General features: G+C 32.1%; 3 protein-coding genes and 1 long non-coding RNA gene across 4 annotated transcripts in view; 2 read left to right on the forward strand and 2 right to left on the reverse strand.

Annotated features, from left to right (window-relative positions):
- Nucleotides 1–9888: 9888 nt before the first annotated feature.
- On the reverse strand, nucleotides 9889–10791 carry LOC129216741 (uncharacterized). Its single transcript, XM_054850957.1, has one exon. The coding sequence runs from the start codon at nucleotides 10789–10791 to the stop codon at nucleotides 9889–9891; it is 903 nt and encodes a 300-aa protein (XP_054706932.1).
- A 432-nt stretch (nucleotides 10792–11223) lies between these two features.
- On the forward strand, nucleotides 11224–24814 carry LOC129216054 (uncharacterized). Its single transcript, XR_008580163.1, has 3 exons — nucleotides 11224–11296; nucleotides 22332–22402; nucleotides 24658–24814. It is a non-coding gene; the product is annotated as an uncharacterized LOC129216054 (long non-coding RNA).
- A 2103-nt stretch (nucleotides 24815–26917) lies between these two features.
- LOC129216742 (cilia- and flagella-associated protein 58-like) lies at nucleotides 26918–54148 on the forward strand. Its single transcript, XM_054850959.1, has 12 exons — nucleotides 26918–26962; nucleotides 31624–31771; nucleotides 34280–34474; nucleotides 36957–37094; nucleotides 39440–39599; nucleotides 42963–43045; nucleotides 43906–44097; nucleotides 45383–45544; nucleotides 47289–47567; nucleotides 48752–49087; nucleotides 50901–51128; nucleotides 54011–54148. Exons 2-12 carry the CDS (start codon nucleotides 31763–31765, stop codon nucleotides 54146–54148), a joined length of 1920 nt encoding a protein of 639 aa, XP_054706934.1. The 5' UTR covers nucleotides 26918–26962; nucleotides 31624–31762.
- A 12547-nt stretch (nucleotides 54149–66695) lies between these two features.
- Nucleotides 66696–72089, reverse strand: part of LOC129217600 (WD repeat-containing protein 43-like) — a 28130-nt gene continuing 22736 nt past the window's right edge. The window contains exons 15-17 of the mRNA XM_054851926.1: nucleotides 69793–69853; nucleotides 68319–68392; nucleotides 66696–66830 (exon numbers count right to left, since the gene is read on the reverse strand). Of these exons, the coding sequence (XP_054707901.1) occupies nucleotides 66768–66830; nucleotides 68319–68392; nucleotides 69793–69853 (198 nt within the window). The 3' untranslated portion in view covers nucleotides 66696–66767. The remainder of the gene's footprint in view (nucleotides 66831–68318; nucleotides 68393–69792; nucleotides 69854–72089) is intronic.

Below are 72089 nucleotides of genomic sequence, written 5' to 3' on the forward strand. Positions count from 1 at the left end.
GTGAGTTCCTTCATCCTGCTTAATAAGTGGGAGAAATTAATTCTTGGAAAATGTTTTTAATGTCCTCCATAGTGTTTTGTTGATGGTTGTTGGAGGATTTGGCAGGATTTGTTTCGTCCAAGGATTTTAAAATAAGTATTTTCTTTTGACCTTCCCGGAGAAAGGATTTGAGGGCGAAGTCAATGCTGAGTTGGTAGAGTTTGATGTAGTTGACGTGGGAGATGACGTCGCCGATTTTTAATTGGTCTGCAGCAGCATACCCTGGGATAAGTTTAGTAATCTGCAATCCATGAAATCTAAAAAGAAAAGTGAGCAAGTATGAGTAAAACTGCTAGATTTTATTTTTTAACAACTTGTGTAATGCTTACATTTAAATTATATCTGCTTAATGATTCCCATATTGCTGTGATTAATTTCAAGTTTCTACATGCACCCCGGTGGTTTTAGTTAAAAAAAAGCACGCACACACAACACCAATTTCTTGGATGGTCCAAATTGATTTACTTATTCAATATCGATATTTCTGATACTCGAAAACTATGGCAGAAATTTCCGTCGTTCTTTTATATTTAGTGTCATTTTCAATTATGCTTTTATATTTAATTTATTTTGGTTTAGTCACATAAATCCCGGCAGAGAAGTTACTTCACACGTGTGTTGCAATTCAGAAAAACTTAAGTTACAGATGTATTTTTGTTTTTCACAAAAAAGAAAAAAAAAATACTACCCGAGATACAGCCTGCCAAAGATGGCAACCTGAGTGCAATTTCTCATTTGAGATGTTCAACAAAAATTTTGAACTGCATTATCTGTAGAACGGTGCACGATACTTTACCCTAGTTTTTTATATTTATGATGGTAACAAGTTTTCTTACACACAATAAGCACGATGTGGAAATATTGGTTAACAACATTGGTCTTGCAACACCGTTTCGAAAAAGGTATTTTAAAATAAATTTTCGTTTTTTTAAAGGGCTAATTTCAATTTCTTTAAATTTTCATTACTTGATCATTAAGTACCATGGAGTATGGGAAGCTGCTGACTCACGGACGGTTGTACCTACGGACGTTGGTCGGGAAATGCCGAGTATTGTCGAGAGATATCGGATGGGCGTTTCAACCATGGGCGCCCATTTGCAAAATTGTAAGGGGGGACTCAGAAATTTTAACCATGATTTAGCAGGATATTTTCCCCATGGAGGCATATTTCAAGACAGATTAGAGTCCTTAAAATTTGACATTTTTAATTATATATTCATTAATGGCTGGAAAAGAAATATTTTTATATTTTTGCACAGAAAAAAGTATTAAAAGCAAGGAAGTTCTAATTTCCAAGGGGGGGGGGGCAGACCCCTCTTGCCCACCTATATGGGCGCCCTTGGTTTCAACGTTTGTGTCTCAACCCTTTCCAGTGTCTCAGGAGGTTTCAACGCCTGAGATGATTCTATCACAATTTTTCGGCTTTAGTAGGATCAAATTAAAAAAAAAAAAAAACAAGTATTTTTTTTTGTACGTTGTGTATTGTATTATTCCTTACCGTTGTAGATATGTTGCCCTATGTTTTCAAGGTGTTGTTTCTGATTTTTAATATCATGAAACTGTGGTCTTGTCGATGTGACAGGCCTTCAAAACCAAAAGGGTGTTCCTTTTTACCCAAGGACACATAACCATGTGTACCCACGGACTGCAATTTTTAGTGTGCTTGGATCACATCTGAGTCTTCTTACAATGTGAAGTACCTCAAAATGGTGCCTTGTCATCAGCACCCAAAATTTACTTTCTACAATAATGATAAATTTGAATTAAGGCTAGAAGATATTTTGTGGAAGTTACCCCCACCTGCTGTTGTAGGATCTACAAGACTATCAATCCCAGCTGTTTTCATTCGAATTCGACTTTTTTTGGTTTTTGTTGGGTTAATCTAAAGTGAGTTTTTTTTGTAATGGGTTAGTTTTTTTAAAGGTTTCAATTTTCATATAAATTAAAGTCATTATATAAGTACATAGAGAGCCATACTAGTCATGTATCTAATTTTTCTTTCTTTCTTTCTTTCTTTTTTTTTTTTTTGCTTAAAAGCATATTCGACTCTATTAAGAGTAATATTTTTGTTTGAAGAGTTCACTGATGCAAAAAAAAAAAAAGAATAATTTAAAAAAGAAAAAAAAAACCTTTAATTAACTTGAAATTCGGTTAATTTTCAAAGTTTGATTTCTGTTGGATTTTTCGTTTAATGTTATTTTCAATTGATGTTTGAAGGTTTTCAGTATAAAATGGCTTATGAAAATGTATTGAGGACAATTGAGTTCCCTCAAACTTATTCATTATTTTTTATATATCCATGGGTACAAAGAGCCGAGCCATGTCCGTGGGTTGAACGGTGTGTTGTACCCACGGACAAAAAAGATGATTTTAAAGAAAAATATTTTGCTGTTGAAAGCTTCGAAACTTTCACCTGACAAAAATTGCCAAATTAGATGATAAGTTGTAGTGTCTGCCAGGAAATTTTACCAATTGATTATCCCTTCACAGAGACCAGCAAAAATTGAAAAGTAGAAGTTTTATCCGTGGGTACAGCAGCTTCCCCTACTACATTCGACGAGAAAGAGAGCTTTCCACTTTTGAATAGATTTAGACAGGGTTTAGAGGTATTTGAAAAAAATAGGAGCCTTTTAAGAACTTTATATGCTATCACTCATAAGTTTCAGTACACTTGCAAAAAATTATATTTTTACAAATTTCTGTAGAAATATATATATAAAAAAATATAAAAAACGAATTTTTTTGTAACTTTTGTTACATAAATTGTATGCTCCAGCAATCATTTTCCAATAAAAAAAATATATCATTCGTGCATTTAGGGAACCAATAACAAACGGAAGAAAACAAAAGCTTCTGGATCATCCTTCCTCGTAAATATCATGGAATAAGCTGTAAGTTTCAGAAATTAATTTACTTACCATGTCAATATTTTTTATAAATTTTCGTGAAATTATTACTGATATTCACGACGAAGATATAAACATTTCTTTCAAAAATAACAATTTTGTTCGTATAGCTTTGGCTCATACACGCAGAGCTTTCATAACATTTATTTATACACATCGAACAAATTTTTTAAATCCGCCCCCTCCCCTCCCCATCTTCATTAATGTATAGAAATTTTGTTTATTATCTGAGGTAGTGAGAAGCAAAGGGATAAGAGTGAACTTTTCAAAGTTTCGAGTAAAAAGCGAGTAAAGTTCAGACCCTTGGTAGGTTTTCATTGAATTTTTTTTCTAAATCAGGATGTGTATCAACATCCACCAGAGTTCCTTGTACCATCTATTTCCCTAAAACAGAGGAGAAGTTCTCTTACCATTTGCACTGATTATCCCCAAATTTTTAATTTTGGCATTTACATCCTTTTGCCTCATATGTGGTTGGTGTACAGCTCTATTATTAGTCGTTGAATTAGATTTAATTCTGTATAGAACCAATTAAATGTCCTAAAGGTACTGCAACGAAGTTGTACCAAATATCACATTTAAAAATAGCTCGTGAAGACGACGTTTGATGAAAGTTGGCCCTCTTTGTTCACATTTTTTAAGCTCCTTTTTACGAAATCTTTTGAAGCAATTCGCATTTAATCGTATGTTGAAAAAGCTCCATATTGAGTAAGTCTAGGCAACCGATTTTATCAGGATATTCAGTTCCGCAATATTTTATTCTTTATTAATGATCTTAAAATTGAATTTTGGGAAGATTGACGCTCAAAGATCTTTTTTTTTCCTAAACTCGTATTAAACGATATAATAAATCTTTAAACAATATTAAAGCACCATTAAAACGGAAAATATGTCCACCAAAAAAATTACCAGGTCATTAAAAAGCCCAAAATTAGAATTTAAAATCAAAGCATTAAGAGTAAAGATGGAGGCAATATGAACGATAGCCAAAATTGTATCCTTAACTGAGGAAATACCGAAAGAAATGTAAAAATCTGTTACTGCAATATGATGCATTTTATATAGAGAATTTAAAAATTGACTTACTAACAAGTATTTGCAAAATTTTACGCAATTTTTAGGTTTTTAAATAGCTCGAGTTGGAATTCCTCCTATTCAGATTCTCATCCACTCAAAAGTGACAAAAGCTAAAACTTTTTCTTTGTTGAAGAATTGAAGCATTGTTGCAATGGATTACTTTAAAATTATATTGTTGTAGTTTTATTGAGAACATGCGAACAGTATTTACAATTATTGGAATTCAACAATAGTATATGAATAGTATATGAAATAGCAAACGTGACGTCACTTAGGATAGAAATGCGAAAATCTTATTGTCGGTTTTGCTGATGATGCTGTAACCTGTAACTTAACATTTTAATGGATCATCATCGCTTGGTGTCTAAACGAGTTAACATAGCGGTTTCCAACTTGGCGATCTCCCCCTTAAGGGGCGATTTGAATTCTCAAGGCGGCGATACATTCTTTAAGAGCAATGAATACTTAAAAGACCAAATAAGAACAATGAAAACAAATGAATATCGCAATTGAAAACTTACTCGAAACCGATTTATAAGAGTTCAGACAAGGTATTACCTGTCAAAAAAGAAATAAGTTAAAGTTCAGGAGCATCCTCCTCACACCTCGATTGAACCTAAATTAAGTGTTTTACCATTCATCACCATGTTTATGGATTTCAAATTTTCAATATTTGCAATTCTTAATTCCCCCAGATTGCAATTCAAAACAGAAAAACAAATTATTAAAAATGTACTTACATCGATTCTATATGATGTTTTCCCCTTCAAGCACCTATCAGTTCTTTTTGGAAAAGAAAGAAAAGAAAAATGTGAAATAGATACTTTTTTTAAGGGACGGATATAGAAATAATTTTTTGAAGGGGCCCGAAAATTGAAAGATCCCCCCCCCCGCACTAGAATAGTTTATAAAAAAGTTTTCATGACTTAATTTTAAAATATTGTGTTAGGATCCCTTAAGGCCAATTAATATACGTACTTTTAAGTACGTATGAGATAGTGAGAAGCAAAGGGATGCAAGTGGCGAAATTAAAATCTTTGGGATAACCAGTACAAATAGTAGGTGAACCCATCCTCTGTCTTGGAGCAAGAGATAGTACTAGTAGCCCTGGTAGTTGCTGCTGTATAGCATTATCTAGAAAAAAAAATCAATGAAAGCCTACCTAAGACGTAATCTTTATACGCATTTTACTCAAAACTTGAAAATGTCCACTTGCATTTTTTTGCTTTTCACTACCTCATATATTTCACTAATATACTTTGAACGTGGACGTGAAAAACTTTAACATTTCAAGCCAATTAAATACTAAACTCTATATAATTTCACCGAGATGGTTGATGAGCGGTTTTAATTAGGAACACTGTCATAATGATTATAACACGGGAGCAAGGTTATTAAATAAAACTATATCTCATTTGAGTTTTTATAAATTAATTTATGTTTTAACTAGAAAACAACAGTATGCAACTAAGAGAGTATTGTAATTAAAGGGAAACTATATAATAAAATATCCAAGTTTTATTGAAGAACTAGTGGTACCCGCACGGCTTTGCCCGTAATAGAAAATTAAAAGGTCTTTTGGTTCGCCTGTATATTTACAAGTAATGTATGGTGAATTTTCTCGCCAATTGGCTTGTGCCCATGTTACCGTTCCACGTTATGATATTTTCGTAATTTACTCGTCATCTTATGATATTTTTGTCTTTAAAATTGGATTGGAAAAAGAACCACATCGAATTTTCGAAAAATCGCTTCGAGGTGCACACTCCCATTGTACAAACTAACTTTGTGCCAAATTTCATGAAAATCGGCCGAACGGTCTAGGCGCTATGCGCGTCACTGAGATCCTGACAGACAGAGAGACATTCAGCTTTATTATTAGTAATAAAGATAAAGATTCAGAAACTATTTCTTTGCAAATTTCAAAGCAGTTGTACATTTGTTCTTAAAGCCATGATACAGTTGAGATTTCAAATTTGATAGTGCATTCCGTTTTCATTAATATTACGGTTTTACCAAGAAACTACCTTGTGGTTTCTTTCGTTTTGCATTTTTTATAAGCTGCAAAAGAACTATATTATTTCGAAAAATAACTTACTGGATCGAAATGACTCTTTAGGTACGTCTACAGATTTTTTTTTGATGTTAATTATTGATTTCATCAAAGAAGATTTCATGGACGAAATACGATATCACGTTCCCTTGAATTTCAAACCAGCGAGTTAAATGTTTCCTGCCACTCTGGCCTTTAACACCAGTATTTTGCGTTCCTTTTAAAAAACGAAAAAAATTCGTTATGATGCACAGAAGTCTATTAAAAAGATTGTAAATGAAATAAGGAATTTAATTTATCTTTTTGGGAGGGGCCTGTCCCCTCCCCCCTAAAATCCGATTCTGCTTTTTTTTCATTAATTTATTTTCAGTTTAAGGCGGGCTTTTCCTCTATTCCATCCATCAGTGATTGGATTACTTTATCCATATATGTTTTACTTCACATTTAGCTTCGACATTAATGTTTTCAATACAGTCGATGTTCACTAACGCCAAGTTATGATTTTTTCAAGGAAGAAGGGTTGGGGGAGGGAATTTGACCCACCTACCGAAGTGTGAATCTCCGATTTCAATAAAACTTTGCTCATCGATAAAACGCTTAAAAATATTGGACCTCTTTTTTTTTCTATGTTTAAAAAACACCTTCCACGGGGTGAAATTTACCCCTAAATGTGATTTTTTACCCTTTTTTTTGGATACACTGACAAATAACCCTGCCCAAGTATCATTATACCGATCGGAATGAAACTTTGCACATCGATAGAACACTTAAAAATATTGAACATGTGTTTTTTTTTTTTATATTGGCAGTGAACACTTTTAACGGGGTGAAATTTACCGGTAAATATTAAGTTATTAAAGTACACTGACAAGTAACCCTACCCAAATGTGAATCATCGACTGGAATAAAACTGCTTGGCACACCGATAGAGCACTTAAAAATATTGAACCTGTCAGGGTTCAATATTTTTAAGTGTATCAGCTACCAGTATATCATATACCGTATATCAGCTACCAGTTTGTTTGGCACTCTTGGCTTTCTTAAGAGGTTTTTTCATATCCTGCTCAGTCACTTCATAAGCCGGGCTGATGAGTGCTAATAAGCACAAAACTGCAGTCCTCAGCTGGAATTCGACTGAGCTGGCGGTGTATTTCATGTATTTCTGCCTTAGCACTGGCTATAGGGCGGTAACTTACTGAAAATTGAACCCGTGTTTCTCTTATTGGCGACAGACACCTTTAACAGGGTGAAACTTACACCTATATGTTGGATGATTGGAAAATAAAGGGTATAATACATTCTTTTATTTTAAATTTTAATTCAAAAATTCAAATAATGATTGAAAAATCTAATTAAACTAAAGTTGATGCATTTCAGGATTTTTCTGAAAATACTATTTATGGGGTAAACCATCATTTGCAATATTACTGCACTGCGGTGAATGACCCTAAAACTAAAATCTTTCCTAATAAGGTCATGTTAAACATCAATAGAGAGCTTTATTTTTTAGCTTTACAATGTTGCTTGAATTTATATTCTACTATAATTAGGAGAGAAGTTAGTCATTTGTAAGAACGTACTTTTTATTATTTTTTTCGTATACTTTAAATTTTTTTACTGGATTATATTTCGAACAATTTTCAAAATAGAAATCTAAAAAGTGGCAGGTTCATTTATTTTGTCATATGTGTCCTAAATGGCAAATTTTATTGAGAACGGAAATGGTGAGATCAAGAAGGTGATTTTGCTGACATGGAATTGCGTGACAGGGTAAGTTAGCGAGGGACGTTTTATCCTTATAAATAGTATTTTCAGAAAAATCCTGGAACATGTCAATTTTAGTTTTAGTTTTTTCAAATTGTCACTCATTATTTGAATTTTTGTGATTTAAATAAATAATATGTATTGCGCTTTCTAATTCCTAATTATTCAACATTTAGGGGTAAATTTTACCCACTTTAAAAGTGTTTACTGAAAAAAAAAAGTACAATATTTTTAAGTGTTCTATCGATGTGCAAAGTTTTATTCAGATTGGCATTGATACTTAAGCAGGGTTATTTGTCAGTGTATCCCGCCAAAAAAGGTAAAAAATCCTATTTCGGGATAAATTTCACCACGTTAAAGGTGTCGGTTGCCGATAAGAGAAACTCTGGTTCAATCGATGTGCAAAAATTTATTCAAAGCAGAGATTTACACTTGGGTGGGGGGTTACTTTTTAGTGCAAAAACGTCCTAAATAAAATGCAACTTTTTAAAACTTACTTTTTATTCTCCTTCTTCATGAAACAGAGAAGAAACACCAAATTTTCTTGAAAAAGACCTTCCTATGCTTTATGCATAAGGAAAGGTTTAATCAGTGACTTGAAATGTAGTTCTACAACACATCTTACTCTTAATTTTTAAAATTGCTCTTTTGCAAAATCACGTTTCCTGGGATGTTGTTGAAAGGAGTGAGCGATACGTTATTTATCACGTTAAAATTACGAAACATAATAAAAATAGAAAAGACTGAGTAATATTGAAAGCTTTGAAGTTAAAGTTTTAAAAGTTTGAATTATCAAAAATCATAATATTACAAGGAACCAGAAAAGAAGAACATAAATACTGACAGAACCATCGCATCAGTTTTTTCAGTGAAACTTTATAAAAGTCTGAGTAGTTGGCAATCCCACTAATGCATAAAAGCTAGTAAGTATGTAATTATCAAATACGTCTTCAAACTAAAACAAGACCAAAAACAGGCAGTTATCTTGAGCAAGAAAAAATACATGATCAGAGTTAAAAAGAAAACTGGGAAAATGGGAGTTGGAAAAGCTTTTTAAAAATATTTAATAAATATGATTTTGAAAAAAAAAAAAAAAAAAAAACAACAACAAAAAAGTAAACAAAAACGGACAGTATTTCTAAGCACTTCATTTAAATTTCTAACTTCAGTGAAAGAAATTTAAACAACGGGCTTTGAAATTAAAGAGAAAAGGAAAGAAAACAATTTTTCAATTTTTAAGGACTTGCTTCAAAAATAAAGCACCTTGTCAAAAAATATATATATAGATAAAAAAAATTGTTAAAAATTAAGCACTTTGAAGGGCTCTTTGTAACAGGTCAGTGAAATAAGGCACTTAACGCATTTTTAAGGATTCATGGGATAGCAGCTGAGGAGGAAGGGGAATAAATATAATACATAACATCTTCAATCATGACCTGTTAACAAGTTTTGGGAAATTATTGCATTATTATTACTTTTTTTTTACATTAATTTTTTAATTGGAGGCCAGAATTTGAATATTGCCTACAAAAAGTTTCACTCCTACCTAACTTTTATATTCTTTTATTTCTAGCCAGGAAACAATGTTAATTTATATTACAGTCTATATATATATATATATATATATATATATATATATATATATATATATATATATAAAGCAGTAACACAACATATTCAATAAAACTAAAATTGTAATATGATTTGCATTGTAGTGTTAACACAAAAGATTCAATTACAGCAAGGAACAAATGGAATTTTATTAGCAAATGGACAACAAGGATTTGATTTTTAATACAAAAATATATTATTTAAAAAGTCATATTGATAATACATAATTCCAAAATACATTGTTTCTTAAAGCATCATTAAAAGAGTTTCTTTAAAAACATTGAAAACTAATTAAAATCATTAATAAAGATAAATTCTTAAAAATTTTAATGCACTGCATATAAATACATAAAACTCATTGAAAATGTCAAATTTGGGTAAAACCATTAATTAGTGAAATAAAGTATAAAACTGAATTATTATTAATTTATATTTAATTTAAAAATGTTCGAAGAGATCATCATCGCTTTCGTATTCAGTAGTCTGCGGCACGTGGTTAGTAGTTGCAGCCTTGAATTCAATTCTTTTAGTTGCTTTTTCTGATACAACAGTTTTTCGATCACGCATTTTACTAGGAGTTATTATAAGAGTTGGTGAATTGTCATCAAACAAGAAGCTCTTAGAACTTGAGGGCATTGGATCATCCACGTTATCTGCCTCATTAGAAGAATCACTAAACATGATTGGACACTGATTAGTTTTTGCTTTCTTTTTCACTTGTAGCTTCCCAGAATCATTGGAATCATCACTGATATTAGACGTTAACTCGCGAATTTTTCGCTTCTTGGCGTTGAGTAAAACAACAAATTTAGAATATAATTCTTTTTCAACACTTGACTTGGCCTCTGTAGCATTAGAAAGCAGTTCCACTAGTTCTGATCGCTTGCTTTCACTCTTTTCTAACGTAGCTTTAAGTTCGTTATGAATATTATTTGCTGTTAGTAATTCTTGAGAGACGCAAGTTAAAACCTCGGAACATATAGTCTTGAAATCGGTTTTCTCTACAAGCACATAACCTAATTTGATGATAGTTTCCTCACAATCAATACTTTTCCACTCAAAAGCATGCTTAGAATTTCGTTTTTCTAGATTATAGATGTATTTCACATCGCTTTGGTTTGAATAAAAGAAGGCGTTTTTTGCTTTCGTGAGGAATTTACTGAAAGTAAGACGAATATGCGCCGCTTGGGACCTTAAATCCAGATCACTAATCTCCCCGTGCCAAGCTTCGTTTTGTCCTACGCTTAAAATTTTCACCGATAATTTGTTTTCAGGCACATATTCAGAAAGCAGAAACACTTCTTGTTCATTTTGAAGAGATATTTTAAGAATGGACTTCATAATATTATTAGTTTCAGAAGTGTGAAAACAAAGATGCTTACCGATGAAAATTTAGGATTTAGAAATGTAAATAACTCAAACTAAGAAAACTTGACATATTAATCTTTTCAAACGGAGAGAGTACATCGGCACGACAAGAAACAGATGACAAGAAAAACAGAGAAACAAGTGTAAACATGACAACGTACGGTTTGCAGTGAATGTTTTCCAGCGTAAAACTTGGAAACTCTTTTGCAGTTTTTTCTAAATAGCAAATGATTAAAATTTTTAAACCATCAAAAATCATTACAGGCATGTAATTAAGTTAATCTATTAACTTAAAAAAGTTTGGGAAACTAATTTGAAAAAAAAAAAAAAAAAAAAAAAAATCCACAAGCTATTTGTTACCATAGCAACCACTGATGTTTTCCTCTGTTTTGCGCAAGCGCCTAATCATAGCGTGCATTTAGAAATTTCAAACAAGCAAAAAATTAATTTTTGCGTTTTTTGCATTCATTTACGCCAAGTAAGTTTTATCTTTCTTTTTGGATACTTGAAAACTAAAACTTTGAATGTTTGTTGAATATCACACAAAATTAAAGGCTAATTCGAAGTACTCTTTTTATACAGACTACATTCTTTTATATAAGAAATGTCCAGCCTTTTTCAAGACTTTTAAGAAACTTTGTTTCCTTTCTAACAGTATTTCAAATTCAAGAAATCTGACACATTATCTTACTCAAATAGAAATGAGACGCCAGTATAGTTATTTTTTCATAAAGATATTCAAATTAAATAACAGTTTTAAAAAACTAAAAAAGCACGCTTTCGTAGCAAAATGAACTAAAAAGTGAAAAATAACCTTTGGATGATAGTAGTTGATCAATCACTTAATTTTTATGCAATACAAAAAAGCGTGGGTGGACGGTACGTCTCCTTCGGCTGAAGGATCCAAGGAAGTGACGTCATTTTAGCTCCGCCTTTTTTCCCTCCCATGTTTGCGGCAGAAGTTGTTATCCGTATTTCGCTGTCTTAACAACAGGAATTCCTTATGGTATATCAAACGGAAAAGGGCATGATTATTAAACTATTTTATTATCTCCCCCCCCCCCCAGCCGGATCCGAGAAAATTTATGGGAGCATTAGAAATGACGGGCGTGATTAACATACAAGTGTAAAAAATATATTTTCTGTTCTATATTTTCCAAAAGTATTTTCAGTCGTTATTTGATTGGGATAAAAGAACACACTTTATTTTTAATGATATAAAGTAATATCTTAATTTTTATTTGTAATGTACAAAATATAAATAAATAAAATAACAATAATAAAAATTACCGTTCTTAATTTTTAAATGTTTTCATTAGTTTTTTATTTGGAATTTTTAAAGAACCAATGTTTAATTTTTTTAAGTATTAACTCCTGAAGAATGAGGAAATGTTATTTCGCAATATGGGGGAATGTCGGGCAAAGTAAAATAGTTAACATAACTTATACTTTTTAAAAAATGAACAAGTGTAAAATTTGTTCTGAACATTATGGTTCATAAAGAAAGAATAATATATGACTTGCATTGAAACATTTATTTTTAATAGTAAATTTGTGTATCTCCATAAAAAAGGTGGAAACTTATCACTTCTTTTTCTTTTAATTTTTTTATGGGATCATTTAATTAGTTTCATTTAATCGGACAAAATAGCCATTTCTGGCGAGTAACTTAATTTCTTTGCACTGATGGCATTGCATTTAACTCCAAAATATTTTATTTTCGGGTAGTTTTTATTACCTGGCATTGATTGGCAAAAGGGTGTTCCGAAAATTTCAACACATGCCTACTATATTTTCATTGCAAGTTTGTGTCTAAACAGTAAAACACTGTGCTCTACTTCAAATTCAGAATTTATGCGATTATTAAACAAGGTGACAAGGTAAAATTACATTTTCCTCTGTTCTGAAGAAGAGATTGGCATTGCAGAGCTATCAAGCAGATCACACCATTAAAAACTAACCAGGTTAGGTTTGCCCCATTCATAGCAGAAAAATGATTTTTGTTTATTTCAAAAATTCATTGCATAATGTAAAAAAAAAAAAAAAAAAATCAACTTGCAATTAAAGAGTTTAACTATTGTTTTTTAAAAAATGTGTAAAGCATAGGCTTGTCAAGACTCCCTCCCCTCAATGTGTACAGCATAAAAATAGATGTTACATTTTACTATCTTTAAAACTCGCAACTAAGTATTCAGAAATAAGTGCATAGTAATACATTCTATGAAATACAAAGGGTAAGAAAGCCCAGCACTCTCTTTACATATGGGGCTTTCTTACCCTTTGTATTTCATAGTGTCATATTTTATGAGTCAAGCAGCAGTAAAGGATTGTATGCAGTGGCGTAGCCAGGATTTTATTTTGGAGGGGGTCCAATCAATGGCGTAGCGAGATTTTCATTTCGGGGGGGGGGGGGGGGGGGAAAGGAAATTTGACAAATTAATATGCAGATCTTCTAAAAAATAGAATTTAGAGATGAAAAATTTATTTAATTGTAATTAGTGTCAAGTAATAATTTTGAATGCATTTGAATTTAAAATAAGCAGCAAAATTTAATGCTAGATTCCCCACTTCCCCAGGAAGCCCACGCAGGGGCTATATTCCAAGAAATTTAGAGGAACTAAACAAAGGAGAAGTGACTTTTGTTAGATTCTAAACAGGTATATGTTCTCAGAATTTTTATCTACGAGTACTTCAAAAGACACAAGGGTTCTACGCCTTACAGTCGCGTCACCCCCTCATTTCGTGCCACGCTTCCCAGTTAGTTGTCATAAGATGAAACATATCCAAAATAAGGAGATTCGCATTTGAGAAACAATTTCTCCCAACATTGAACATTATCGTCCATTTTTGACACATTCATTGTGACAACCCTATTTCCCGCTCGCGTTGGGATACTTCTCTGGTGGAAAGCTCGTTACGTCACTTCCTTGGATCCTTCAGCCGAAGGTCATGTATCGTCCACCAAAAGCGTGGGGTGCTGTCTATTTACATTTTTGCTTGAACAACAAATGGAAGAAATTCAAGACAATTGATAAGAATCCCCCCCACGCTTTTTTGTATTACATTAAAATTAAGTGATTGGTCAACTACTATCATCCAAAGGTTATTTTTCACTTTTTAGTTCATTTTGCTACGAAAACGTGCTTTATAGTTTTTTAAAACTGTTTTTTAATTTTTCTGTTTTTTAGTCTTATGTTGGAGAATTATCAGGCGACGAAATTATTGATAAAACGAGTGCGAGGTAATATCTTAAAGTTAAGACAAGGACACCCCGATGGGAAGCTACTGTGAGTCATCGATGTATGTTTGTGGAAATCATATTTATATTACTTTGAAAATTTGAGATGCATTTGAATAAAAGTTTTGTTCAACAATGGTCTGATCAGCAATGAATTTCCAATTGAAGAATCACCTAATTTTTGGCATGAAATTAGTTAAAAACAATTATATTTCATGTTCTAATTACCTTGGAACATTGGAACAAATTTTGTCTGATGCAGAAAAATTAAAGGTTTTTGTAGATATTTTTAAATAATTTTTGTGAGCATTTTTTAATGTATTTTTTAAAATTTTTCCTTTTTCACATTGTTGGATTTATGCCAAAATATTGATTAAAATTGAAGGGAACTAACAATTAAAAGTTAATTAATTAATTTGATTATAGAATATTGCATTGTCATCGGGTCTGAGATCGCGTGCCAAATTTCAAAAGAATCCGATCGCAGGATGTAGGCGAAATTTGAGTTGCAAGATTCCGTTACAAGATACATACATACATACATACAGGTGAAGCTAATAAAAGCGTGTTAATAAAAAGTGTGATACCTCACTTCTTGACAGCTCCTCCTTCTCTTGATTTCATGAAACTCCCCAGCTCTCAAAGTGGGACAGCATCTGATGTACTTTGTAGTTTAAATATTTTGTAGTTTGTCTTTTGTTTAAAATGAATTTAATTTATTTTGTATGAATAATTGTTGATTTTTTAAAAATTTTAAAATAACATCAAATTGATATGTTTTAAAGTATTTTTTTCTCCAATAATCAAGGTGTGTAAGTGCAGGGTTCCCTTATTTTTCATTTACGAGATAGTGAAAAGTGAATTGGGAAATCCAACTACCCATATACAGTGCCTGATTACCGCACCGTCCGACGGGTCCGCGGACCTGGACACCACAAATTTAGAAGCACCAAAATGGCCTAGTCTAAATTCACATACTTCCTTTTTTTTTAAAAAAAAACTTATTTTACTTTTTCTCAACTTTAAGGAAGAAGGGGCTCAAAATTTTTTAAAAATCAACTCAAAACTCATTAAGTTAAAAAAATTTTCGTGTAAAGAAGTCCTTGTTCCTTAGCTCTAGAATTTCAAAAAAAAAAAAAAATACTCGGATGACATAGATGAACATTTTCCAGAAGAATTAACATATTTTCAAATTTTTGCAAACGTAGCCCTTCTCCTGGAGAATGTTTTAAAAGGTCATCTACATCAAGGTCTACAATCTACTACAAAGGATCACTAAACATTACACATACATTTCCGAATGTGGATTCACCCGTGCAGTTTCTTCTTACTTTGCCTATCAGCAGCTGTTCCAGTGAACGTTCCTTTTCAATTTTGAAAAGAATCAAAAATCATTTGAGAAGCTGCATTTCTCAGGATAAGTTACAGGTGTTTTCCTTATTGACCATTGAAAATTCTGTGACATCAAACATAGATTTCGATTATTTGATTGACACATTTGCCTCTGTTAAAGCCAGAAAGAAGCCTTTTTAAAGCTTGCTGTCAGAATTTTAGTAAGATTTTTTTTCTTTTTTTTTTTGCAGTTTTAAATTGTTTTTTTAACTCTTTTTCGCCTTAAGAGGCATTTTTAACTGTGATTAGTTTGGTGACTATCAAGTGTTTAGTATTCAAATCCCAGGTTTCCTTTTTTAAATGTAGTAATGTTCCTTTAAAATGTAGTTTCTAGTATGAAACATTGACTCAGGGCCGGATTAGCAATAGAGCAGAAGTAGCAAATGCTACGGGCCCCGCGCTGCTGGGGGCCCCGCGCCATGACAAAAAAATCCAGAAAAGAAACTACTTTCCGTACTTTAATCCGTTTAAATTTCTCTCTACCATTCTCTTTTTATTTGAGCAATCACGATTGCTAATTGTTCTCATTTGACCGTCTTTGGTGTCCGTGCCCTTTTCAGCATCCATCGTCACCTGCAGGTGCGACTCCGTCCCCTGGTAGTTGCTCCTAGTCGGTGGCATCCTACACACATGCACGCTCATACACCACGCACTCACACACATACACACAGTGCCTTTACACACATACACACACGCCAACGTGCATACACACAGGTCTACGCACACATAAAATCCTACACATACACAACTAATACACACGTCTCCGTTCAAGAGGAGAGGTAGACTTGGAGGGACAGGAGCCGTGACTAGAAACAAGTGAGTAGGGTAGTAACCAATGGGTAGGGTCTTGTCGCAACTTGTGATTGCGAAAAACATAATTTGAATTCAAAATTTCAGAATTCAAATTATTTTTTTAATTTTTTTTTATATTTAGCTTTTCTAAATGCTCAGGTAAATTAAAAATCTTATTTTTTCGATAGATTGCTTTCTAGAAATTTCTCCCAATTGATGTCTTAAAAACGCAATTTTAGTCTTTCTTAGTTTTAATCTTTCTTAGTGGAAGGAGAAAAACTCCGTTGGGTCAGAAAAGTTTCAAAACTGACCTAAAAATTACAATTTTAGACAAAGTTTGGAGAACGGAGAATTGGGTTTTCTCTGGATTTTTTTTTTTTTTTTTCAAAATGAAGTCAATTTTAAGGTATCTTAGGAAATTTAAGGGAGTTAGGGTCCTGAAACTTTCAGCTATTCAAGCCTTAAAAAAAAGTTTTGGTTGTTTCATAGCAATAGAGGAAAGGGGAAAGGGTTCTTTCCTGAAATTGTGCTCAAAACAGAAGTCAATGTCAGGCTATCTTTGGGAAGAAAGGGTTTGAGGAATCGACCCATGGTATAGCTGAAAACAAAATTTCAAGCAATGTGGGAAGATTGGAGAAAGGTATGACGGTCTGAACTCCCTCAGAAACAATTCTGACTTCAAGTTTCAAACCGTAGTTTTAGATTATCACTGGAGACGTTATCGGGGGGGGGGGGGGAGGGGAGGGAGATACGGGTTTGCATCGCAAAATGTTAGAAACTGAAATATTCAAGACGCAGGCTATCTTTAGTTCTAACTTTAAGTAAAGAGTGATGCTTTGGAGCCTTTTCTCCCGAATGTTGAGAACCTAGGGAAGTAGGTGGGTATTCTCCTTTCGATTTTTTTTTTTTTTTTTGAAATTTTAAAAAATTTACGGGCTTTCTCCAGAATTTTTCGGAATTTAGGCTTTAAAAACTCAAATTTAAGCAATTTTTGTTGATAGCAGGAGAAGGAGGATGAAGAAATTCTTAAAGCATAAATCCTAAAACCACATTTTAAGGCTCTCTTTGGTGATGTTAGACAAGAGAGGGAAAAGGGTTACCATCCAGAAATTGTTTAAAAAGTGCTTTCTTCTTAAAGCTTTCGAAATTGGAGCCCTGAAAATGTAATTATTAGTCATCCTAAACTCTTTTTGGTTACTTAACTTTATGTCAATTTATCACCCTCAAAATTTTCCACCCGTAACACAACCCGTAGATCCGACACTGTAAACAACAATGAGCAAAATTAAGAGATCATGATAGAAGAAAAGAAAAAGATTCTGAGACTTCACACTTATGCTGAGCGAAATAAATGATTGTTAAGAGAATATTATTTTTTGATAAACTAAAATAATTAGGTGTAGAAGAAACACTATAAATATCGTTCTTAATTTTTTCCTCCCAGTGGGAGGGAACTAAAAAGCTGCCACCCATGCCCCGAACCTAACCCCTTTCTTTTGCATCACTAAAGGTAGCCGAAAACGTTTTTTATTCAAACTTGAAATTCAGAAATATTCAGGAAGAAAATTGTTTAACATAATCGAAAACCCGCTAAAACTGCTTTCTGGAACTTCAGTTTCGAAAAATTTCCATGGGTGCAATCTCGAGCATGATCCCGTCCTATAACGTCTTCTAATAAAGTGGCCTACAAATGCGTATTTTGGACTATAATTTCGAAAAATTTCAATGGAAGTATACCTCTTCCCCTCTAACATTGTTAACAATAGTCTAAAATGTACTTTTAAGACTTCGAAAATTTTCCGGGTTGCCTCGGAGAGTGCCTGAACCCCATCCCCATACCGAAACGTAACCCGCGATGGCCTATCTATCACGTTTTCACAACTTCACTTTCGAGAAATTTCTAGGGGATGGCTTTCACAAAATCCACCCCAAAATCACCAAAGAACGTAAAAAAACACCATTTCAGAGTATATAATTTCAATATTTTTTGCTTAAAATTGTTTTTTTAGATTAGTAACAGATAATAAATTCAAAAATTTTCCAATGGGGCCTCCTTGAACACCACTCTTTCCTCTCTCTACAACATCATTAAGGATAATCTGAAGTTTTATTTAAGACTTCAATTTAAAAAAACTGCCTGAAGAGTCGCTGTGAACCCAAATTTTTTCCTTTGATCTTACCTAAGATAGGATGCAATCGCGTTCTTTGACTACAGTTTCTCCAAATAATAACATCCAAATCTTTTCTTCCTGATATGATCAGGGGGTCGTTAGAATTGAGTTTTTAGAATTGAAATGTCGGAAATTTTCCGGGGGTAAACCCCCGGACGCCCCTTCCTTTATATCGTCCACAAATTGCGTTTTTGGAATTGAAAGTTAAAAACATGTAGTAACGGGAAGACGAGGGGCAATAGGAGGGGATCATAACCATCGTAACGCCCTAAAACTATATCTACATTTATGTATTCATGCATGTTATAAGTACACCTCCCGTCTCCATGAAGAAGTGCTATATTGTTTACTATATCATTCGAAAACGAGGGTCTCTTGGAAACATTTGCTACGGGCCCCGCGCTGGCTTAATCCGGCCCTGCATTGACTTTAAAATTGTGCGGATTTTCTCATGGGGGAGGGGCACCAAATTCTACTCAGGACCTGGGGGCACCAGTTTGGCTTGATCGGGCCCTGCCCTTTTTTCCCTTATTTGAATTTCATTATCAATAAAAACAAACATAAATGAGGAGATAACATTTCCATGGTGAGACTGATGTCACACCAAACTCAAACCACTGATGATGGCTGCAGCAAAGCAAGCCGAAATGTCTGGAATTTCTACTCCAATTAGACCACGACCAATAAGCCTGGAAATGTTATCTCCTCATATTGACGCCGGCCGTGAAAGCCTTAAACAGTATTTAAAAACAAACATACTTTACTACATAATTAATTTGCTAAAATATTAGTTGAATTTGACTGACAAGTAGGTTGACTGAACGTAGATCTGTATGATGGCTACAGTGAACCCTGTGATGTTATAAAGTTAACTCCATTTGTCAAGTCCATGTAAGAGACTACTCTGTCCTGTGCATGTCATTTCAAAAAAATCTTTGCAAGCATTTTATGTTTTTATCATATTTTTATACTAATTCAAGTATCTTATCTTCGATTTTTTTTAAGCCAGGGATAACACTTGAAACTATAACCCTTACCTAGCTTCATTTAAATTTTTACGTTGTGTTTCAATGAAAAAGCACAGAAATAGGATGAATTTGCCCCTTCCCAGAAGTGACTGACCGAGGCAAAGATGGGCGGTTGCAGGAAGAGATTCATGGGAATTATGACCCCCCTCTCTAAACCATCATTGATGTTTATCTGTCCACATTGTGTTCAAACGCTTTATAAAAAAAAACTAGTGGTATATGCACGGCTTTGCCCATAATAGAAAATTAAAAAGTTATTTGATTCGCCTGTATATTCACAAATAATAGATGGTGAATTTCTCGCCAATTTGCTTTCCCATGTTACAATTCCACGTTATGGTAATTTGCTAATTTACTCGTCCACATTATGATAATTTGTTGGGTAAAATGTTCTTAAAATTGGAATAAAAAAACTACAAAATCAAATTTTCAAAAAAATTGCTTCGAGGTGCACATTTTCATGTTACAAACTAATGTTGTGCAAAATTTCATGAAAATTGTCCGAACGGTCTAGGCACTATGCACGTCACAGCGATCCAGGCAGAGAGACTTTCCGCTTTATTATTAGTAAAGATGTAAACAATTTTCAGTAATCTTTTCAATCCATTAACTATTTTTAAAAGTAAATATTTGAAATGCTTCTTCTTTTCATAGCTTATGAAATTAATTAGCAAGTTTATGCCCTATTAGTTAGTGCCTTATTCCTGGCCGATTCAGTGCCTTTTATTGACACCCAAGCAGTTTCAGAAATTTTTTATGCCATATAACTATAGGTTTGTTCAAAGTGGGGAGGAAGGTCATTCTTCAGCATGCCCTCTCCCATGAAATGTTAGTCAGTATCCTTCCCCTTTTTTAAAGGTACTTGTTCCCCCCCTCTAGATTCAGTATTGCCAAATTCTAAATATCAGACTATAGATTGATAATGCTGTGCAGGAGTTAACTGGATGTATATCTGAATGTCCACTTACTACTTATTTGGACTTCTTAGAACTCTGTCCTGTAAACAGGGGCGGATCTAGAGGGCGGCCATGGGGGCCATGGCCCCTCCCAAAGCCTTGTGATTGTAGGAATTTTTTTTAAAAAAGAGAAAAAAAAATATTATGAGAAGATAACAAAATTTAACACATGTGTTATACTGAAAAAGAAGCATAGGCCTTAATTGGGAGATAAATTATGTCCCTACCCTCAAAACAAAACTTATTTCCAAAATTTTTCTCCATCTTTTACATTATTTCTTGATTCCAACTACAGACACTTGGACGATCTCTAAATGCTGCGGTTCTCAGAGTATACCTATTGTTTACAAGACCAAAGAGAGCCTAAATTTTCGTTTTTATGGCTTTAATTTCGAAACTAGGAGAAGAACCCCTTTTCCCATACCCTTTCACAAATGCCTTGATATGTAGTAAAAAAATTGCATTTTAAGTATTTGGCAAAAATGTCAACGGAAACTAGCTTATCCAGCCCTTATCAGTTAACTTGCTTAAAAGCAACTTAAATGAAATTTTTTGGGAGTTCAATTACAAACGATCTTTGATAGGACCCTTTCCCTCCCTAGTTTATATCGTGATAATAGCTTTAAAAGAAGGTTTTTGGAGGAGCTCACGAATTTTCCATCTCTTTCTAAAATATGTATAAAAATAGTTTAAAATGGAATTTTTAGAGCCTCAAATGCAAAATATTTCCAGAAATGAAGGATTCTAAGCACCTTCACTCTTCCTGAAATGTAAGCAAACATTACCTAAAGGTGCATTTTTATGATGGATAGCTGAAGAGCTAGAAGAGCATCCCTCCTCTTCTAACTTCTCGATGTATAATGACAGAGTATTTTGGTTTCTCAGCTTTATTTTCAAAAAATATTTTGGAGCCAGCACCTAAAAGCCGACCTTTCTCGGTACATCATCAAAAATAGACAAAATGCGTTTTTAGTTTCCTAATTTTCAAAAATTACACGGTAATTTAAATTTTGAAACATTTTCAAGGGAGATTCCGAAATCCACCCCCTCACCTAATGTCCCGATACCCCGAAAATTAAGTTTTTAAAACTTCATTTTAATAAAATTTCTGGGGATTTCGGAGTTTGTTCAAAAATTTCGGATGGCCCCTCCCAAAACAATCGGCTGGATCCGCCACTGCCTGTAAATATCTTCCTTTAGATAAGAAGACATAACCTGAGCATGAACAGCAGATCCCAAATGAAGTACTACCAAACATCAGTGTACTGGAAGAATAACTTGCTTGAAATTGTTCAAAATGTATCTATTAATAAATCCCAAAGCTTTATTTTTTGTCGAATTACTAGCATAATTTTTAGAACGTCTATAGAGGTACGAGAGTAATCCCTTATCCCATACAAATGTCAACAGAAGTATGGGAGGAATCTCCTCACAGAAATAAACAGGGAGAACTGGAATTTTGCTCAAACGCATTTTACAAGAACATTGTTTCGATGAAAAGGACACCTTTTATCTTAAGTTATATTTTTGAATCTTGAAAGAAGATTTTTCTCACAAACCAACAAAACATGCCAAATAGTGTTTCCATACGTGCAAGTGAAAAAAGTAGACTTTTAATACTTTGACCATTAAAACTGATTGTTTTATTGTTTCTCCAAAATGCTCCAATAAAAGCAATAATTTTCTTCTAAATTAAATTAACCATTGCCGTAGAGTACTTCCATACCTGTTTTGAACACTGCTAGCATTAAGGGATACCCGTGCCTGTTGCCTTTACTATCGTTACTTTTAATAGTGTTAAAAGTACTGAAAATCTGTTTAACATTTACGATTTTTTTTTTGTGATGATTTTAAAATAAATAACTTTGTTATTAGTTAGCTTATGAATAACTACTAACAGTGTACTTTACTTGGTTCTTATTTTTTCATCTTTCAGAGCTGTACTTCCATTAGAACATGGCTGCCATGTTGGAAAGATTGCGAACTGTTTCTGCATCTTTTCAAGTGGTGTGTAAATATTTATATATAATGCATTCAATGGAACTCTTTCATGTAAAAATATAATTTAAGCTTTTGAATGTCTGTTATGCAAAATCTTCTCCTTCTGTTCACTATTAGTTTAATGAACATAAAATGAGGCAGATTAACAAGTTTTGTGTTCACATAGAGCAACCAATCAACCACAGTCAACCAGTGACTAAGCAGGAGCGTTCTAATACAGCTACTGGTTAACTTGTTGCTGAAGTTGTTCTAATAGCTTCACCGGTTGACAGCAATTTAAACTGGTTGTTAGAAACATGTGACATTTTTGAGCAATTAAAATAAATTATTTTTCACCTGCGCATTATTCCTCTGCTCAAGTAACTGCGGTTTAACCAAAAGTGTCTCTAGAGTATTGGCTAGTAGTGCAACTGGTAAGTAACAGCTGATGTCATTAGCTGTCATGTGATCAACCAACCTGTTAAATTTGGTTGCTCTATTCAAACATAAAGTAAGTCTCCTTTTTCCTCCAATGGAGATACTGCAAAGTCACAATGTATATTATGAATCTTTAATAAAATCCCATAAAAAATGGCAATGAAATGATGGCTTTGCACTCATTGGTTATAGGGACCAGCTCAAAATGGAAGGGGGCAGGCATTTGAGCATTCAGTTAATTGCCTCTTCCCAGATTTTTGAAACTATGTAAATATGCATTTGTGTATACTAATTAGTGTTTTTTTGTTTTTCCCTACGAAATGTGTTGAGTATATACAGTAAAACCTCTCCTAACGGACACCCCTCAAAGGCGGACACCCCTCTTATGCGAACAATTTTTAATTTCCCCAGCTCCAATGCAAATAACATTATTAAACCCCTGTCCTGGGGACACCTCTCTATTGCGGACAAAAAAATTTGTCCCGTTAGTATCCGCATTAGAGGGATTTTACTGTATATCTTTTGGAGGAGTGGGGTGCACCCACCCTCTTTTTCTTCCAGCTAGATGCACCCATGCAGGGCCATATACAAGTAGGGGAACTTAGGGTTCAACCCCCTTCCCCTTAAAAGTTTGGTTGGACATTTTAATGTTAGTTTATGTTTAAAAATTTCCAAAAAATATTGTTCAAAATTGAAATGTCTTTCATATGTATATTAACTACATAAAATGCTTTCATAATAAATAACCCGACGACTTGACCATTAGCACAAATAGCGCAAAGCTCCGCATGAAAGTTTTAAAACCCTCCCAAAAATTATTTTCTCGTTATACAGCCCTGCACCGACTCATGTGAAATTATCACTGTAGATTAAGCTCCCCAACTTGTATAGCACAGTGCATACAGTGCCAATGAACATCAAGAGCCCTCTTAAAGCAATTCACCCCATTGCATGTAACAGCTGCTTCTGGTAAATTATTTCAGGTGCCTACAACCTGACCTAGAAAAAAATTAATATGTCTGTGAACTCAAATGAGTGCTTAAAAAATTACTGCCAAAAAACATGTTACTACTGAGTGTTAGATCGAGATCAACAGAAAAAATGTAAAGTTGAAAATTAGTCGAGCACTACTATACAACCAGAATGTTTTTTTCAATTATATTTATTGCTTTATAATATTATTAATTGAGGTACCTCAAAATTCAAGATCAACATTTGTTGCTCGTCAAAGAAAAAAAAAAGTAATATTAAAAAAATTTGTTTAGAAAAATATCAAAATTTTCTGAAAATGTTGTTTGTTTATATTATCTTGGTCTACAACCCTATTGAACTAGTAATTTTTCCTGATTTCAAGAATAGCTTTTGATTTGAAAAGCTTCAAACTGGTTTTGCCAGGGCCTGATTGACACACAGTAGGTCCTTGGACCTGGGCGCCTCAATTATAAGGGTACCAAAAAACGGTAAATTTTATCCCTTTTTTTAGAAATTACTACTTTGTAAGTGTGGGAATTTTATCGATTGTAGGACAACAAATTTCACCAGGACTTGGGCATCACTTTGGCTCGATTGAGCCCTGCTTATCCTTTCTTTGAACCCTTTTAAATAAATAAATACCTTTAAGCTAAGGAGACCAAAACTGAACATCATACCCCAAATAAGGTCTTGCCAAACTTCCTGCCATTTATCAGTAAGCAGCACTATTATTCGTGTTACCCATAGAACATTATACATTGAAGTTTTAGATTTTATTTGTCAGTTAGCATTATTTCTTTCTGCTTTTTAAAGTTTGTGTCATAATATGTTTTTCAATTGGTGAGTTACTAAAGATCATTTTTTAAATTTAGGTTACGAATGAGCTTTTGAAAAACAAGGTTATTGAGAATTATGAAAGCCAATTTTCGGAAGTAATGGCTGTTTTGAAAGAGTCAGAAATGTTGCAGCAGCAGTTTATCAATCGTTTTAAAGAAATGTCTGCTGAAATTTATGTTTGTCAGAAGAACGTCGTGGAAGCTGAATTGAAAAAGCAGAATTCTGAGAAAGCTCTTGAAGATTTAAGACAGGTCTGGATCTTCTTCAATGTTTGCTGTTTCTTGAGAAAGCATTTTTAAATATATGTTTTCATTGTCAAAGATTATTATATTTTATATTTTCATTCCATATATTTTGATTTTCATTGCTAAAGATTATTAAATGTTCAATTAATGTTCATGTTCATCTTATACAATGTGCCTAGTTGAAATAGCTAAATTTCTGAACTTGAATGATACATTATCCCTTTAAAAAAACAACAAAATACACATACAAGTATACTCAAATTTGGAGAAAGAAATCAGACAGAAAAGAGTAAAATAAGAAAGAGTTCTCAAAGGAAGGTTCACACCCACTATTTCTTCTCAATCAGCATGTATTATTAAAGCACTTTTTCTATGTGTATACATTCATGAATCTTTTAAATGCAAAAATTAACTAAATTATTGACTGCTTTTCACCTGACTACTTAAATGCTGTATTTTTAATTTATTTTCCTTTCAATTTCATAGTTTTATGATTTTTATGTGTTGTTAAATATCATTTAATCAACCAGATAAATCAAACGAGACACATCATTTAAAGTGACATTATGACATAAATAATCCAAAAAAATTATATTTAGCAGCATTAAAATGTTAAACAATTAACTAAATATGTATATTAATCCATTAAACAACACCAAAAGTTACATGTAAAATTAAAACATGTGGAGCAAGCATGGCGGCAACATGAGCAAAATTATTGTTTTTGCCGTGGTAAAAAGTAAACAAGTCGCCATCCCCCAATGTACTCCTATTCTACACACTACACCGTTACTCTTTACTCGATTTTTTACTTATACAGTAACCCCTTGCTATATCCCACCTTGTTATATTGCACATTTGGATATATAGCACTTTTCGTCTGTCTCCCGAAAAAATAAATAAAATAAAACTTAGCTTAAAGTCTCTTACTTAAGTTGTAAAATCATTGTATTTCCTCGGAATATTTGTTTCTTTTCTTTTCAGCCAATAATGAAACAAGAGCGCATTCCATTTTGAGCTTGCTACATTTTAAGAAATATTAATTTGAATTCTTATTTCACCAGAAAAAAAAAAAAAATTTGAATTTTGACATCTTGAATTCAAATTATGTTTTTCGCAATCACGAGTGTGTGTATGTAGGCATGTGTGTTTGTGTGTGTGGGGGGGGGTGTTTGTGTGTACGGGTTATGTGTATGTGTGTTTGTCTGTGTGCTGGCATAAGTGTGTGGGTAGTTTTGTGTATGAATGTGTGTGTGGGGGGATATGTGTATGTGTGTGTGGGGGGGGTATGAGTATGTGTCTGTAGGCATATGTGTTTGTGTCTGTGTGCAGGTATGAATGTGTGGGTAGTTGTGTGTTTGTGTGTGTATGTGTTTGTGTGTGTAGGTGTATGTGTGTATGTGTTTGTGTATGTGCGCGCGCGTGTGTGTAGTTGTGTATGTATGCGCGTGTGTGTAGGACATGGATGCAAACTGGAGACGGCTTTCGTGTGGAGCCAGCCGTTCCACGGTGATGGTGCGAAGGGTGGCGGTGGGAAAATAAAATGATAGGACATCAAAAACAGTCAAATGAAAGCAATAAGCAATCGTAATTGCTCAAAAAAAAAAAAAAAGATATTTTTATTTTGCTTTCTAGGTATTTGGTAAGACAACTATCTTTTACTACTTTTGCTCAGAAATTCAGCTTAATATAGGAATAGGCTAGATTAATTTTAGATGCACATATCAGTTACTTGAAGGTTAAAGGAATCTCTGTTTTTAATGATCTTGGTTATATGGTGCTTTTGAATATAGCACGCTTTTTTTATTGTCTCCCAACCAGAGCGATATAACAAGGGGGTACTGTATTTTATTTCTATTCAAAACATGAAGTTTCTATAGTAAATTGTATTTGATAGAGTTAGTCTGCTTCTTTGTAGTAATAGTAGTTCTGGGCAATTTATTCATGTATTGCTATTATTTCAGGACTTGTTTAAGAGCTGTAGATGTATCGAAGATTATGAAGAAAAAGAAATTGTATTCAGAAAAGAAATAAAAGATCTTGAGGCAAAGTTGTATTATTTGGAAAAAGAAAAAGATGAGCTGGTGCCAGAAAAGTTGGTATTTTACTGTATTCAATTTTCATTATTTTTATGCTACAAAATATTTCTTATTTATAAGAATTTTTCTACTGTTTAATTCATATTTATAAATTGCATGTTCTCTAAAATAGTACCTTTATGGATTTTTTAGGCACTATTGAAATGTAGCAAAGGTTATTTCTATTTAGAATTTCAGTCACATTTTTCATTATCAGTATTTTTCTTTCAGACTCAAAGTTAAACTTGATTGCATTTTTAAGCCAACATAATTATGCAATGTATATTTTCAAATGAATTTAACTATTATTAATTTCTTTAAAAATTATTTGTTTACACATTTTTCCTTCTTATTTATCTGCAATTAATGTTTTTACAATAAATGAAGTTTTGTTTTTTTCATTGAAATAAACACAGATTGCAGTTAGCTTAATTTTTTTTTTCAAGTTGACTCATTTTATTTTTTTTTTGATTTTCAAAGACGTTGCTAATTATTTTACAAAAGTGTACTTGAAATTTTTAGTTGCTGACCTTGTATAATGTTTCGGCTTTGGTTTATAGATTGCTGTTCAGAAAAAGTGTAGTAAACAATAAAGAAGCAAAATATTGCTATGTAGTTCTCTGTTTAGAGAAAAAAAAAACTTCAAAAGCTTCCAATGACTGTGTTTAGTAATTAATCAGTGACTAGAAAGTCACCCATCAAGGTATGACGGTGAAAACTGCTTCTGCATTTAAACGAAGACATTGCCTGTTTGGTGATATTTTGATAGTTGAAATTGTAACCCTAACTCCAGTGGATTAACCCTAAACTCCAGTAGGTAGCGATCATTGTTGACCATTTTTTCGTTTCTTCATTCTCCTGAAATGACACAGTCTTACCAGTAAAGTGCAGTATACTGCCGTGTGCAGGTAAACGGCGGTAACTGCAGATTTTTCGATTTTCATTTTTTTGCATTTTTGAAATCTTTATTACTATAGTTTTATAGTACAAACATTTTTATTTGGCTGTCGCAGAAAAAAAAGCATTTTTTTATCAGTGGTAATTAGCAGTAACTGCTTTTTTAGCAACATTTTGCGGGAAGTCGGCAGTATGTACTTACTGCTCTTTACCTGCCCACGGAAGAACGAAAACTTTCTTCTTTCTTTTCCCGTGGGCAGGCAAATGGCAGTAACTGCAAATTTGTTGATTTTCATGAAATTTTTTGTCCATGATCGTTCTGCCGTGGGAGGGTAAATGGAATCAACTGCAATTTTTTCCATTTTCTTTTTTTTTTTTGGAATTTTTAAAATCTACGTTTCTTCAGTTTTATGGTGCAAACATGTTTATTTGAATAGCGCTAAATAAAAGCATTTTTTTATCAGTGGTTATTAGTAGTAACTGATATTATCGTTACATTATACAGGTAATCAGTAGTATGTACTTACTGATCTATACCAGGCCATAAAGAGTCCGGAGAATGGAACATAAATGAATCGCCGCCAAAACTTGAACAAAGACGCATAAACGGTTTTCGCGATTTCTTTTTAGCTCAACTAAGCGCAAGCAGTAACGCCCCGATGGGAGGTCATTGTGTGACCTCTCAAAAATTTCCTTAATTTGGCAAATTTAGAGAAAATATTGCATTTTTAAAAATGATTCCTAGTCGCTTTTTATTAGTTGTAGGTATGCGTGCCAGGTCGTATTTTATCTTTCGGCAAAATTTGGGAATTACCGTCTCTCGTCCTTGAGCGTAAGAGATACTTTTAAAAGGGGGAGATACTTGGGGAAAATAATCATACTTTATTTCAAATAAAGTCGAAGAAAACTTTTTGTTTGAAATCTTTGATTCTTCATATCCGTGTTCTAGAAACAATAAAACAAAATTATTTTTTGCTAATGTACACTTAAAGAAGATAACATACGAGTAAACACAAGTAATGCTTGGCAGACGATAATTAAACGTGTAGCAACAGAACGATTCTGTTCCATTTGTTTTGTTTTGTCGCAGACGATATTTTTCACAATTTTTTATATATACTAAGCTGCTGCACTTTTAGTAGTTCGATGAGAGCCATTGTTAACACACGAAGCATTTCTTTCATCTAAATATTCATGGATATTTATTGCTTTATTGCAAAGTGTGGAACATTAAGCGATTTGTCGTGGTTTTAAAAATGCCTACAGAAACTTCCAGTTGCCAAGTGACAACGTAGGAACAATAAAGAGTTTTCAACAATGCAGTTTAAGCAATCAAAACATATGCCTTGTCGACTATTCATTGTCAGTATTTGAATTTTGAGTAAATGTATTTGATTTTCACGATTCTGAACATGTTGTGGCTTCCTCCAACAACAACAAATTGACTGTCATCAGCCAAGGAATTTGATTTCCTAAAAATTAATTTTCATCTGAAAACTTCTGTGTCTGCACCCCCCCCCCCCCCCCCCTTCGTCCGTGATTTTGAGGAATTCCAATTAAGAAGAAGCATGACAGAAGATTTAGTAGATGCGCAAAAAAAAAAAAAAAAAAATCTACTGAAGTTTTTTTTTTATATTTAGTGTTTTTAAAAAGGTAAAGCACAAAAATGAGTTCGTTGTAGCAAGGACTGTTTAAATCAGCAAGTATATCTAGTATCTGAGGAGGTACGTAAATGTGTTTTGGATTAAATTTATATTAAGTGGATGTAGGTCGATGCCATATTTAAATTATGTCCTCTTTAATAATAAATTTATAACCAACATATGTATATTTATATATAAATATATAAATATACATGTATATTTATTAATTTATTTTTATATTGGCATAAAAGCATTTGTGTAAAATATAAATTTTTATTTTATTTTTGAATGACATTTCATTTATTTATATTAAATTTATATCAAGTGTATACACGGTATTATTTATTTTTTAAAATAAAATATATTATTCACATTGCAATAAATATACTTCGTAATGACATATCTACTCCGTATTATGTTGAATTTGTAATTATTGGTCATTCAATAGTACATTGTGCAGTTACTGCTGATTGCCAGTAAAAGTGCATGAAAATTACTACTGCGAAGAGCAGGTAAACGGCAGTATCTGCTTTAATTAAAATTTTGATTTCAAAATCAAAATGAAACAAACTGCCCAAAAAATACATCGATATAAACATATAGAATAGCCTAAAATCAAATTTCAATATTTTATTGATATTTGTGGGAAATCAAAAACGCGTTTCTTCAAATATCTCAAAAACACATTTTTGTAGATACTGCCGTTTACCTGCACACGGCAGTATAGCCTACTAAGGCTCTTGTGCCAAAAAACTCATTCAATCAACTTACCAGTAAAACTGTTAAGTTGCCAGATCAAGTTTAGCCTTGTCACAATAAAGCCTTTCCCTGCATGTTAAACATTACAAAAACATATTATAAATTATCATGCCGTGGCGCGAGTTTCATTCTCGAAGCACACGGATTACTCAATCATCGGCTATTATTTATATGAGCATTAAATACTGTCAAAAATTTTAAAAATATCATTATTAGCTTTGTCTTACAACATTGCTTTCGATTTATTACCGTTTTTACTCCTGCTGAACAAGGACATGCCTTTCGGGCATTACATTCACAAATTCAAACTAATCAAGTTTTGTGTTTGTATATTAAGCAATTTCATTAAAATAGATTTTGTATAATTTTTCTAAAAATGCGAAATACAGTGATTGCTAGGAAGAAGGTTAAATCTTTTAAAATCTGACAGTAGTAAGCTCAATGGAGTATGTGGACCGAAAATTTCAATGTTTTTGAATTAGACCCTTTCCTTTCTTTTGAATCAGGAGATAAAATTTTGTACATTGTGCCAAAGACAAAATCCCCGTCCAAAGGCACCCATATAGGAAGGGTAAAGGGGAAGCTCAAGTTCACCCTTTGAAGTTTGAACTTCCTTGCTTTTGCTACTTTTTCTTTGCAAAAATGTGAAAATATTTATTCTCCAGCTATTAATGAATAAGTTATTTAATGACTTTAATCTGTCCTGAAATCTGTTTCCATTTAGAAAATACACTCTTAACCCATGGGGAAAATATCTGAGCCCCCCTTACAACTTTGCATATGGGCGCCCTTGTCCCCGTCGCCTGCATTTCAAAATATCATGCATTTTACAATTACTTGAGGGACTTGTGAAAGATATATCATATGAGGCAGTGAGAAGCAAAGGGAGGTAAGTGAACATTCTCAAGTTTTGAGTAAAACGCATTTAAAAATAATATCCTAGGTAGGCTTTCATTGAAATTTTTTTCTAAATCATGCTGTACAACAGCACATACCAGTTCTACTAGTACCATCTCTTGCCCCGAGGCAGAGGAGAGTTTCCCCTACCATGTGTACTGGTTATCTCCAAATTTTTAATTTTTCCACTTACATCCCTTTGCTCCTTGCTGCCTCATATATGATATGAGGACTTCAAACAATTTTGAAAAAACATTATATTATTCTGTTTAAAATTATAAAGAGCATTAGAGATGTATGATAATCAGAAAACAGGAAGAAAAAAAAAGTTGTAATTTCCTGATTTTTCTCTTGTTCTTTCATCAAACCTGTATTAGTTAAAACTTATACTTCTATCCCCACCCCTATTTTTTTGTGCTTTTTTTGTTAAAATTTTATTTTATTGGTATTTTTTTCTGATTGGTTTAAAATTTATTCAATAGAGAAAGGGCATTCGAAATAGAAGCAGAAAGAGAGAAAAGCCTTTTGAATTCTAGAATAAAACAGCTAGAAAAAGAATTAGCATTAAAAGAAGCAAGTGAAGAAGAAATTAAACTGAAGTTACTAGAAACATTAAAGGCAATGCAAAAGGTAAATTTTTGAAAATCTTGTTCTTATATTTTAGTTTCCAAAAATTGTTTTAAATCCTTGATTTCTCTGGTGAGGAAATTTAACTTGTGAAAGTAAATTTACTTAGTTAATAACTTGCATGCTTTACAATATCTTTTTTTTTTTTTTTTGTATTTTTCAATACTTGCTTCATTCTAGTATAAAAGTGGTTTAATTGTTAATAAAGTTTAGTTGTTCAGGTTGAAAGTTTCATTGTTCTTCGTTAAATTTCATTTTGTTGCAAGCTTTTAAATTGCTCTTCTATTGAAAAATAATTAAAAATATATACATTATTTGTTCTCTGTTATGATTATTTATTATATTTTTTGTAATTTTACACTACAATGCATGCTTTTGATAAGTCACTATTTCATATTTTCCCTGAAAAAAGTTGAAGCTTTTTTGTTTAGAATAAATGACAAATGCATTAGGCAAGTCTCTATTGTACATATGAAACAATTTCATTCACAAAGGACTTACAAAGTACTTTTTTTTAATTGTCTTATCTCCAAAAACATGAGATACAGTGATTGCTAGTGAAAAAAAAAAAAACCCTTTAAAATAACCACCTACTCTTTGTGTTTATGTACCATCATTATGTGCAGAGCATTGTTTATGGCTTTTGATTGTCTTTGATGGTGAAATCAAGTCGAAATCTTTTGTCTAATGAAGAGCAAGTCCTATATTCCTAAGTTTTGCAAGTTCTTTGGCTGTCGTAAAGGGAATTCGTTCTTGTGAATGTTTTAAATATATTGATGGGGAAATAAAAAAAGTAATTTTTTGTAGTAATGATGTGGAAGAATTCATCTCTGGTTGGTGAATAAAATGGCTTTGATGTGCATCATGATTAAAAATGTCAGTGAGGTTCGACACTACCATTGCTCAATGACTTTTGTCTATGGTTTAACTACAAAGATGATAGAAGTTTGATACAGGTTAAACATATTTAAACACATACCTCCATAAAAATGATTTCAGATTTTATTTTTATTTTCTAAATTTCTTTTGCATTGGAAATGTATGTATAGTTTGGTTCTAGTAACTTTAAGTAAGACTTTGAGAGAGCTCATTTCTTTTGGGGAGGTGGAGAAACATTGAAAGCGGGAAGTGTCCTAAGCACATAGTTATGTAGGGTTTCCACCACAATAGAGCTGGGATTGTAGTTCAACTCCATGCCGACAACACTTTTCTCTCTCACTGAGCTTACAATAACAGAGGATTTTTTCAAGTTCATGTCTCAAGTGACTATATTAACTGCAGTGGATAATTAACATATTCAATTTTTTTTTTTTTTTGTAAACTGTTACATACTAATAAATTTAGAGATTCTCTCTTTTCCTATCATCACAAAACTAGTCTCATACAAGAACAAACGATTGAAGGCTAATTATAACTGCAAAGTTACTACACACTTAGTATATTTGAATATTTTATTATTTTCCTACTCAAATTTATTGCAATCAATTGCTTATACTAAATAAAAAAAATCTGTGTGTATATCATATTTATTAGTAGTGGTACCCGCACGGCTTTGCCCGTAGTAGAACATTAAAAGGTCTTTTGGTTTGCCTGCACATTTACAAATAATGTATGGTGAATTTATTGCCAATTGGCCTGCCCATGTTACGGTTCCATGTCATGATAACTTGGTAATTTACTCGTCCATCTTATGATAATTCTGCTCTCGAAAATGTTCTTAAAATTGGAATAGAAAAAGAGCAAAATCGAATTTTCGATAAATCCCTTTGAGGTGCACACCCCCATACTACAAACTAACTTTGTGCCAAATTTCATGAAAATCGGCTGAACGGTCTAGGCACTATGCGCGTCACAGAGATCCAGACATTCTGACAGACAGAGATCCAGACTTTCAGTTTTATTATTAGTAAAAATTATTTTTTTGGTGTACTTATCTCATTGCTTAAGATAAAATTTAATACCAAAATGCTTTACTTATCATTCTCATTTATATATGATATTTTGTAAGCAGTTGTTCTTAAGAAACTGCTCATCCATCCAATATTTTCATTTTTTTAAATTCAAGTTTTAAGGTCTAAGAAAATTAATGGTGGAATTGGAAGAAATAGCTGATAGGATTTAATAAATATTGATTTAATAAGGGATGAATTTGTCAAAAATTAATGTGGAGGGACGGGAGTTGGAGATAAATGTCCAAGGTTGCTTCCAAAACTGATGATGGCCAAAGCAAATATATATACTGTAGATTTTTTGCACTCTTTTTCTCATGGTTCAAATATTTGAATCCTTTTTAGTCAGTTTACCATAATAAGTTTACTGCTTTCAATGTCTGAATATTTAAGAATGCATATATGTTTTATGCAAAAACATGAAACTTTTCCAATTTAATCATCATGCCAAACAGTGATCATTGGTGATCTTAGCAAATTTTCTGTAAGAAAGACATTTTATGATGTACTAATTTTTATTTGTCATTTTTGTTGTTTAAGTAAATGTTTTTGATGATTTTAGCTTGAAGAAAATTTTGAAATTTTAAATGAGAGACTGAAGGAAGAGCTTGGGAAAAACAAAAAAACTGTAAAAAACAGACTTTATTTTGCCAAGGACTTAAAAGAAAAAGATGATGTGATAAAAGAATTGGAAGAAAATATGTACATTCTGAAGAAAAAAATGGAAGAAATGGAAACAGAAATAGATTCTTATAAAGTAAGGAAAATTTAATGTATTCAATTGTGAGTAAAAAAGTTCTAAGATCTTCCTATCTTTTATATTTAGTAGAATATTTAAATTTGTACCTGGGTGACAAAGGGCACTTAGTCACAAAAACAAAATTATGTAGGGGATGAGTTTAAGGTTTTTCTTTTGTGATGATTTGTATTACTGGATTGTTATTCAAAGGCTTATAAAATGAAAATTTGTGTGTCAAAATCTTACTTCTAATGTCTCTAAATAGAGTATAAACAATTGAACGAGATTAAACTTAAATCTTGATTCGAAAATAAAAGCACATAGTGCCCTTTATCACTCTCTAACAGAAATATAAAATGCTTTCAATCTCAATGAATATGTTATAAAATCTTATTAGGCGTTATATTTTGTGTTTTTAATCTGTTTTTTTCTTTTTTGCAAATTAAGTGAAATCTTGTTACAACTAATACCATTACACCAAAATATCTGTTTTAACGAATTAAATTTTCAGTTCTGACATATCTATTATATCACTTGAATTCAATGACAACAGAATTCTCGGGTGATAAAGAAATAGTTTTTGGTGGGGCACCAGAGAGCAAATCCTGACCCTATCCAATTTTTCATAATAAAGCTCTCATGAGGTTCTTTAAAAATGTTTTTTAGGATCTATTAAAGCCAATTAATATACGAGGGCATTTCGAAAAGTAAAGATACACCGTACGCCAGAGGAAAAGTTTTGGCGAGCAAGTTGGTAACACAGGTGTTAACCTTGAACCTTTAGCTTTCTCCTCGTGGTCGTTCGGCATTGCAATGTTGATTCTGGTTGGAGTAGGTCATGTTTAAAACGACTGCGCCGATTCAGAATTCCGCCAGATGCGAAGTGCGCTCCGTCATACGTTTTCTTCATGCAAAAGGTCATCAACCAGCAGTTATGCTCAAAGAAATTGTTTCTGTTTATTGGGACGTTATGAATTGACAAAATGTCACAAAATGGTGTCGCCATTTCTCTGAAGGTAGGACGAATGACGAACGACGAATTCATGACGAACAAAGAACAGGTCCGCTGTCTGTGATCTTTGATGCTCGGACTTTGAACACAGCGAATTCCTTTACCCGAAGTTACATCTTGGTGGAAAATCATTTCATGACGATGATGAGATTAAAGATAAAGTTGAAATGTGGTTCCAAACACAGCCGGCAAACTTCAATGACTGTGGAGTACAAAAGATCGTACCCTGACTTAGCAAATGTTTGGATAATGGGGTATTTATGTCAAAAAATAATAAATAATCCAGTTAATAAGAAGTAACTGACATTTTATAAATAAAATTTTTTTAAAGGAATGCGAGCCATTGTACCTTTATTTTTTGAAACACTCTCGCTTTTTTTAAAGTATAGAAATATTATGTTGTAAGTTACTTCGATTTTAAACATAAAATATATTTTTCAACTTTTTAAGCCAATTAAATATTACATTCCGTATAATTTCACCCAAAAGTGCTATATTAACACCCAGTGTTAATTAGAAATTGTTATAGTGTGTTGTAACACCAGGACTAAGTTATTAAACAAACCTATAACTTCCATTGAGTTTTAATGAATCAATTTTATCTTTTTATGCATGGATATTTCCATTGATAATATAGTTTTGCTGAGAAAGTACTATATGTTTTTTTTTTTAAATTTTTCCTTTCTTAGAAGCTGAAAGAGATATCCATAGTTTCACAATTAGCTCCTTTTGATTGAAATGACTCATCTAGGTATCTTGTTAAAAAATCATTTTTTTACATTGTTAATTACTTCTTCTATCAAAGAAGAATTAATGGAAGAACCACAATATTATGCATATCCTTCAACTCTAGACCTGTGAGTTAAGGGAGTCAAATGTATTCTTTTGCACTGACACCAGTTCCAATATTGTTTTTACAACAAACATTTGTTAAGTGCTTTTATTCAAATATTCTTTGTGTATTTTTTTAAAATTATAGTTTAAAAATTTTAATTTATGTTGGAGAAAAGTGCATAAAACTTTTTAATGGAATAGCTAAATTAATTTGATCATTTTGGGAGGGACTTATGCCCCCTCCTCTTCCTTTCCAAAATTTGCTTTTGTTAAAATGTAAGTACATTTCCGTTTTAATCATTAATGTGGCAAGCACTATGCTCTGTTAGTGATGAAGTTCAAACATATTTCTATGATAATACACAATATTAATTATGCAGGCAAGTGCAGTTCATGCATACGTTTTTATCATTTGGTGTATAAAAGCACAAATTTTTATAAGCAAGATTTTGTCTTGTTGAAGTTTTAACTTGCTTAATAATTTCAAATTAAATTAAACTAAAAGACATGTGATAATGTGTGATTACATTATTTTTCTGCTGTGTGTTAATTGAATGTTCTTGATGGATGATTCAATGTAATTTCGATGTTACGATTTTTTTAAATCAACTTTTAGCGTATGGTATTGATGTAGTTATTTGTTTTTTTATTTAGCTGAAAATATCAACACACCAAACAAAAATTAGAGCTCTGCAAGAATCACATGACAGCACTCAGGGGTATTTTAGGCAACATCTTAAAAACTACACCGCATTGAATGCTGAAAAAGAAAAACTGGATTTATTACTCAAAGTAAGAACCTGTTGTGTCTCATTCATTAAAAATAAAACAACAATGCTTTAGAAAAAATAACTCTTGTACTTTTATTAAGTACAAATGTCATGGAAAATTTTATATTGGTTGCACACATTGAATGCATGAACATTTCTTTTTTGTTAAAGCTTTTCAATTTTAACACAATTTTTCATAAAAAATTGCGTGTAATTTATGATTTTTAACATGGTGACTCCAAACTACGCAATAATTTGCAGCATGTGAGCTTAGCTGATTGAATTGATTACAAATCAGCTCATAGTTACTGGATTCTCCGTTCTTGTACAGATTCGAGTGCACATGTAGAACATAGACATTTTTTGTGGTATTTAATTTCTGGGAAGAAATCAGTAAATTAAAACTGGTTCAGAAGTACACTGTTCTTAGCCAAGTAGATATGATACAAATTTTTCTTAGCTTTACCATTAACGCGTTAGGCATTATTTTGGATCTTTGACTCTTGTGGAAGTAATGAAATTTAGGCTGCATTTTGAAAAATTGGATCCCAGGATTCTCTATACCTTCACCTGAGAAATAAAGGTTCTTCTGAAAGTAACCAAAACTAGAAATGCCAAAGGCATAAATTTGGAGAAAATCTGAAATCACTTTTTAAATGTATCACTTAAATCTCAATCTCACTTTGTTATTGTGTATTTAAAATTCATCCAAATGCACTTTTTCATGTTATTCATTGAGATTTTATCTCTCACTCAAACTTCTGGCCTTGAAGTTCTGTCCATTATTTATCTTTGAAGATATTTTCTAACACTATGTCTTAATAGTAAGAATATATAGGCTTGGAGTTTATTGCCAGGACAGAATTTAGATGAATTGAGAGTTTCAGACTCAAATTAGGTCCTAAGGGGTATATCACAAACTTTGCTATTTTATTAGAGTAATTAATAAGCGAATAGGTTTCTAAAAGAGTTGTAAACTGTACTGGGTTGCAACTAAGAGTGGATGTACGCAATGGAGGGAGCAATTACAATATCGCAATGGGAAAAGCTTGAGACAAAGATTTTCCACCCCTGTCACATGACTAGTTTGGGAGCCTGATTCCTGCTTTTTGGCATGCAATCGTCGTTTGTCATTAGAAATTTATTTGACAATGATGCTAATCACAAAGTCAGTGCTATGAACTTTGTTTGGATCAGTTGCATTATGGATTAGTACTAAAAGTCTGTCACCTTGGACATATCAGTTTTTTTTTTTTTTAAATATGCATTTTTTAAATGTAAATGTTTCAGACTTAAAAATCCATTCATCAAATTAAATATTTGTTTTTCCCATTTAGTAAACTATTTTTATTGGAAAACTTACACTAAAATTTTTACAGAAATGTTGAAAGTATTTTTTAACATCCCAATCTGTTTTTGTAGTGGTGTGCAGTATTTTAATGATAACAGGTGTATTTTATTGAAAAAAGTGATATAATAAGCATTTTTTGTACTTGAATATTTAATATTTGCACATAAAATAAGTACGCAAAATTTAAAGTATGAAATATAAGTAACTGAGAAAATAATTTAATTCTTATTCCTAATATTGTGTATTTGCTTTTGACAGAAATTCTTATTTCTTGGCACGGACATACTATCCAGTCAACCATGAACCCAAAGTCTGTGTACTAATATTTTTTCGGTTTCTCAATGAAACTATTACTGTCCAAAATTTGCCTTCTGCACCATCAATTATAAAAATACATTCCAAAACTTGAAAAACACTCTTTAGAAAATTTTCAGTATAGACTTGCTTTTTGTACTGATTCCAAAAGTGGACAACAAAAGCAGCTTAAAGCTTTCATTAAAATGTAAAATTATTGATAAGCTAAAGAAAGTAAGACTAAAATTTCCATCAATCATGATTTAAAAGTTTCCCAAACTTTCATTACTCATTTAGGAAACATTTCAGGTACAGATTTTTGACTATTTTAGGGCCATGTCCTCATCATACGTCATGTAGCATGACATTTTTGACGAAAATCAGAGAATCACAAGGATGCGCAAGGGGTGTTTTACACCCCATATAAGGAATTCCAGAAACCGCTGTAGGATGCAAACAGTAAACATACCACCCATTAGCAAGTGACCTTCAACCCAGCTACACAGAGTTTGATCCATTTTCAAATAAGGGAACTTAAAAAGTTTGAATAATAAAGTTCTGTGGGGTGTCAAACACCCCCTTGCGCGTCCTCGCGAATTAAGTTTCCACATGAGCTATTTTTGAAAGAACTGGACTAAATTTACCTCCCTTAATATGCAAGCAATTAAAACTTTTGATCAAGATTTTTATTGTCATCTTCTAAAACACCTTGTCTGTTTCAGAAAAAAGATGAAGACATGAGAACTCTAAATGGAAAGTTAGTGAATATCATAAATGAAAAAGAAGCATCCTTGCAGAAGCTACTCTTTGTTGAGAATCAGAGACAAGCTTTGGATTTAAAGTGTAATTCTCTAAAAGCTCAGTCATCTAAATTAGAGAAAGGTAAGTCGATAGATTGTATAAGTTAATTTTTTTGAAATGATTTTTGTCAAACCATTGGAGTATAAAATTTAATTATGTTTAAATTCATTGTTTTAAAACATTTTGCTTAAAAAAAAATCTTTTATAAGATTTCATTTTAAGGAAAACACAGATGATAATTGTGGCAGTTTTAGAGATTTTGCATTGAAGATAAAAATAACAAAAATTGATTACACTGATTTGATTGTATGATTAAAAATTGCAAATTTTTTTAGCATAGTATTCTTACTTTATGATCACCTTAATATACAGTTAAGTAGTGGAATTTGGTAACAGTTTGTGTTAAAATATATTTCTCTTCCAAAATTTTGATCTGTATACTTATACTTCTTTCTAATTTTATGCTAACATAGGTTTTTAAAAAGCACATTTGAGGCTGTAAGAAATAAAGTATGTAAGTGCCAAAATTAATAATTTGGAGATAACCAGTACAAATGGTAGATGAACCTCTACTTTCTTTTAGGGCAAGAGATAGTATTAATGTCCTTATATAGTATTAGTCCCCCCCCCCCCATACAGCTTGATATAGAAATACTTTTCAAAGTCTACCTAGGACCAGAACTTTAAACGTGTTTTTCCCAAAACTTGAAACCTTTGCTTCTCACTGCCTCATTTGAAGTATAATTAGACATAAAGCATTTCACTCCTATTTAAAAATATTAATAAATGCTGTGGTATTTATATTTGTTAAATTTTGTGTAAAATTAAATCATTAAATACCTTAACTGTCTAAAAAGCGATGGGAGGCAAAAGTTTCTGAAATGGTAGAAAGAAAGAATTAGGAACAGTTAGCTTTGTGTGCCATGCTTGGAAGCAGCATCGCAAGAAATCTGTTTCTGGCTGTAATGATGAAAACAGAGCTCAATGTGAGGGAAATAGAATCCCAAACTGTCTCACAATTTGTAATTCACAAAAGTTATAAACCATTTTATAGACATGTCCATACCAGAAGTCATCAGTTATCACTAGATTTATACTAATGTGTTCCTGTATGAGGAGACTGATGCTTGACTCTAACATACGGCGAAACATTGCTACATGTCAGTTTTGGAATGTGTACATAATGGCTCAGCTGTGATGCAAAATAAAAGAGCTAATAATGTACCTTAATTAAATATTGTACTTACTGTAGACTGGCTTGAAGAACATAATCAAGGTATGCATTTCCAATACAAATCAGTATGCGCATTTGTTAATTATGAAATTTGTCCTCATTATTAACCCTTCCCATTAAACCAACTTTCAGATTTTAAAGTATCTGCTTGTCAGTTAAATTGCAATTGTAAAATTGTTCTTCATATAGGAAATTTAAATTTTAAAATTGCCGCTTGATTGGTATGTTCTTCATGCAGTCTTATCCTGTCCAGCTATAAGTTTTAAAATATTTTTCTGGTAACATTTTCAAGTGAGAACTAGTTGCTTTTTTCATATTATGGGCAGGAGTGCCCCCCGTCCTCAATAGGGCAATCAGGCACCCGCTGAAATTCTACAAAGTACTACTCCCAAACAACAGTCCCCCTTCAAAATGAGATTAGAAACCCTTAAAACCTACCCCCTAAAAAATTTCAATGGCACAGTCTCTCCCATCACCCCCCCCCCCCCAGTGGGCATTTCTGTTCTTGGTGTCTATTTAAACAATGGTTTTCACTACACTCATGTTTTAGCTTAATATTCACTCTATAATTTTAATAATGTATGCTTTTGCTTCACTTTTTGTTTGCTGAAATAAGATGTATATATTTTGTTATTTTACGTCCCTCACTTTGTTGCACTTTATTATTTTTTTCTATAGTATACTAAGCACTTCATTTGCACTCAGCTTAAAAAAGGAAACACGGTAAGAACTATTTTCTTATGCATTGAGAACAATTGTAGTTTTTTACTTGATTTTTCACTAGAAAACATTATTTTCAGTAAAGCCTTAAGTGCATCTTAATGTAACTTTTGAAACAATAAATAGTTTGAGATCTATATTATCTATTTTCATCTTACAAATTTCTGCATTTATGTTAATAATAAGGCGATTTAGCTTCTTAAATCTTTAAGTAGTTTTACTGCTGAGGCAACTGTTGCTATAGAAATTAGGAGATGCTGCTGCATACAACATAAAAAAAAAGCATAACTAAGGTGAATTTGCCTCCCCAAAAAGTTATTAGCCGGAGCAAGTGCTCTGTCTTGCTTCCCCCTAGATCCAACACTGGGATATAAATGACCCACATCAGAAAACTAATAGGTATTCAGATCCATTTTCATTTACAATCACGTTTTGCTTAAAATTGTATTGGGTTACAAAAAACCATTATTTTGGTGACTTCTTTATGTACGCCATTCTCCAAAATATTCGGTTCCTTATATTAAAAATAGTGCAAATTTAATGTACATCGGTTTTCAACCACTACTTCGTTTAAAAAAAAAAGTTTGCTTTTTAAGTAAAAGCTGGCTAAATACTGTAAACTGACCTCTTTTTAATCCAACAAAAATTTGTTTTCCATGTCTCACCCAATAGAAAGAGATGAATTTCTCCTAGCATTTTTTCCCAAATACTACACTACCCAAATTGCTGTCATGAAATCTAAGCAAAGTATCTGTTTAGCATAACCACAAACAAAATGTTTAGGCAGAAAATAAAATTGAAAGAAAAACATGAATAATTGTAATGAAAACTTAAACTTCATTATTATTATTAATGTTTTTGATGAAGTTATATTTATTCTAGAGTATAAATTAAAATGAAGGAAAGACTACGTAGAAAGTTGACTTATGATATGCATTGCATGGCTACTTTGCTCTTTGTATTCAGTTTCTTATTAATAGTTTGATGCAACTAATTCTGACTTTTGTACTACCAAAACTGATACGATTCTTATAATAAAAAAACCTAAACTAAATACCGCTGCAGGATTTAGTAATGAGCGAACAGTTTGCAAAAAAAAAAAAAAAAAACCCTACAAAACATGTTTTGAGTAACTCTTGCCATTTAGTCCAATGAGTCTGTGCTTGTGATATGAAAGTGTTTGGAATTATGCCTTAAGTTTCATTTTACTGTTACTGTTATTTTACTGATAAAAATTTCAAATTATTTAATGTGATAGTATGAAAATTTAAGGCATTGTTTATGTGTAGGTCAAACTAAGTTATAATTTCTTAAATAAATGTTTATACCATCACTATATTTAAAAGCATTCTTTCAAACTTCACTATTTTTTTTTTAATTATTATTATTATTATTATTATGCTGTAAGCTCACAATCTTGTTTTCTATGTTGACTATATCAAAAAAATTCATAAAATTGAACTTTTTATTTCTTTATGATATATTTGTAGAGATATTGAAATTAAGAAAAGAACAGTCTCTTCATCAATCAGAAGTTTCCAACTTAGTGCGAGAAAAAGAGCTATTGGCTAAAGTATGATTGAACTTTATTCCATTTTGTGGTTGTGAACTGAAATAATGTTTTGCTTAGGTGATTTAAGAAAATGAATGGTTTTAAAATTTAAGTTACTTGGCATCAAAAATTTTGCGAAGTAATGTGACATTTGTGTGTGTGCAATTATTTGTATATTATTGAACGAGAAAGTTCAACTATATCAGGGTCATTCCACAATATTTGGCTGTTAAATATCCCATGACTGATACTAAATCTGCACAGCCGAATACCGTGGAATGACCCTCAGAAATGAATAAGTTATGACATAGATTCATTAGAACAATGGTGGTCAACCGCCAAATTTTTATTTTGTGCAATTTTGTTTATTTTCATTGGTGAGTCAATCAATCTCTTGTATCAATCATTTTCCCTTCCTTTGATAAAGAATCCCTCTCTCCTTTCCATTTTGTTCCTCCCAGAGGTGGCTAGTGGGGCTTATATGTGCGGGGGCAAAATTATATTAGGATGTTAAAGACTATTATAGGCTATCTTGAGTGACTACTTGTTCCTGTGTTGTCATAGTTGTTGTTCCGGTGCGTATTCTTTTCTTGCGAAGGAAGGGAATATGCCCTTTGAGTTTAACTTGATTGTAAATATCTTTCTGAATAGTTTTTTTTCTCTTTAATACTTTTAAAACTTTTTTCCAGCTGTACATATTTTATTACATGTTTTTTTTAAACAAATCAAGTACTTTTATAACTATATTGTGATCCTAATATGTGATCCTTAGACAAAAATGAACTTTTTAGGAACTCAAATTGTGTTCCACAATAGACACACAATTTACAACTTAATGGCTTGATAAAAACAGGTTATGCAAATTGTTTTGTTTTCAACAGAATGTTATGAAGATGGAAGAGTTAACTGAGAAGTATAAAAATGAGTTCAAAATCAATGAAAATGAGAGAGTGACTCTACACAAAGAAGTGAAAAATTTACAGATGCAAGTTGAAAAGCAGAATAAAGTTATTAGTGTCTTGGAGTCGATGAAATCTCAGTTGCTTAAGGACATAGGAGACTTAACCAAGAAGGTAATATTTGATACTAAATTTATTTGTGTATCTGAAATACTTTATGTAGAATATAAAGTTATACATTAGACATGCAGGGGTGCATTTACACTCAGTTTAACTAGGCACTTGCTTGCAATGACAAAAATTGCGTTAATTTGATGTTCAGATTTAGAAAAAGGAATCGGAAAACTCGGTTCTTTTAAGTAGCATGAAATACAGGCCCAGATCTGCGTATCCGCAGTGCAGCGGGCATATGTCCTTAAAGGGCCCAATGGCCCAAGAAATTGGGGAAAAAGGGAAAAAAAACTAGCACTAAGTTATTAACGTTGCAAATATACACTGCTGGCCTCTATGAAGGGGCCCTACAGATTTTGTTGCAGGAGGATTCAAAATTTATAGATCCGGACCTGATGAAATTAATGGGGAAAATGGTATTACAACAAATCCATACCTGCTTATAGTATAAACACAAGACCTGACTATGACTTTTGAGAACACTTGGAACTAACTTTATTTTTGCACCCCCCCCCCTAGATTACACTATAGAGTGAAAGTAATAAAATAGTTTTACACACTTGTATATTACCTCAAGATGACAGCATAAAAAAAAAAATCTGTTATCTAACTTTCATTTTTTTTTTGTAACAGTATGTAGTTTTAAGTAAATATAGCAGAGTGACTTAGAGATTTGGCAGTTTAAAAATTTTAAGAACTTTTTTTTTTTAAGATTTAGTATTTATATCTTACTATAGTGCAATGTGAAATTACTCTAAACTTTCAAAACATTAGCTAGATTTAGTGTCCTCTAAAAGTTGGTGCCCTGGGCCCGTGTCCCATGTGCCCATGCCTTAATATGGCAATGTATACATACATATATATATATAGCTCAATGCTATAAAACTGAAAGAGGTGGCAATAAATGATATGCAGGTGACTAGTTCTGTGTTAAATTTCAAAAAAAAAAAAAAATCATGAATCTATAAAAGGAATGAAGGGGGGGGGGGGAGTAAACAGCATTAAAAAATTATTTCTTAAAAATGTGTGTTTGTGGGGGGGGGGGGGATTCTACAAATTCAAAAGAAATTATTCTTTGGAAAACTTTTGAGTACAGACTGCTTTGGTTAGTTTATGAAAATACTGTTGATAAAATGTTTTAGACCCTATAAATATAATACAGAATTTAAATGTTGTGTTTGCATCTAAATTTCTCTCCAAATATTTTACTAATATTTTTAAGCTTTTGAATGTACTATTTAGTTTTAAGTGTAAAAAACATAAGTGATTTAATTTTATTTTGTAACAGATTGAGAAAATGAATGATGATATTTGTAAATATGAAGACCAAGAAAAAGATATGAAAATAAAGATTGCTGTTTTAAATAACAAACTTTCACAGCAATTGGATGTAGCAGATGCTGCAATATTGGACAGAAAAATTTATTGCCAGCAATACAAAGAAGCAAAAGTGAGTGTCGCAAATGTGTTGTCTGTAATTTTATTTCCTGCATTGATCCTAAATAAGGAGGCACAGTGGCAGATTTGCAAGTTTGGGGGCCTTCTTCAATGCATTTTTTTTTATTTTTTAATGTTTGCTTCATATGTTTTATTTGCTTGCTTATACATTAAGTATATAACATGCATATTGCATAAAAATTTAATATACATGCAGCAATTATTTTTTGAGCACTATGCCATGATTAAATGATAAATTGGCTTCTGAGAACCAGAACCTAAAAACTTCATTTGCAAACCCAATAGGCACCAAACTCATAGCTTTCGGTTTGACATTGGCCAGTTAAAGACCTCCATGCATACTAATGCTCATTGATGCATGTTGAGTCTGTTGTGGTCACAAAGACCTCTAATTTCCCAAAACAAATTAGTACCTCTGGGGGCACTGGATAAGAGGTTATTCGGCTCCTGGTCTAAATCAAAAATATGAAAACATTGATAGATGGTAATTCCGTCTATTGATTTGGTTCTTGGCTAAGTTAGACTTTCACCTTAGAAGTGCAGGTTAAAATGAAAGCCACACGTTTCTGCTTCTACAATAGTTGAGGCAAACCTAACCTGACAGCATTGTGAAGGCGACACAGATCTTAATCATAGCATTTTGACGCTGCCAGATTAGATTTACTCCAACCAAAGGGTAGTGACATGTGGTACTTGAGTTTGGTATCCCAAGTAAGTAATGGTAACTATCAGTACACTCATGATTTGAAATACTTAAAATTTATCATTAATGAAGGGTAATTAAAACTGAATCATGTTGTTGGTTCGGTTGAAAAAATATTAGTATTCGTGATATGTATTTTTTGTAATAGGTTAAATTTTTAACCTGTGCCAATAATAAGATTTCACATGATTTTTATACCAATTATGCGAAATATATGTATGCTTTTCAGAAATAAAAAATCCCTTAACGTAACAACAGCAGGGAGCAGACAATGTGCTAAAAAAATTTGGTCTGCTGTCTGTTATCAACATATCAAATAAATATGTACTTTAAAATATAGGTGTAATATTTTTTTTAAGTGCAAAAAATAATGAAGAATTTATGTGCTGATTTGCCTTGCAAAAAAAAAAGATAAATAACCTTGCTTTCATGTAAATACTTTAGCGCCGTGATCAATCATCGGCCTGATCGATAAGGCATCAGACACGTAGGCAGAGGTGTCCTGGATTCAATGACAGCTGGTCAAAGATCCTCTATGTTCATTAAAAGTGACTGGGGCACTTCAAATGTGTCATGGTCACAAAGTTCTCCAAGTTCCAATTTCAGATCAATGCCTCTGAGGGTGCGGGATCAGGGATTGCTCGCTTTCTAGTTTGGATCAAAAAACAGAGCTGTCTTCAGGGCCCCATCTAATTGGTTAAATCATGTATATTGGTAGGTACAGGAAACCCTAGAGTGTGTAATTAAATGTAGATAATTTAAAGGAAAACTCTTTTAAAATGAAAAGTGCCAAAGACTGCAAAATAGTGAAATTCTCAGTCATATTTATTTAAATTTTGTTTTCAGTTATATTTCAAGCAATCGCTCACATTTTCTCTCTTATCCATGAGGTAGGCTTTTATAGTCTGGTTTTGAGTTTGTTTGAAAGCCATGGTTTCTTCACAAATCTTTGTACTTGATTATAGAAAGTAAAATAACCAAAAGCTATTACAAAACTAAAACTCTAATTATGTAGTTGTTTTTTTATTCTTAGGAAAATCAAGATCTCTTGAAAGAAAAGAGTGATATATTAACTAATTATGTGGATGAATTAAAGGAATCATTAGACCAACGCAATGATGAAGTAAATGATTGGAAGAACAGGTGGAAAAGTTTAGATTTATCTCAGAAGAAATTGCTGACAAAATTAACCAAAGAAGGGCAGAAGTATGCTTCACTCAAAGGTGAAAATCATTGCATGGAGCAGAAAGCTCATTTTTACTTGCAGTCGATTGCTGCACAAGAAAAGGATATAGAAACTTTGACTGCAAAAGTTTGCCATGTTAGTATTTGCTTTTCAAATTATTTTGTATTTGGCTATGTATAATCTTGTTTTTTGCAGCTATCAATTGGTATGAAATGATAATTCATTGGTGTTGTAGTTAATAGATGTTTTTGCTCTTTGTGTGGCTTAAACATTTTAACACGAGAAACACGGAAGGGGCTTGTATGTTCATCTCGCATAGTTTGTAGCTCAATACACTGAAACATAACTAATTTTACATGATGAAACTTTCTGACTTTTCATAAAATGACAATGTTTGAGTGCCTACTTTATCATTTAGTCTTTAGTCTTGTAGAAGTGTAAACATTGAATCTTATACCTAGAAAGATTTTTTAAAAATTTGCTTACTGTAGCATGAAAAATACTGTTCTCTCTAGTTTCACTTTTTTCCCCCTATTTTTGCAGTCGAATAGAATTCTAAATGCAAAATACTGCTGAATGTTCACCAACCAGGCTGTAGGCATCACTCTTCGAAAGAGAAAATAATAATTTACAATTTGTTGTGTAGCAATCACATAAATTATTATGGATTCAGTTTGTATTCAGTTATTAAAAGAAATTTTCGTGTGGCTTCTAGACTCACCCAAGAAGACATCTATTAAGAATTTACTTAAAAACTGACAACTTATAATTTATTGTGTAGCGATCACAGAAATTATTATGGATTAATTTGTATTTAATCACTAGAGGAGATTTTTGTGTCGCTTTTGAACTTACCCAGAAAGGCATATATAAGGATTTACTCAGAAACCAAGCAGGGGACATACTGGTTCTTTGAGTCTTTCTAAGTATACCGCCAATTTCAATAACTCTTGTGTTCGACCACTTCAATAAAAAATATTGCTCAGATGGCAATAAACATAACATTGAAAAAAAAAAAAAAAACCTGCATTGATTTTATTTATGTTTGGGAAATCATGCAAATAAACTAGAATGAAGCTAACAGATCGCTTTCATTTTCATCTAGCAAAGTTTCTGAAGTTTTTTATTTTTTTTTATATTTCCAGTTTTGCATTTGATTGAAAAATCAGAGTTCAGCAACTTCTGTTTTTTTGCATGCTGTATAGGTATAAAGTGTTTTGATGCTTAAATATTGCAAATTTGCTGTGATTTTTATCAATGAAGCATCAAGTTTCAATGCATTTGTTTTAAAAAGTTGTTTATTCTTTTAGATGAATGAAGATTTGATGATGCTGAGATCACAGTTACAGCTTCAGCAGCGGACTAATAAGGAGCTAGAAGATAAATTAAGGCAATTTGAAGTTCTGCTCAAGAATGAAAAAGAACAATACGCTACTTTGGAAAATGGAACAAAAGTGTTGCATCTGGAAATGCTGAGGCTGACCAGTGAAAAAAATGCCTTAATCTGTAAAGTGAATGATTTGGAAAAATTGAAACAGAGTTTTACGTATGCGAAACAAGAACTGCATAAGGAAAGATTTAAAAATTCTGCTTTAGAAGAAGCAATGCATCAACCTAGGAATATTCATCGATGGAGGATGCTTAAAGTAAGTATTTCACATAAATATATTCTGTACAGTTTTAAGAGGTTTCACATTTATGCAGTCATAAGTTAAATATTTGATGCCAAAATCCAGGGGTGCCCCCCCCCCCCAAGTTCAATGGTGCAATTCCCCCCCAAAATGTTTCTCAACTCTTTCCCTTTTTTATACTTTTTAGTTCTCTTTTTTTAATTTAATTTTCTTTTTTTTTTAAATATTTTATTTATTTATTTATTTATTTTGTTTTTTAGTTCTCTTTTTATTTATTTACTTTTTTTAAAAATATTTTTTATTTGTTTATTTATTAATTTTTAATTATTATATTATTATTATTATTTTATTAGAAAAGTTCTCTGCTACGCCAAACACAAACTAAATAAATAAATGAAATGAAATATAAACAGAATAAAATAAAATGAATAATCTAAATTAAAAATAAATCAAGAACTACATTTAAATAAATAAATTTAAAAAAATCCCCCCCCCCAAAAATTTTGATGGCGCAACTTGCGCCATAATCACCCCCTGTGGGCACCCCTGCCAAAATCAAAATGAGTTAGATGAAAACATTCTTTGTTTCTTTTTTATAAGAAATCTTATTGGCTGTCTGTTGAAATGTCCCATGTCTTATTAGAATTAGTTTATATGTATGCTAAACTGTATCCAAGGTAGATTATGTATAAGTGCATGCTGTCTAAATCAGGAGCATTTCAAATTCTCAAAGAATAGTAAAACTCAAATTGCAAAAATCAGGTTTTTATCTATGACAAAATTTTATAAGTCCTCTTGATTTCAAATTTAGACTATGTTGGCTCTACTCAGTTGATTTTAATTAATTTCCCTTTTCTCTACATTTCGTTGCAATTCAAAATGTGTTATTAAAAATCATGTGTAAAAGCTTTAACTCACTTCAGTTATAGTTTATCAAATATATAACTCCTTTATCCTATTTGACTTCACGGTATAGCTATATCGAGTCAGGCTGTATTATACAGTTAATTATACAGTATAAGAAAATACACATGTTTGAAATAGCAATGTTGAGAAATATATTTGAATTAAAACATGTACTTACATGTAGAGGTTCAAAATTTGTATAATAATAAGCAACTACTGGCATTTAGACTTAAAAACTTGATAGATTTCAGAACTCCAACATTATTTATTTCACCCTGACTTTAGAAAATTTTTTCTACTTTCACTTTATTCCTCAAATAACTTTTTCTGAATCCTGTTCAATTAGGAGAAAGTTGTATATCACTGTCATTTTTCTTAAAAATCATCTTGGTTTCTAGATGCTGAAATAATGTCGTAATTTCTTTATATATATATGTACCTATGTTCAAGGCTCTAAAAAGACTTTGAATGTGGTTTTAAAACACATGCAACTGACGTCTAAAAAAATTCTCATAAAAATATTTCCTGAAAAAAATCTTCAAAATTTCTTACTAGATATTTTTTATGCAGGATAAAACTCAACTTTAATGCTGAAGAATTTGCTTTCATTATGGTGCATTAAAATTTTCAGGTTCTGTTTTCGGAATTTTTGATGATTGGATGAACGACTTTCACTAACTTTTATGATTGAAAATTTTTCGAACAATGGAAATCTGATTATGTTACTGTGAAAATCTAAAATCTGGTAAATGTTGACATTAGTAAGTGAATATCAACATTCACATAGCAAAGATGTCGGTGAAAATCAAATATTTCTTCAAAAAATCATCAGTGAAAGTCAAAATTCTTCAATTTTGGACCTTCAAGGTAACTTTTGTATTTTTTTGTGCTATTAAAAATTTATTACTTTGTTTTTGAATAGGGCACAGATCCAGAAAAGTACAAATTGATAGAAAATTACCAAGCAGTTCAAAAACAGCTTCTTAAAAAAGCTATTGAAGGCCAGAAAAAGGATGAGAAATTATCAAGCATGACCAGAATCGTTGATCAGCTAAAAAATATAACATCTCGTCATAAATACTTTGAAACCAAATGCATGCAGCAGATAAATCAGAAAGAGTTATTAAGAGAAAAGGACGATAAAATCAAGGTATGTAGTTCTTAAATTTTGAGCAACTTGCTGGTGTTTTACCATTCATTTTCATACTTTGATTGGAATGCTCCATGGAACTCATCATGTAATTCACTTACGTTTGACCATCATGAAGTTTATCTTTTGTGGATTGGGGGACCTTCAGCCATGGTTGTAGAGGGAGGGAGGGAGGGGGGAGGGCAAAGAAACTTTTAATGCTTTCTTACAGTAATTTAGAGAAAAAACTTTTTCTCCAAAGTGAGCATTTTGGATTTAATACTAACTATAGAGAAACGTTGGTTATTAGATTTTTTTTTGTATTTTATTTTCAGCAAAAACTAAATAAGCAAGCTTGAACAACAAAGTTTAAGTACAATAGAAGATAAAGATGCAAAAAAAAAAAAAAAAAAAAAAATGCAGGTATTCTCCGCTTTGCTTTATCTTCCTATAGCAGTTACATCACTTTCCCTTTGTCTTCCCAAAAGTTGTATTAAAAAAATGTTGGTTTACATTTGAAACCACAGAAAAAGAAATGTTTGCTTCTCAGAAAAAGTATTTTCTTCTTTTTTTAACCAATGAACAAAACTGATATTTTTCCATACATCTAAATTCTTGGCAGTTTCACTTGCAACTTTTGTGTTGTATTCCTCCAGAAAACAGTAGAAATATTTTAATTATTATTAGTATTTTTTTTTTTTACATTCAAAAAGCAATTGGCAAGCTAATTTTCTTTTACAAAGAAAATCATTCAAATGAATGAAGTATGAAGTGAAAAGGGGGGGGGGCGCTTGAAAACAGCGCGAGCACCGAGACCAAAGGTCTATTGTACTATCCCCGCTAAGACTACTAAAGGAGCCCAGTAACAGAAATAAATCTCAGCAGTTGCCTAACCGAAATTCTAGGCAGTTCCCAGGGATCTACATAGTGGTATCCCAAGTGCTCAAATCTTTGTGCAGAGTAGAAGTCACATTCACATAGCACATGAATTGAGCTTTCATCAGCCATATGACATCCTCTACACGAAGGGTTGTCGATAACACCCATCAGATTAAGGTGCCTATTAAGAAAGCAGTGTCCAGTTAGTAACCCAACAGACTTCTTGATCTCATTCCTGCTCAAGTTAAGCAGTTTCTTGGACCTGAGCCAGGGAGACTGCTGGTTCAGAGTCTTGGTCTGTCTTTGAGATTCGGACTGAAGCCACAGGCCATAAGATTCATCCATAAGAAGGTTCTTTGCAGTAGTCCTTACTGCATTGTAGGGCAGGCAGAGGACAGGCTCGGGTCCCATAAACGGTACATTGGAGCCCTGTTTAGCTAACTGATCTGCCAATTCGTTACCTAAAATGTCACGGTGACCAGGAACCCAGTAAAGGGAGACCCTATTACTGCCAGCTAGTCTTACCAGTGCATTATGGCACTCCCAAACTGTTTTGGTAGTAAAACAGTTACGATTGAGAGCTTTCAACACAGCTTGGCTATCAAAGAATATTCTGATAACCTTCCCACTTAGGCCTCGATCTAGGCAGTTGTTTACACAAGCTAATATGGCTAAAGTTTCTGCCTGGTAGACAGTAGCTAGCTTCCCTAAAGAGAAGCACAGATTAGTGTTATTGCTGCTGCAATATGCACCAGAACCAGTTCCAGACGAAGTCTTGGAACCATCTGTAAACCAGATTTTGTGTGCATTGCCAATGATATCCTTCCATTGCTCTCTGGACAGAAACACAATGTTATAATTGGCATTAAAGCTGAATTGTTTTAACATCCAGTCAGAAGGCATCATAAAGTAAGGATGCTTACTAGTCTTTGCACTCAGTTTATCGTACAGAGACAGGTAACGAGGGGACTTCCAGAGACCCATGAGCTTGAGGCGGTATGCACACAGAATCGCCTCCATTTCCACTTGCTTATGCAATGGAAGAAGGCCTAGAAGTAGATCAAGGCTATGGGAAGGAGTAGTTCTCATGGCACTAGTGATAGTAATAGTAGCCATCCTTTGTACTTTGGCGAGGCAACCCTCAGCCGTAATGGTACAGGTTTTACCCCACCAGGCAATTGCCCCATATGTAACCGTAGGTACAATTACTCTAGTATAAACCCAGTGAGCGATTTTTGGAGAAAAGCCCCAATTAATACCAATTGCTCGTCTACAAGACCAAAAGATTCTCTTGGCCTTATCGGTAATTTGCTTAAGGTGAGAATTCCATGTCAAAGTTTTGTCAAAGATCACACCCAGGTACTTGACCTCACTAGAGTAGGCAAGAGGCGAACCAAAGAACTTAATTATCTTCAAGTCTTTGAGACGTTTACGAGTGAAGGGAATCAAGTCTTATTCGGATTGACCGTAAGACCTGCCTCCAAACACCACTTTTCAATTTCCTTAAGGGCAGACCCAATGAGATTTGTAACAGTTTCATGGAACCTACCCCTAATAACAAGGGTTATGTCGTCCGCATAGCCAATGCAGTGCAGACCTTTGCGACGAATTTTTTCCAGAAGTTCATCAACCACCAGGCACCAAAGCAAAGGGGAGATAACGCTCCCTTGTGGGCAGCCATGGCAGTTACCCACCATCATAGTTCTGCCCAGCATGCAAGCTTTTGCCATACGGGTTGTTAGCAGACTATTAACCCAGGTACATATCATGGGATCAATTCCCTAAATCATTCAAATAGGATAACAAACTAATCTTTCTGTAGGAGTACATGCATGTTAAATTAAATTAAATTAATTTGCACATTAATTGAATAATATTTTTTTTATGACCTTGGTTATATCCCCTTTTGAGATACTATCCTGCGTTTATGATGTCTCCCAAAAAGTGCGATATGACGAGAGGTTACTGAATGTTTGAAAGTTTCTAAATTTGTTTTTCATTTCAGATTTTGTTTTTTATTTCAGGCTTTGACATTTGATGTAAATATGTATGAATCATACATATCCAAATATCAATCAGAAATTGCGTCATTGAAAGAAGAACTGAAGAAACTAAAAATGAATAATTTTTTTAAGCAGAAGAAGATATCACCAAGCAGGTGAATCACATCACAACCTATTTTGATTTTTATACTTTTTGAATTCATAATAGTAAGAAAAGACTCATTACACAAATATATAAACCATTTCTGAATGATGATGTGTCAAAGTTTAGTATAACAGAAAGTTAAAAGGAAAAATGTTGACCACTAATACTTTTGAAGTAAATTTACATAAATATTGATATAATTTTGATAAACTATTTGCTGTTACAACTTACTGATAAAGATGGATGTTTTGTGAATAGTTTTTCCTTATGCCATTTAGAGATACGGCAAATTTGTTTAGTATTTCTATGTAGGTGATGAGGATTGTCAAAAAATCTTGAGTGCAGGAATTTGGTGAGTAAAATTAAATAATGCAAAGGAACTATGCATATATTTTTTAAAGGTTTACATATATTTTATGTGACAGGTGCACCAGTATGATTTTTCTACCAAAAAATTGCAGTACTGTGCAAAAATCTTTTTAATGATGTATATTCTTCCTATTTTTACATAAGAAAGTATTTGTTATGGTTTGTGTTATTGGCATATGATTTTAATTTCATCAATCAAATGCAAATACAGTAAACTCCTGATTATCTGCCGAATAGGGTGGCATGGTAACCGCCGATAATCAGAATAATAGATAGGAAACAATACTAATGCATATAATAGCTAAAAAAATACGGAAAACACTCACACATACATTTAAATTATAGCCAAAAGTGTAACATTGAATGTATTTACAGTAAAAAATATATGTGAAAGCTAAATAATAACAAAAACACAATTATAAGTTAAAAAACATTTTATGGCTCTTGATTTTTTACAAAAAAGTTTTAAGGCATCTCCGTTTAAAAAAAAATTTGAAAAAACCCGGGGATAATAGGGAGTTTACTGTATTTGACTACAATAATTCATTTATCTTGAATAAAAGTGTGTGATTTATCCCTATTTTGAGATAGTGAATTAAGAAAGGTCATTTCAAAATATAATTCCTTTGCATACTGACTCTCTGCAATCAGTCCTTGATCATCTAGCAGCATCCTTTTATCATTTACATTAGTTGCAGCAGTGTGTATTTATTTTTTATTAATATCTACATTGACAAGCTAGCAATGTTTGATATACATGCTTTGGAGCAACAAGAATCATTTTATTGGTTCCAGAAACTGGAGCTAGGCAAGGAAAAAACCCCATAATTATACTTCGAGGAAATTGTTCCCTGTAACTGAAACACTTTGAAATTTCTATCACAAATTTGAACTAGACAATTTTTGGTTTGTCAACATAAACAGCCAATTCAAAGGTGAGCATTTCAGTTAAGAAATATTTATGATCCCTCAAATTTTGTAACTGCTTTAAATTGTGTGTTATCATAGTTTCTATTCATGCTTCATACAAGACCAAGCTTATTTTTACAGCTAAGTGCTTCAGTATTTTATATTGAATTTATTAGTGGCTGCTCAATTTCCAAGATTGATGAAGTTGACTAGACCCCCCCCCCCTAAAAAACCCTCTTGGCTTTGCAGCAATTTATGTTTTTCACACAAAAGTCTAGTGATTTAAAATTTGGAATTGCAAATGTTTAGAATTAATGCGTAAAGGAATTTCCTTAAACATATCAAAAACTTTCAAACTTCTACAAGTTCTGTTAGACTATCATAGTTTTCTATCTCCGGATTTTAAAAGTTTGTGCTTGATGCGTTGTACTTTTTTCACAACTTTATCTAAATTGTTTGTTTCCACGAAAGATTTTTGAAACTTTTGTAAGTGGTTTTCTCCCACCCAAACATTTTTAAGGGAGGTCATCTGAAAAATTTTGATGGGGGTCCCTTTATCCCATTCACAGAATTTTAGCCCTTGTAACAAATAAACTTTTTTTTTTTATCCCTGAAAGATTTTAGAAAGTTGTTCTTACATGTAATATTTGTTAATTATTACATTTTTACTTGTGTCTTCATTTAAAATAGGTATTTTATATAACTTTTTTATATTGTCAGTTTCTAGTATAAAATAAAAAGTATCATTGAAAAATTTTAATGTTTTACCAGTTTCTTTAAAGGCTACAATATTATTTGATTCATATTTTTCATTAAAACTCACTTAAAATTGGTTTCATCTAAAAACCTGGTTTAGGGTAATTATGTACATTAACAAAAACATACATATGGAGTTAATTTCTTTTTTGTTGTGTAGGCTGTGGTTCATTTACGATGAATTCTGGCTGATGTTTCGTCTGACATGTCTAAAACTTCTTTACAGCTCAAATGAATTTGAAGAAGTCCCTGCTGTGTGATCTTGATCTTAATACTCATTTAATGGGGCAATAATCTTAAGATTTGGTGGTACTACTTTTTCATTGGCTGATCCGCTTTGACATTACGAGGACATCTAATCCAGTTCGTCAACTTTGGTTCCAGTGGTTATTGGATAGATAGGTGAGGAATTTTTTGTACACCGGTTTTAAGAAATAGTCCCAAGACAGGGCATCACATAGCACTGCAGTCACAAACGTCTTTTAAATATTGTATGAAAGTGTGTTTAGTGAATAGGGGTTAGATCCCCTTACAATGACTACCTTTCAGAGCATGCTCAATCCATTTATTTGCACAGATGAGATATTTTATGCATATATTTGTACTTTATTTGTACACTAGTGGTATCCGCACGGCTTTGCCCGTAGTTGAAAATTAAAAGGTCCTTCGGTTCGCCTGCATATTTACAAATAATGGATGACGAATTTCTCGCCAATTGGCTATGTTCATTCGTTTTCCCATTCCATGTCATGATAATTTCGTAATTTACTCGTCCATCTTGTGATAATTTGCTCTGGAAAATTTTCCTAAAATTGAAATAGAAAAAGAACAAAATCGAATTTTTGAAAAATCGCTTCGAGATGCACACCCCCATGCTACAAATTAACTTTGTGCCAAATTTTATGGAAATCGGCCGAATGGTCTAGGCGCTATGCGCGTCACAGAGATCCAGACATCCTACAGACATCCAGACAAAGAGACTTTGAGCTTTATTATTAGTAAAGATGTTACGTGTACAAATCATTATTTTTGAAGTACAGAAATATTTATCAGAACGTTTACATATTATGATTTTTTATATTCGATTACATCAGAATTTCCAAAGCGTAAGTTAGAAATTCCAAAAATTAAATGCAAGTACATGCATAAAAATGTCTCATCCACGCAAGGGGATTTAGCAAGCAGCAACATGGTGCAACCAAAGGTTAAAGTTCCAAGTCACTCATTGCAATGTTTGTTAAGCATCTGCATTGGTTCAAACAGACAAGTGATTTTGAACAAGTGACAATTCTTTGATTGCATCATGTTACTATTGAGTCATTCACGGACCTAATTATCAAATCGTGCCCACTCAACCATCTCCGATTTGTATGAAATTTTATAGAATTGTAGAGGTGCCTTTGAAACTAATTTATGCCAATTTTCAGCTTCCGAGATCCAAATCCTGAGGATTTAGGATTTTCCAAAAAAGGGCTTCAAAATGGCAGATGAGTTTTTTGTGACAAATTGTCATGTTTAGGCTAAAGTTGTAGAAAATTTTATCCCACTGAAAGCCTGAAATTTTGGGAGTTTAAAGTACGTTTGGCTCTTTGTACATTTGCCTGTGAAGGAGCTCATTAGCTATTGTGACTTACGCATATGCAAACTTATGAAAAAGCTCAGTAGGGAAATTTTAGGTTGGATTTTACGTTGTTATAAAATTTAAACAAAAATATTTCTAAGACTCATATTTTGTGATTCTATTGTCAAAATACTTGTTTTTAATGGGTTAGAATTGCAGAGCTTAAATATTTATTTATCACAAGATAGTCAAAGTGGTTATCAAAATTGTTCAAGTGAAAAATAGCCTGTTTTCAAAGCACTGTAGCTCAAGTTTGTCACCTTGCTTCTTTTTTTTTTCTAAGACCAAAAGATTTTTCCATATGAAAATAAGTTTTTTTCTCCTATGGTGTTCTTTTAGAAAAGGATGAAAAAAATGAGCTCAAAATTCTGCCTGTTGTAATAAATTGCCAAGCTTAAGGTAACAGGGGTCTGGCCAGAGGATATTTGGGTCCGTTAACGGACCCTTCACAAAAATCCGATCAACCAAAACGGACCTTTCACAAAATCCCGATCAAACAAAACGGACCTTTCACAAAATCCCGATCAAACAAAACGGACCCTTCACAAAATTCAGATATACAAGATCAGATCTGTCACAAATTGTTTATTGAAAGAGCAAATCTGAAAGCAAAATAACGCATATTTCTGTGTATAAACCGATAATTTTTGGAAGCTTTTTTTAAGTCAAATTAGAGGGATCAGCTTATACAAAATCGGCTAATTTTGAAAAAAAAAAAAAGAAAGAAAGAAAAAATCGGCACTCTTGCGATGCTCCTGCAAGCGATAAATAATTGCTATTGCCAAATAAATACAATGGTTGTTTGTTTTATCACAGCTAATTAGCAGCGGTGTTGTTGTAAACTTTTCTGAAAAGGTATTGGTAAGCACTTTTCTCCGCTCATGATTTAATAAACAATAATAATATATATCTGCGAAATGAACTTAGAACTGCAAAGGGATAGTAAGGGTGAGGAAAAAATATGATCGCTTCAGATAGGGTTACCAACTTCAAAACTATCACCACTTAGCGTCTGGCGTTGAACATTTATAATGACTTGATTAGAAAATATTCTCATCATTTTGTCGGCTTGTCAATATTTGCGAAAATCATATGGGTTTTGATTTTTCGATGCTAATAAGGATGATTAACTTTAAATAAACTCTTTTAATTACCGTTTTTTTTTCTTTATATGTCTACATTTTGAAAAATGCAATCTTTTAACATCCGATATGAGAATCATATTTTGTTCTTTTTTCAAGCTAACTTCGCTTATTAGGATTCAAATAAATGAAAAGTCTCTTTATTTCTGTTAGAACTCTCATTTCAAGTTTTTAAAGCAAAATTCCATTTTCTGTTATGAGTCAAAAATTAAAGTGCTGAATAGATGGTTTATTTTATTTTATTATTTTTTTTTTGGGGGGGGGGGGGGCAACTGTGTTTACAGATATTAATGATATGTTATCATAGGACTCTAAAATGCAATTTTAAAATAATTTTATCGAAAATATTTCTTTTACAAGCCGTTTTTATACTTTTGATGCCTTCACTTTGAGAATTGCGATCTCTTTGCATCCGCTATGGGAATCCGATTTTTCGAATTTTTGATGATTATTACGCTTTGTTAAGAAGTAAACAATTGAAATATCTTTTTATTTTTGTTAAAATCACGGAATTTATAAGTTTTAAACGAAATTCTGTGCTTTTTAAAAGTGTCTTGGGTCAAAAAGTTGAATGCTGAACCCTATTCTGAATTTTGTTTTATTTATTTATATTTTTGTTACAATTATTTTAAATACTGTACAGAAATATATCTAGCATAATTTAACATAATGAAGAATGGTAGATAAATATTGATACTTGAAAGAGCGATGCCCCCCCCCCCCCCCCCGCCAAATATCAGGAAAAAAATCCAGAATGATTTTCTCGTCATAGAAGAGGAAAACACTCAACTTTTAGTTTAATTGATGCAGTTTGTGCCATCTCTAAATTCTAAAATTTCGTTTTAACAAAAAAATTCCTTTTTTTTGTGAAATTTTTGATTTTTTACAAAATTAATTCATTTTTCACAAAATTATTTGATTTTTCACAAAAAACGGACCTTGTGAAAAATCCGGAACAGACCCCTGGGTAAGGTTGCTGAAAATTTTATTACACTGGAAGCCTGAAATTTTAGAAGCTTAAAGTACTTATGGTTGTCGATACATTCTAGTATTTTTGTGAGTTTGAGTTCATAAACTTTTGTGTAGCATGCATACTAAATCTTGACAAAATGCAGTGGAGAATTTTTTTTCCTGGATTGTAGAATGTCAAAAATTCTAAATGATAACGATTCAAAAGCTTGTACTTTGTAGTTTTATCGTTAATATTCATTTTTTAAATGGGTCACAGTTGCAGAGCTTAAGTCTAGATTTTCTAAAAGATATTGCCTATTAAAAGATAAAGCCTATTTTCAATCCACCGTAGTTGAAGTTAATCACCTTGCATATTCTTTTCATTGGTACTGTTAGAACAGATTTTTTCTTTTAAAGTAAGGTTTTTAATTTGATGGTGTTCTTTGAAGTAAGGATAAAAAAAAATAGTTTGAAATACTGCCTGTTGTTCACAAGATAAAGTCATTCTACAATGATGGTGACTGCCATGGAAACCGGTTTATAGTAATTTTGACTTATTTTTCAAATAGCTTTTTATTCTTCTTTTAAAAAGCTAGTTAGAAAATTAAACATGAGAGAAGCAGAAAAACATCTTGTTCTGTCTAATGTATCAGTCTGTTTCCAGAGCAAGATATTTTTCTCTGTTACTGTCATATTTTATTTGCAAACAAACTTTTTAAAAGGGAAACAAAAACTATTTCTGACTAACAACAGTTGAAAAATCACTATAAACTGGTTTCCATGGCAATTACTATTCGTTATTAATTGTAGAACAAGATTTTCTCCTGAACGACAAATAATGTTTCAAGCTCATTTTTTTCATGCCTATCTGAGAGTACACTATCGGAAAAAAAAAAACTAATTTTTTGGGGGGAAAATCTGTTTTTTCTAACCAACGAAAGGCAGACGAAAATTTGTCCACTGCGTTTTGTCGAGACCTAGCACCCATGCTACACAGAAGTTCATGAACTCGAAAATACTAGAACAGGTTGGCAGTCAAAAGTACTTCAAGCTTTAAAATTTCAGGCTTCCAATGTGATAAAATTTTCAGCAACCTTAGCTTAAACATGACAATTCCTTACGACATACAGGATTTCAAGCTCATTTTTTAATCCTTATGTGAAAAAACATCATCCAAAAAAAAAAAAAAAAAAAACTGATCTTGTAGGAAAAGATTTGTTCTTTCTAATGGTCTTAATGAAAAGAAGATGCAAGGTGACAAATTAGTTCTACAGCGCTTTGAAAACAGTCTAACTTAAAGGATTTTGATAGCCACTTTGGATAATAATATATCTTTTAGAAAATAAATATTTATGCTCTGGAACTATAACCCATTAAAACAAGTATTTTCAAATCACAAATTACAAGTTTTAGAATTAATTTGATCAGATTTTATGACAACCTACAATTCAGGAAAATTTTTTCCCACTCTGCTTTTTAACAAGTTTGCATGCGGGCTACACAAAATCTAATGAGTTTAAACTTGCAAAAATACTTGAATGTAAAAACAGCCAAACATATTTCAACACCCAAAATTTCAGGCTTCCAGTGTGATAACATTTTATGCAATCTGAGCCTAAACGTGTCAGTTTGTCACAGAAAGCTGATCAGTCATTTTGGATCCTCAGGATTTGGAAATTTGCATAGGTTAGTTTCAAAGGCATTTTTTACATCTCTATTAAATTTCCTCCAAATCGGAGATAGTCAAGCAGGGACCACTAGGTCACTTGACATAGGCTGAAACCTCTATCCAATAATAACACTTTGATACACTAAAAAAAAAAAACCCTTTGTGATGCCAGATCTTAGAAGTATTTCTTAAACGCAGTATATAAGAAATTCCAGCCCAATGTCCCACCTATATTTGTATTTCACTGTCATCTCATATACAAGTTGGGGAGTTCTTTCTGTAACATCCTGTACAACTGTGTTAAAAATACTAATCATGGAAAATATAATTTAAGGCTGCAGTGCAAGATTTTTAACACAAAACTGCAAAATCGTGAGGGAACTTTTCAGCAAACAGATTGTATCAAAAGCCATAGCTTGCATGATGCTGCGCAATTAAAGAGCATGTGCGTACTATACCTGTAACCTAACTCTTCAGCTCTTTCGAAAGATGCTTAAGGGCATGTTTAGTGGGGTAGAGTATGAGAAATGAAAATCTAATAAACACCAAGTAATAATGCAGAAAAGTTGTCTTTTGTTACAATATTCGGTCATACAAATGGACTTTGACAGCAAAAAAATATCTTGAGTTTCTGCTTGCGCTTTAAAGTTGACTATTATTGCAAAAAAGCTGAAAAGTTTCAATAATATCATGAAAAATCAAAATTTGATAATTTTGATGAAATAACCCTTAAGAAAGAGTAGGCGTTTTGTGTAGGTTACACACAAAATGTATGATCATTTTAATAATGAACTATATTTTAAAGTTCTACACATGCTTTGAATTTGACCAACATAGCGTCAAAATTGACTTAACATGTAATGCTCCGTACTTTGAGAAAAAGTACTAAAAGCTATTATTTGTAAAAATTTGTTTTCAAACTAATTAATCTTTGTACAGAAAAAAAAAAGTTATGAAAGCATTTATATTAGTAGAAAAAAGTTAGTTCTTCATTTAGCACAAAATTTAAAATTTATCTATGATCAAAGGTTAAGTATGAAAATTTGAAAATACAAATGTAGCTTGTAACTCAAACTAAAGAAAATTCTAAAAAAACTTTAAAGGTTTGAGCACTCAAACTTGAACCACATTGAATACAATGAAACATAGTTTGGTGGAAGAATCAAACTATTATATAGACTCGTGACAATATTCGGCTATAGTGCTATAATGTAGAGTAAGATATCTGGATTTTAAGCCGACTCTTATGAACTCTCTCTCTAGCTGCGGTTTCTTCGTCAAATTTTACCGATCATCTCACTGCTTTAGTATGACATGTGAATTGATTATTTCAGAATGGGCGTAAGTCCAATGGATTTCCGTAAGACTTATGCCTTTTCTGAAATAATCCATTCATGTGAGGTTTTGGAAATCATACAATTCAATAGGTACACCTTCAAGCATCATTTCTTTCAAAGTTTTATCTGAAATTCCCTTTGTAAGTGGAGTATCCGAGTTTTCCCACTTCTGCTTATCGATGAGCTGATGGTAGTCTTTCAACTTTGAAAGTGACATCTTGAGTTGTAAATTTTCCTAGTTCAATCAAATTCGTGGAAATTGTCATCATAATCTAATGCAAATCAAGTTCTCTGATGATGTGTTGATCATATGCAGTTATTGCTGTTACATATTTTTTAGATTCTTAAAGTGACAAGAGTGCAGAATCACAGTTTTAATCACAATTCAGGCAAAATGTAATTATATTTTGTTATTGTTACAAAAAGGTGTATGGAACCACATTAGTAGAAGTGGTAAATTTTAATAGTAAACAACATTGGTGAATATAATATATTTTGCTAGATTGCAAACATTTCTTAAGGGACTATCAGTTGTCATATATAGCCACAAAATTTGATTTGTGGTTGTTGACCATCTTGAGTGTAATAATGTTCCAGGTTCTATACTTATGTGCTAGCAGAATGCATCATGATAGTATAATTCAACAATGTAGTTTATTATTATCAAACTAGAACCCGTGCTAGGGTTGCCTCATACATCTTTTTATAACAATTACAAAATCTTGTTATCTCTCTTCTGAATTGTGATGAATATTGTGGTTCTGTACAATGGTTATTTTGGAAATCTAAAAAACAGAACAGCGGTGATTGCTGATGAATAAAACATCAAAGAACTTGGTTTCCATTGGGGTATGATGGAAAGTTTGAAGAATTCGATTGGACAATGAAAATTTACAGCTGGGAGACTACTATGAGCTCATTGGCATGTAGAAGTAGGAAAATTTGGATTCACCACTTACAAAGGGAATTTTAGGTAAAACTTTGAAATAAATGCATACCTACTTAATAGCATACCTACTGAATTGTATGATTTCCAAAACCTTACGTCACTAAAGCAGTGACACAAAAGGTAAAATTAGAGGAACAAGTGGCAGCCACAGTTTGTTGTCTAACCAAGAGAGATGGATTTATTACAGTCAGGTTAGAATCCAGAAATCTTATACCAGATTATAACGACACTAAGGCTGAACATTATCAGGATTCAATAGTTCAACTCACCAGCTAAACTATGTTTTATTGTATCCAAAGTGGTTACATTCTGTGGGTTCAAAATCTTTTAAAATTTATCTAGCAACTTTTGTTTTGAGGTTTGATTTATGAGGACTGCTGCATGCTACATATTTATTTTCACTTTTATACTTAACCTATGTTCACTTAAATTTTACATTTTGTGGGCAGTGTAAGAAATGCTTGTATTACTTATTTTTTCGGTATCTATATAGCGATTAATTAATATGGAAGCAAATCTTTTACAAATAATAACTTCTAATACTTTTCTCAAAATACGGAGCCTTTCAATCTTAGTCAATTTTGACGTCAAATTCAAAGCATGTGTAGAACTTTAAAATACATTTTGCTATTAAAATGATCACACATGGTGTGTAATTTACACATAATGCCTACTCTTATATGATATTACATCAAATTTTGACTTTTAATGACATCATTAACTTTTTTTATGGTTTTTTAATGCAATAATGGACAATTTCAAGGCAAGAGTGAACTCTCAACATACTTTTGGTTGTCAAAATCCATTTGCATGACTAAATAGCTTTACAAAAGGCAACTTCTATGCACTATTCATTTGGTGTTTATCAGATTTGGATTTTTTTGACTCCACCCTGATGTTTAGTCCACTTTTTCTGAAGAATAATATATTAGCAAGAAATACCATAAGTAACCCAGATTAAATGCTTCAAATTAGTAAATTTCTTAGTATTTGTTTGAAAAAAATGCAGTTTCAAAACAAACCTTTTCAAGTTTTAGCAACCTGAAAACAGATTTTTTACTTAAAAGAAAAAAAACCCATAATATGAGCGGCCTTGGGGAGAAAAAAAAAGTTGTTGGGGAAGGATTCACTCACTAACCTTTGAAGATTAGAACTGGTGATGTTAGGAGAATGGCCATAGTTCAAAGCTCAGTATTTCAAGATTTAGAAGGACAATAAATTCTTAAAGATCACAATAGAAACTTTTTTTTTTGAGGATGAGAAAAATATTTATGAGGAGGTAGTATCATGGGAGTGTAATGTTATGACTCTAGTGTAACAGCAAAAGAATTGCAAAGCACTGAAGTCATAAATTCACCATTATTGTTCATAACTAAAACGTCCAAAGACAAGTATAGATTTCTATTTCGATTGTGAATTGGATACAAATATTAAACTAAAAGTTCTATTTAAATGACCAACAACAGTTTGGTTTTGACTAAAAAATGCAAAAAATTAACTTTATGGTCTCAAAAAAAAAAAAAAAAAAAAAATCAAGACCAAGCATCTGTAACTACAAAATGTTGGGGGGGGGGGGGGGGAGACAAGCAAGATTTCTTTTGATACTAAATTAGTCTAAACCATCTCCCTTTACAGTGCTTTTGTACCTTACAGCTGTAGCTTTAAATAATGGCTATAAAGTCATTGATTCTAGTTACTAAGAGCTAAGGTGAAGTCTCCTCATACTGTAGTAGTGTTTCTGTTAAGCCTGCATTATACTACAGTTTTACTTTTCGATTCGAGAGTGTTTTTAAGTGGTTAAAATATTGGAGAAGTTTGGTTTTTATACTGTATTGTCTCCAAGAAACAACACCAAACTTATCGATTTGAAGCATCCTACTGATTGGGGTATTTACGGTATTTCATGCAAATGTAGTCTCTCTTACACATGCCTTTAAGCACCATTTGAAAGAACACAAAAATAACATAAAATATAAGGACTCACATGCTCTTGAACTGCGCACCACTGTTGGATTTCAGGGTATTCTTTGATTTTTCTTCTACTAGTCAGCTTATGCTCTTAGCTTCATTGCTTTGATTTTTTGGGGGTCCTCTTTCTCCATTCGATGATGGTTCCAGTTCCGCCATTTTGTCCTGAGGTCTTGTCTTTTGATTGGTCATCTAGGGTCCTCTGTCTATGTTCTAATTGGCTTACTTTTACTCCAATCATTTTGTTAAATACAGATATCTTTTCGGGTTGGGGTCACATTTACCTACGACTTTGCTGGGAATGCATCGTATCGGTAAAATGTCACCATCTGCACTTTTTCCTGCACAATATGCTTTATTTGCTTTGATTGTTAGTTTTCTTCATGGCTTAGTCCGTTTCTAAAGAGAAGCTATAGAAATATCCAAATGATTAACAGAAAAGATGAAATTTTTAAAGTTAACTAATGATATGTTCTTTGCTTAAGAACACACTAATTAGATGCTCTCTCAGGACTGAGATGACTTGAGGCAATGCCAGCAAATGAGATTGGTGATCCAATGATTAAGATCATGATCATTTAGAACTTTATGCACACTCTCTTTCTTGAATTCATTAGTTTCAGGCGAAACATTGGTCAGAGGCATCTTAGATCCAGCACCGATCTTTGGTCCATCAAAAAAAAAAAAAAAAAAAAAAAAAAACCAAGCTTGAATCTTTCATTTTTAGTATTTTTCAATTTCTAGAGCCAATCTGTATGCATTTATTGGTGCACACGATAAAATTATGTGACCATTTTATTCAAATGTGACCTTTGCAATTCATTTTGGCATTAGTCTTGCTCCTTATAAAAAGAAAAAAAACGGATTATTTAAAAAGGAAATTTCTGAAATACAAAACAATATATTTTAATAATTAATAAACTCATATACATGATTAAATTTACAATGATTTTCTGAAACTTTCAGCTTTCCATATCATTTTCGCTATTACTAGATTCACTTTCATCACTAGATGACTGAAGGTCCTAAAATAAATATTATAAAAAATTAATTTAAATCAAAAGCTGTTAAGAAAACTCATTACTAATTATAGATATAAAATTTGCATTATTATTACATTACATATCCTCGCCTGAGAGCAACACTAAGACATCTAATCCCAGGAATGACACTAGGATGTCCTACTGTTGCTCTGAGGCAATTATCTAGTCTTTGAAAGAATACAGAAATTTAACGATTCAGCGTTGATGCAATGTACAAATTTGATTAACTGAAAAATCAATTAAATACATAAGTACTTGAACGACCAAGCCTCGTTTGATATAAAATGGTTGAAGGGAAAAATAAAGACAAATTACATAATTTCTAGAGCTGCATCGAATATTCGGTTAGTATTTGGCAGACAAACCAAATACACCAAAACCTGTTTTTATGCGGTGGGTTGGGACTGCACAAAAAAAAAAAAAAAAAAAAAGATTTTTTCAGTAAGTTACTGGCCAGGGCTAAGGCAAAAATGCCTGAAATACACCGCCAGGTCAGTCATTCCATTGGAGGACTGCAGTTTCGTGCATATTAGCACTCATCAGCCCCGAATAAGAAGTGACTATATTCAATATTCTCTATGTTCTCTATATAAGCTACCAGTTTGTTTGGCACTCTTGGCTTCCTTAAGAGGTTTTCCACCTCCAGCTCAGTTACTTCCTATTCAGGGCTGATGAGTGCTAATAAGTACGAAACTGCAGTTCTCCGATGGAATGACTGAGCTGGCGGTGCATTTCATGTAAAAAGTAGATGCTTGAAACTTCACAAGTAGCTTTAAAAAGTTGTTTTTACATCAGTTAAAAAATTTTTTTTTTATGCGTTGGTTATGGACCACATAAAAAAGTCTCACATAAAAAATAGCCCAAAAACTTAAAATAATCTTTAAACGAAATCAAAATAAACAAAGTGATGATAATTTTTGTTAAGTAGTGAGACAAAATTTCCCGAATAATGAAATTTTTGGGAGGTCACAGTGACTTCCCATTAGGGTGCCTGTGTTGTCATTTGAAGATACTATCTTGCACTCCTTTTAAAAATAATATTGTCTGTTAAATTCCAATCTAATTAAAATGATAATATACTGAAAAAATAAATAAATAAATAGCATAAAAAAGACCAGATAAAAATAGGTTCGGGTGTATTCAATTCGGCAGAATACCAATATAGTAAACAAATTTAAAAGTTAGATAATTGGTATTTTTTAAACAAATACAATGAATGAAGGTTATAATACCATATGGTATGTAATACCATAGGACAAAATTAATTCAAATTGTTTCTTGCTAATTTTACCATATTCAAAGTAATTTTAATATAAAAGATTTCATTCAGATGTTACATTTAAATATTGTTTTTCAATTTTTCTTAAATCTTATGACAAATTACATTAACCTTATCATTAAAAATTTAATTTATTATGAAACAAAAAACCTCATAATGACAAGTAGTAATAAATATAAAGTTATGCATACTTCATGATCAGATTGGTTTTCAAGAACCATCTCATCCTCCTCTTCTTCTTCACTCTCACTTTCTTCAGATGATTCTAAAAAGAGAATCGTAACATAAAATATCCTTTTCTACCTGGTGCAGTAAAAATCGGCTATGGCCAATTCAAATGGTTTTGTTTAGGGTATTATAATTAAATAACATTACTAGTAAAGCATTTAATTTATTATGAAACAATTTTTTTAAGGCTTTAGTTATAGAAGAACCACATGAAGTGTTTACATTTAAGCCTAACCTTCAATACAATACATCCAAATATACATGCATATATACGCCAAAGATTGCGTAATGCTGACGTCATCAACGACGAAACTCTTGCCACGGCATGATAATTTGATAATATTTTTTTTTGCAATGTTTGATATGCAGAGAAAGGCTTTATTGTGACAAGGCTGGACTGGATCTGGTAACTCAACTGTTTTACTGCTAAGACAGTCCTTTTTGGGAAATAAAGAAACGAAAAAGTGGTCAACTATGAACGCTATCTACTGGAGTTTATCGTTAATCCACTGGAGTTAGAGTTAAAAACGGGAGATTTCCTAGTTATGTAAGAAACTTGAGTTTTGCTAAAAATCTTTTTGCTATGGTATGATTAAGAAGCTTTTTAAATTGAAATTAAAACTTCTAGCAACTGGAAATGGAAGCAATGGAAACAATATTTCTTCAAAATTTATTAGATACTGCACAAGTTATTTTCAAATCCAGATGTTTTGCCAACCAACACTTAAAAAGTTATGCCTTGTAAATAATACACAAATGCATATTTTATGTTCATTATTCATTATTGCCCACCTCATATATCGAGTATGAACAAATAAAATTCTGGCTTTCGTTTCAAAGGCTTTTCCTGTAATCGGGGGATTTAAAATGTTTAGTTTTTGATTATTTTTCCGTCATCTGCCGCAAGATTTTACTAATTTTTTTTTTGTTCAAGCCTAATTGTTGAACACCATCGTTTGACATAACTTTTATTTTCTAAGTAGACTGCACAAAGCTGGGTGACGCAGCTAGTATATATTTTAAGAATAACGTTCATCATTATCTAATTGCTTCACACATGTCTGCATTTCACATTCAACCATTTTCACATACACAGTGAGAAGCAAAAGGATGTAAGTGGACTTTTTAAAATTTTGAGGAAAATGCATTTGAAGTTCATATCCTACTTAGGCTTGGTTTTCATTGATCTTTTTCCCTCTAAATCATGTCACCTACTAGGGATACTAGTTCTATCTCTAACCCCAGAATAGAGGGGAGAATCTCCTACCATTCGTACAGGTTATCTCGAATTTTTAAATTTTGGCGCTTACATCCCTTTGCTTTTCATACATGCTTGAAGTTTTAAAAATTATCGCATTTACTTCATAAGTTTATAGAAATCTCTAATAAATACTTCAAATGTATTCCAGAGCAGTATGTATGAAAGAAAAAAGTTACCTGATACATATACATTCAAAGGTTGTGATGTGGTATCTTCTTTCATAGAATTTTCAGAGGCCTGAAATTGCAAAGTAAAAAATATTCAACTTTTATATCAAATTTCAGTTTTAAATACAAAACTGTGAGTTACTTTATATTTTCAAGCAAAATTAAGACAACTAACCCTCTATAATGGGGTCATTTCAAAAATTTTGAAAGTATTTTTTTTTTTTGAAAGAGCATGCTTAAAAACATAGGATCTGATAATTTTTTAAAGAATTTGTTTACATTTAATATTTTTAAAAAAATACTTAAATCGGCTCGCTTTCAATGTTTATGCTTTTGTCCGATGACATCACAAATGATGAAATGCCATTGTGTTGCCATTCACAGAACAAAATATTTAATTCTCATCTTTACTTAAGCGTATTGGCAATGATATGGCTGATAGCAAGCGTAGAGCGCAATTTTAATTCGCTTCTTGATTATCATAACATGGAATCGCGGTAGAAAGATGCGGCAAAGTGCATCATTTGTGACGTCAAAACCACGCCTTGTTTCAAAAATCGGACATTTAAAAAAATTAATTAAAAATAACTGTTAGGAAAATGAAACTATTTTCTGGGTCCATGTTATTCTTTTTGCTTATTCTATCAATTTCAGAGACAAAAAAAAGTACTACTTTTGACTGAAGGAAACAACCCCATTGTAGTACATTAGCTTTAAAACATTTTTTATACTTATGCATTGATGATGATAAACATAAATGTTTTATAAAAGACTACATTACATAACTTAGTTTTGTACAAAATTTGAAAATAGAAGATAGGCCCTTTAGAGAAAAAGCTATAATTATCTAGCAGACTGTATTGCTCTAAAACTATTTTATGAACTGAACCAATTAAACAAGAATTCTAGAAGTATATTTTATTCATGTATTTGTTTTTGGTGAAAAAGTTTCAATGATCTAAAAGTGAGGTAATGATGGTTTTGCATTCAAATTCCTCACACATGTAAATTCAAGAGTTGCTTTCTGTTCTGAAACATTTATATTTTCAGTACAAAACTCTGAATTCTAGATTACTGATAAATAAAAAATACTTTTGCATGCTAAAAAATATTTACATTGTTCATTCTCTGTTTGAATCAAGGAAAAAAAAAGTATTTATAAGCAGAACCCTAGTCCATTTCTTTTCTGCCACTGTTCGTTTCTTCCTTTTCCTTTTAACTGTTAGTTAAAAATATTTTTTTGATTAAAAAAAAAGAAAAATTTGAAGTTTTTGAAACAAGCTGATATATGTAAGAAATTTAAACATGTCAGAGTAATTAAATATGTGTTTGAAACTGTTTCAAGTCTTAAACAATTTCGAATCATAATTATCATTTGAAGTAGGGGACTACAAATAACAAGAAATTGGGCATATTTATTTTGCAAGTTACGAGTTGTTAATATGAAAATGATACTTATCCTTCAGGTGAAGATATTTGCTTTGTGTTTCTTTATTTTTTTAAATAATGAATCATATATACAATTTGTAAAATTTTAAAACTTCTTTTGATTGATATTATAAAAATGCATTTTTGTTTGGAAAAAAAAAAAAAAAACTTTCATTAGCTGATCTTCATGTTGCAGATAGCAAAGTGAAAGTGTTTTACTTGAATCTTATACTAAAACTTTTATCCCTTAAGGTGATCTAATTTCAGAAAATGACACAAAAATTATCTCGGTACTACATCTTGAAAATTATATCTTGCATATAAATGATGATAAATCAACAAAATAGTGCAGAAACCTGCAAACTATAGTGGCATACTATAATTCTGGTGCTTGATCATCATTTACATTTTAGGCCAAATGTATATTTATTTCTTATGTCACATAGTTTTCGGCTTACATTGTTTTTCTCCACAATCTTGAAGACATTAAATTTTTTCCTACTGCAACTCAAAAGAATTTCAACTCTTACATGCTTATATTATTGTTTTCAAAAAGTTTTACAAAAAGTAATGTTAACAAATTTAAATATCTATGCTTCAATATTTGGTATCTGAATCCTTTTTTTGAAAAATCCAGTTGATTTTAGAAATTTACCTTTTTGAAGTCTGGAGGTTCCATGTAACTTGAGGAGTCAACGATTTTGATTTTTAATTTCCTCACTGGCAATAGTGCATTCATTTTCAATTTATCAAGGAATGTTACTAGAGTTTAGATTCACACTTACCCCTTCACTATGGACAATGGCTCTCTTGATAACACTGTTACCAGTTTTATTTTGTTTTTAAACGCACAATAAAAATTAAAAATGCGAGAAATA

Source organism: Uloborus diversus, chromosome 2 (genome assembly GCF_026930045.1).
Source record: "Uloborus diversus isolate 005 chromosome 2, Udiv.v.3.1, whole genome shotgun sequence".
Lineage (NCBI taxonomy): Eukaryota > Metazoa > Arthropoda > Arachnida > Araneae > Uloboridae > Uloborus > Uloborus diversus.

What these genes read in the sequence shown, in the direction of transcription:
- LOC129216741 (XM_054850957.1), bottom strand. Translation starts at nt 10,791, where the DNA reads ATGAAGTCCATTCTTAAAATATCTCTTCAAAATGAACAAGAAGTGTTT.
- LOC129216742 (XM_054850959.1), top strand. An exon ending in CAGAAATAGATTCTTATAAA is followed by an intron (nt 34,475 to 36,956) that starts GTAAGGAAAATT and finishes TTTTTTATTTAG; the next exon opens with CTGAAAATATCAACACACCA. An exon ending in GTCATCTAAATTAGAGAAAG is followed by an intron (nt 39,600 to 42,962) that starts GTAAGTCGATAG and finishes ATATATTTGTAG; the next exon opens with AGATATTGAAATTAAGAAAA.